This window comes from Clarias gariepinus, chromosome 5, assembly GCF_024256425.1.
Source record: "Clarias gariepinus isolate MV-2021 ecotype Netherlands chromosome 5, CGAR_prim_01v2, whole genome shotgun sequence".
Lineage (NCBI taxonomy): Eukaryota > Metazoa > Chordata > Actinopteri > Siluriformes > Clariidae > Clarias > Clarias gariepinus.
The window spans coordinates 30,326,889-30,398,977 of NC_071104.1; the positions used below are offsets into that span (position 1 = coordinate 30,326,889).

A 72,089-nucleotide genomic window follows, 5' to 3' on the forward strand; every position below is an offset into this window, starting at 1 on the left:
TTTAGGTAGGGGAATATTTAAATAGCAAGACAGTGAAGTCGATGACAAACCATTGCATAATGCCACCCAAAGGAGAGTATTAAAAATAATGCCAATAATTACACTATTTAAAGGGTATTAGAGATGGAGATGGAGATTGGCAGCACGACTTCTTCATGCTAGTCGACTTCCAGGTCTACAGAGAGTCTCTGTGGTTGATATCTGTGCGTGTTCACTTTCTATATACCAATGTGTTTTCTAAAATGGTGCTGGCAGAGAAATGTCTTAGTAAAACAAAAAATAGATTTAGGGAAGATAAAGGGATGAATAAGATTAGTAGAAAATGTTCGTTTAGTTTAATGTTCAGGGGCTATAGTTAAGATTATTTTCTTGTGACAGTAAAACAGTGTAAGGATTTTAGTATAGTAGTAAGAGGAGGCAATCAAACCATTATCTGTTTCATTATCAGAATAATCACAATTTATACATAATACGTCATCTATACTCCCTCCTATTTGCACACAGGGACACAAAACACCATGTTCGAACATGTTCCTCTATCTAGATCTCATGCATGCAAAGATTTGGGGGCCCTTTTGTTCAGGCTTGTATCACTTCTTTTGCAGAGAGCTGCCTCCAGCATTACATCACACGCTCCAACAAAAAGGCATGATGGTGTGGATTGGGTCAGGTATCATGCTGAGAGGATGGAGGTGTGAGATTGTGTCTGACCTTAGGGTTCAAGTAGAAAGGTCAGACAAAGGCCGTCTGGAATAAATGACGTAAGGATGGGAGGAAGAATGGAGGAAGGGAAGGTTATAGGTTATGCTATACTTAAAATACATGACTCAGTTTTTATAGACACCCACAAGTATGACCATTTACAGGCAAATGTTTCAGGATTAAACATTATGATGTACAACTCATCTGACAGACTACATAACATAAGTGAAATGATTGAATTCCTGTGTGTTCAGCCATGTGTTAATGTTCACGAAAGCAGTTTTAGCCAAAAGCCCCAGGAACAAACATAAAAAAGCAGACAATAACTCAGAATAATAGAAGTCATGTTAGTGGGATTTACTCCCAGTCCCAGCTTGCTCTCTACACAGAAACGGCCAGAAGGAAACACTGCTCGTGAGGCAAATCTACTGCAATACAATTTAGACTTCCTAAGGTATCCACACATTTCCAACTATATAAAATGTACCAACTTTAAATATTATATAGAGACATGCAGTACAGACAGCATAATACATGCTGTATATTTTAACTAACACAACAAATTATAGACTTATAGATATGTAGTTCTCTTTTGATTTGTATTTAAGTTACATTTTTTCACAAGTGACTAGCAGTTCTACATTTATCAAGAGATGAAAGAATTGTGTGTTAGCATTGTCGCCTTGCACCTCCAGGGTCCAGGTTCGATTTCGGGCCAGGCTCGATTCCTTTCTCATGGCTAGTGTTGCTATAATTGATGTGAAAGTGCAAATATGCCATCCTTACCCAAAAAGAGCACAGCCAATGTGCTCCCTAGGACTCCCGGCTACAGACTGTCTGTAGCATCACCTGGGGTTTAAACTTGAATTATCAACTGGAGTTTGTGTATTCAATCCCCCGGGTATGGCTACAATCAATCTCCCCCTTAGGGCTCCCAGCTACAGATGCTGTAACATCACACAGGTCTCAAACTCACAATCTCTGTATTAGATCTTGACTCAGGGGTCAAGTATGTGTTTTTAACATGCTAAAATGCTCTCTCTCTCTCTTTCTCTCTCTTTTTTTCTTCAAGTAACCTATTTGCTAATGCTCCTAGTGCCCTGTAAATTCTTCTACACCCAAAATCAGGGCCATGATCAGCAGCACAAGAGTTCGGCTTTCAATTGTATATGGGCACAGTGCCACCACGCAGCCAAGTCATCAATCAAGTTATAATCCCCTAATGCCTGCAAGGTTAATCAGCCCCTTCCCCCTCCCTACCTCCTGTAGCCCCGATCACTCTCCAAGTTAACACAAGTGTTGTTTTTACCTGTCTTTATAAATGCTGAGTCAGCAGTTTTTTTTTTTTGTTTTTTTTTTACCCTACTTGATAAACGGCTTCTTTGGTATGGAAAGTGAAAGGTATTACCCGCACAACAGGGACTGAGTGTGACCCAGGCTGTTTCAGGTCTCTTGGCTCATATAATTTAACAGCCCAACATTTAATGAGCCTCAAGCAGAGCCTCAATCAAAGTTTGACTAACTTTTCAAAAAAAATTTTTATCCTACCAGATGTCTATAGGTTAGGTATACAGCATTATTTAACCATTTATTGCTTAACAGTGTTGTGTGCTCACAAAGAAATTATTAGAAATAATTATAAATAGGTGGAGCTATGCTGTATGTATGGTGCAATACAATCTCTTGTAGCTGCCACTGTAATGCTCCATGCTATATGACTGTTATTCAAGAAGCTGGCTGTCAGACTGGAACTTTCCACTGTACTATGAAAACCCTTTAAGAGGAATATGAAAGACTGTCTGCCATTGCAGTATATCATGTGAATATAAGCCATGAAATCACAAAGGGCGTCACACCAGGACTTTGGATTGTGCAAAATAACAGGACACAGTTCTGTAAAGCTACCTCTGAGAGTAGCTCTGAGAGTAAAGCTAGCTCTATTTCTTCATATAATCCCCTGTTACAATGCAAGTCCCACAGAAAGATGTGTCTCTTTGAGGAGTTTATAAAGTTTTCTGTTGATTTTCAGGTGAGTCAGACTTTCTACTCACCGAATGTTCACGGGAATGAATGCAATGGGCTTCAAGCCATCTCAACTGAGATTGCCATTCATGGATGTACAGTACAGTATGTGCTTCCTTGAAATGTTTGCACTGCTGTCTTCAGCCAATAGTCTTAAGAGTTTGCTGGTCTAGAGCATTTAACCCAATGCCAATAGGGAGAAGCAATTGTTGCTGCACATTAATCTGGAAATAATTAGAAAACTATTATTAAGAATTTTGAAATACAACATTGGACAGTAAGAAAGATTATTCACAACTGGAAAGCATTTAAGACAGTTACCAGTCTTACCAAAAGTGGACTTCCCACCACATTCACCCCAAAGTGAGACCATGAAATGCTCAGAGAAATACAAAAAAAAAAAAAAAATACCAAGAGCTATATCTCAGACCATACAGGCCTCATAAGCATATTAAATGTTAGTCCATGACAGTACAATTAAAAAAAAACTAAACAAGTACAATTTTCTTTTTGGAAAAGTTGCTAGGAGGAACCCTCTTCTGTCTTAAATCAACACAGAAGCATCTGATCAAATTGCATCTGAACAAATCACAAGTACAAAAGCGTCGAAAGTGGACTTGTCTATCTGTCTGACAGCTAAAACCTGGTCAAGCAACAGGACCGTGAGCCAAAGCACACCCATAAATCTACATCAGAATAGGTGAAAAATAAAAGAGGAATGGGCTAGTGAAAGTCCAGATCTCAACCCAAATGAAATGAAGTGGTGGGACATTAACAGACATGTGCATACGCGACTACTCAAAAACCTCAATGAGCGGAAGCAATGGCGGCACGGTAATGTAGTAGTTAGCATTGTTGCTTTGCACCTCCAGTTTCCGGGTTCGATTCCCATCTCTGTGTGCATGGAGTGTGCATGTTCTCCCCATGATTGGTGGGTTTCCTCCGGGTACTCTCATTTCCTCCCACAGTCCAAAGACCTGCAGATTAGGCTAATTGGCATTCCTAAATTACCTGTAGTATGTGAATGAGTGTGTAAGTGAGTGTATGTGTGTGCCTGCAATGGATTGGCACCCTGTCCAGGGTGTACCCTGCCTCGTGCCCTAAGTGTCCTAGGAGAGGCTCCAGGCCCCTGTGACTATGAATGCAGAATAAAGCGATATAGAAGATGATGAGTGATGATGAACTGAAGCAATGTTGTGAAGTAAATTGATGTGAGAGACATCAATTTACAGGAAAGTCATACAGGAAACGATTACTTCAAGGTATTGTTGCTAAAGATTGATCTACAAGCTATTGAATCCTGGGGGTACTTGGTATTGCCCATATGTTTTCTTCTTTTTAGCTTCATTTTTCTTAACTAATGGTCTTGTAAAAATGTTGTTGTTTGTCTGAGGTTGCATTTTCCTAAGAGCAGCTACAATCAGATCAGATGATTTTTTAGGTTATTACACATAAAACAAAGAGGGAGCATTACAGTAACTTCTGAACATCTGTGTTTATGCTGTATATACTGTATGTGTGTGTATATATATATATATATATATATATATATATATATATATATATATATATATATATATAAGTAAATAATTTAGCTGCCTAATTTAACCAATTACAATACAAGTTATGAAGCCTGAATGAAAGGCTAATGTCAATGTGTAATATAAATCTGACATCTGAAAAATGCACTTATACTCTGCTATATACATTATTTCTACAATAAACATATGTACATAACATATGCAGACTCATCCCGCGTTAATAGGACACCTGAGACAATTAAGCGATCTGATATAAATGAATTTCCTTCCCTTTGATCTGCTCTGTACATCACCCTAACTTGGTAATTTTCCTTATGATTAATTATTCATCACTGGTGAATAAGCATATTATTAATATAACATAGTTCTTGGAATTATCTTCAGGGAAGCTTCATTCACTCCACTATGCTCAATATGTTTGTATAATATATCTGTTGAGGGATAGGGATTTGGCTGCAGATGTTATCTTCCACATGACAATGATTTGAGCTTTCAAGCAACTCAATCTCATGAGCCAATAAGCCTTTGAAAACAATCGCTGACTACTGAGTACAGATTCTTGGAATTGAGAAGGTTTGTTTTGGCTACCAACCATGACTGATCCCATTTAATATAGAAAGATATGATTTTAGTAGACAAATTATACAAGTAATAAAAATGTAAGCAGCATAATCAAATATTGTACAATAAAGGCCACTTGTCAGTTTCAGGTAAAGCGTCTGACCTTTATGTTTTCTTTATCTTTTACCAATCCTGAGTGATGATTTGGTCAGAATTACTAAATATTAATAGAATAATTAATAACAGCTTGGTGTGGCATATACGTATATAAATATGTGCTAAAATATTGTAAAGATTACCTAAAATGTAGCTTTGTGCTATTCATGCTAAATGAGGAACATAAACAAATAATAACCTAAATATAATAAACTTTTCTTTTGGGTGTTCCTGCCCAGGGGTTGCCACAACGAACCATCTGATCTGCACACATTTTTAGTTTTACTCCAGATGCCCTTACTAATGTATCCCTCCCATTTCATTTGAGCTTGGCTCAAACCCAGATCCTCAGATGCCCAAGGCAACAACTTAGAACCTTAGCCATTAAAGCATTTTCATTTGCACTAGATCAATTTTACTGTCTTGTAAATATTAAAAATGTTTATCAGATATTAATGAAGTTTTTGTTGATGATTGACTTTAGTAATAATGGAAATATGTCTTATCATGCTGATACACCGTGCGTGAATGTTACCCAATTTTTTTTTTATTTAGAATGATTTAAAAGCATCAATTCTTAGAGATGAACAATGTATGACTCATAAAAGGATGGTGTCCACACACACACACACACACACACACACACACACACACACACACACACACACACACACACAAAGTGCTTACACACAAACCTCACCCTAACCTTTACCTCAGCAACCAAAGGAAAAATTAAAAAAGAAATTTAAAAAGCTGACAAATTTAATTACCCCAAAATGTTTGACATAAAGCAACTTTTGAATATATTAAATACTTCAGTATTAAATTGAATTGAACAAATGGCATGGCTGCTTCTAAAAAACAAGTTTATTTAAGGCCAACACCAGAAGGATACATAACCTGGTGTACGTTAGGGCACCATAATTTGTGAAACATGGTTTTGTTTTGGTTTCATGTGGAAACTGCAAATTCTTTGACCATAATAAGACAAATTTTGGGCACTATTTTCTTTTCCATAGAGATTGGTCTGCATTTAAAAATGGCATGGGTTAAAACAGTCCAGGGAGCATCTGTTAAAAACAGATGTGTGTCTATGCCATCCTGTCTACCTCATATGAAGCTGTGCATGCATATTAACATTCTGGTGGGAGGAATGGTAATGTGATCCTGCGGTATGCCTCTGCAGTTGAGTCTAGGGTTTGTAAATATTTATTCCGTGGCATACTGATACACATGCAGCCTCCGCTCATGTTGTTTCAGTAGCATACTCTTCCGAGTAGTGATCAGTGAAAAATGCCAGGGTGGAATTCCTGTGTTTAAGATCACGCTACATTCGTCGTTACAGTGCATGAGCTAGGCAAAGGGTGTGGATTATTAGAAAGAAAATAAAGGCTGTTCTGTGGTTACAAGTGCAGGAGGTTATAAACCAGGACAGAATAACACATACATAGTTACACATGAGGAAAGTCACCAGGATACACAATGTCTGCGTCAACTTTCATTGTTTAAATGTCAATTTTAAAAAGAGAGCGAGAGAAAAAAAAAAAACTGCAGACAGAGTTCAGAACAATGATGATAAAATGATGTGATGAATACGATAAACCAGCCAGTTGTGCCAGAGACCACAACAGAGATGAGAAATGAAAGGTGGAGCACTTCTCCCTCTGGCCCATGAGCACATTCATAATCAAAACGACTCATGGCATACACAAGATTTGGCAGATTCAACCCAGGCTGAGATATCAACCAAATGCGCCGTGATTCCCCACTGAACCAGCTCCAGGTCCAGCCCTGTTTACGTGACAATGCTGTGCAAGCCTTTCAATAACACATTCACTTTTAATTTACTGCACATACAGAGCGCTTGTCTTTTCCAGATCCATGTTCAGCTCACTTGAGCTTTCCCTGTGTCAAAATAACTTCTTTTTTCCATTAAGAAACTCGAGCTCATGAAAAAACAAATATTAATTTAACCCATGACTACAGTATGCCGGATAAAATATTCTATGCTTTGACATCAGGATGAAAGATTGTTAGCCACTTAGAAAACAGTTGATTACTCTATGGAATTCACCCGCATCATTCCCAATAAATAAAGGTGCTGATAGCAACTTCCCTTAAAGCACTGGCACATTTTACGCTCGGGGAATTTACATGACATTCATCAAAGTAATTGCATGGTACTCGAAATTAATTTGTGTTATTGGATTTGATAACACATTCTTCATAGCTTAAATCACAAAGCCCATTATGATTCATACTCCTGCTGTCATAACCCACCTATAAATTTTCCAAATAATGATCTTTTTAAGAATTTGAAGGGAAATCCACAGTACCCGAGAGCAGGGTGGAGGTTCCCCTCAATCAGGCCTCAAGTCAATTTCGGAGATAGCATCACAACATACCATGGCTTTGGACACATGTTTTATTGTTGTGTGTCAACTCATGGGAACCATGGGACCAGAAACAAAAACAATCTTTCTATGCACTTAGTCTTTCAGTGGGCATGTTTGGAAACACTTTTGCCCTCTGGCGTCACACCTCTGTGAAAGAAGTTTTCCCCAGATTATGGAACAATCTTTCAACAAACATTATTGGAAAAGTTGCATTATAAAAAAAAAACAATATAGCCCCTTTTATAGACTTGTGTGAAAGATGGAACTGAATACAAAAACATGCTGGGTTTTACAATGCAATATTACTGGTAGACTAGAGTTAAATTGAATAAAGATTGGACTCTGGAGCAATGGGAAAAAGGTCATGTGGTCTGATGAGTTCAGATTGATACAAGTCCAGAGATATGGGTGTGTCAGGGTAAGAAGGGAAGCACATGAAGCGATGCATCCATCATGCATAGTGCTCACTGTACAAGCCTCTGGAGGCAGTATAGCAGCTACTCCCCACTTACAGCCATTCTCTCACTAGCTTATGAGTAGTGTTTGATGTCATATCAGCAGTATGCGAAGCCTTGTCATTAGTAATATACCACCAAATTTGTTATGACAAATGCATGTTATCTAAATAATAAAACACTTAGGAGATTGCTGTGACTGGAAAACAATCAGTGATAGGGTAGAGTGATTAACAAAGCACAATAATAACAGCACAATCCAAAATTGCTTTATATAACTTATTTAATGCACCATGTAATACAGTCTATTTATTTGTAGTTATTCTTGATGTTCCTGAACATCTACAAAACAAGTTAGTGCCTGCTACACAACAGCTGCAGTTAGGTACAAAAAAAGTTTCCATCAACAGTCTCCGGTGTTTCCAGGAAACCACAAACCCCTTCCATTCCATGGACTGTGATGCTCTAGATCCTTCCAAAAATGCTAAATAAATGTGTACTGAAAGAGAGCTTTATCATATCAACAATTACAAACACGTAAATGAGTTTACGGGGAGCATCCACTGTACACAGAGTACACACTGTACACAGACCCGGTGTAATTTGTTACTATAGAAATAATAGCAAATAAAAAAGGGACAATTATATGAACTTTGCAGCTGTCAGAGCTGCTATTACATATAATCAATTACCCTTTGTCTAGAGTGAAAACTGAGGTCACCATTGCCCTATTTTCTTTTCAGCCCTAGTTTAATCTCATGCAAAATTGTTTCCTCCCTGCATGGTGAATGAAATAGGGTGTACAACCTTTTTAGAAAATGGGCTTCCAACCTTTCAGCACAGGACAACCTGCACAGGCACAAAGGGGAGATTCCTTCAGTCAACATTAGGCATTTTTGCTGAGTCAAAAATAGTCTCAGATATTACAAAAGGTATAGCCCAGGTCTAAGACACGACAACCAATTCATCAATCAGTGCCTGCACTTAAGTAAACACTTAGCTTTAAATCCCAGTCTACAGTGTTTAGACATGTTTGTCATCTCCTTGTTTACATTCTTAAAATAGTTACCAACACTATTGTTGCAGTGTGCGTGTTCATGTTTCCGTGTGCTTCAAGACTGCCGTTGGCAGGTGCGCCATTGTTCCCCAATAAGTGGAGTATTACAGGTAAACCCAGTCTTTGTTTTGATTCTTCAGCTCCTCTGACAGACAACAGCCATCAGTACATGAGCTATTTAATTTTCCACCCACTTGCAACGGTGAACCGATACCTCCATGTCTTCCGTGGCTTTTCCAAGCAGGGTGTTCAGCATTTAGGTGAAACTTGTGACGTGGCAGTGCATCATTTTTATTGTGCATGAATGTCGCCCTGAGACTAATTTTGGATTGTCAGGTTTCAACAAGATTTTCCATGGAGCCACCCTCGACAAAATTCTTTTTTAAATAAAGTCTTCCAGTATACACTCCCACTTTGATTAAAAATCAACAAATAATGAAATATTTTTGTCCACCTACAGTACATAAGAACTTAACTAACCGATATCAGAATCCACTGGCCAGCTTACATTGTCTGATGTAATTACTGTTCTGAGGGTTCTGACAAAGATAGTTTCCAGTGCTGATATCATCCATGTTGACTTCACTTCTACTGAAATAGTCAAATGTTACTGAACAACATAAAAGCTTGACTACCAAATACAGAAGACATTAGATAGCTTAGATCATTTGATTTGTTCATTGTTCTGGAGGTACTAGGTAAGACTAGTTGTTGTTGTTGTTGCCATTGTTGTTCATTACGACTGCTTCTGTTAAGTGGTTGCCACAACGGACCATTTAATCTGCTCATTCAACTTGGCACAGGTTTTTACACCAGATGCTCTTCCTGACACAACCCTCCCTTTTTTATCCAGGCTTGGGATCAGCACTTAGGATGCCCTTCATTTTCTCAGGTTTGGGTATAGAGTTGCTACTTTTCATTTTCTCCCGTATCTCAATAGAAGCACCTCTGATTTAAGACAGTTTGTTTGTACTCTATCATTCCAGTTTACTAGACTATCGTAGACTATAATGTGACCATTGACTAGTTCATTTCAAGGTTTCTACAGGGTGGATTCCACTTTGATTCATATGGGCAAATATTCTACCCAACTGCCTACACTTCAATAGAAAATATTATTTGATGGTTATGTCCCTGGCAACTTTGATTGTGGCTTGTCAGGGTTTGACAAGATTGTTTCCATCACTAGTGTTAATCTCCACCCGAATCTCCATGGAAGCACCTCTGACTAAAAGCAATTATTTTGATCTTTATATCCTTCATTGTTCCACCTCCACTTTTTTTCAAAAGTACAAACAGTTAACCCTCACCTAATGAATTAGCTGAATTACAAAATAACAGAATCAACTGGCAATCCTAAGACTAATTGTGAATTGTCAGGTTTCAACAAGGTTTTCCATGGATCCACAAGATTCCAAATAAAACAATTTTTTATGTTTAAAAACCAAAAACCTAGACCTCCAAAAGCCCCAGATGCTGTAAGAAATATGATTGTGCTATGATGTCACTCAATGTGATGTCAACATAATACAGTTTTTTCTGTCACATAGAAAGTTATTAACACCTTTTCAAAGTTTGTAAAAAATGTTTGTAAAAAAAAAAGTTGGTTTGCCTGTGCTAAATTGGTCGAGAATTACCCAAACAGACTGAATACTATATTGGAAAAATGTGCTTTAAGATAATTAAAGTTTTTTTTTTCCTAAAATATTTCTATTGATTGTTAACTCAGCTGCTGGATGTCTTAATTTGTACAGTACTGGCTGAACACTGAAGCCTTCGTAGACAATTAAGCTACTATTGAGTGCAAGTCTGGTCTTTTAGAGTTGGACAGTATCCATCCAAAATGGGAAGGTGCTGTTCTCATTTCTTTTAGCATAGCTCATATTCCTATGATTGGCGTAGTTAATCAGTGGCAATCCAGAGCCAGGCTGACTGTATGCTTGCTGCCTTTAGGCATGAGCCAGGTTTCTCTTTAGTGAACCTGTGATCTCAGAAAGATCATTCTAATAAACATAATATTAGATCATACCAAACTGTACAGCCAGCACATTTGAACTGGGTCTATGACTGCTAAATATTAGATCCCTTACATATAAGCGTTAACTTTAAATGACATTATGACTGGTCAGGGACATATGTTAGACCAAATGAGCATGCAGGTGTAAAAGTGGCAATCCAACAGAATTAACATATTTCATTAATTTATACCCTAAAAATATCTACTTGATCTTTTGATTTGTTTCTTTGACGTGTTTCATATAAGCAATCTAAACTCTGTTAAATAAACTATAAACAAATAGGTTAATGAACTATTGCTGTTAAAACTGAAGCTGTGATTTAGATTCTAGAATTAAATCAACCAACTTCTATGTTTTTTATATTCTAGAAAAAGGTTTAGATCAGGAAATTCAACCTCAATCAAAAAATAATTTCCCCAGAATCCTCAGTATACCACTTCACATTCACAATTAGTAAACTATGGACTGTCCTATAATTTGATAAATGTCCTGCATTATGCATGCTCTGATTACTAATTATGCACACCTGTTGTTAATCTTTCTAGTCCTGTGCTGGTTAAAGTAATAAATGTCCTACTACTGTCCTCCAGCTAGGGTTACTTTTCAGTGCAGATTTTCATAAAAAAGATTACAATATACACTGCTTGGCCAAAAGAAAGAAAGGGGAAAAAAGATTGAGACATGTATTCACCATGGCATTGTTTCAACAACATCGCTCTGGAATAGGGTAAATCTGGACTCATCAGACTACAAAACCTTTTCCCATGGCGCTGAATTCTTTTTGCCCCCTGGCACATTTTAAGCTTCTTCTTCTTTCTTTTCTTTTTTTTTTTTTTTTTTTTTTTGATTAGGCTCAATTGCAAGTGTTTTTCTTATGGCCACACAGCTGTTCAGTCTCAATAATTTGACTCTTCTGGAACACAGTAGCATCTTTTTCATGAACACAAGATGCATCCTCTGGCATGGTTGTTTAACAAATGAGAAGTTAATCACTGTATCAGATGGTTAAAAGAATAGTTTCCGGCAGGAACATTAATCACTGCAGTCATTATCCAATCAAAGGGTCTTACATGTTTGTTTATTTAAATCCAAGAGAGAGCAGCTATTTTTTGGCCAATAAATTACTTTTCCTGAACTTTATCAATTTTTAAATGTTAATAGTTAATTCTCATTGCATCCAAAGTAAAGTCTAGTGTTCTAAGCATGGATATGTGGGTCAAATCAGGGAACTTGGAAGACTGGAGAATGCAGATGAACATACTGCAGGGTGAGATTGAGGAAGGCAGAGACGGACTTAATAAGGCTTGGATCGTGCATGATGGGAGATCTTTTGTAGCTTGTCATCCATACTGTAGACTCTTGTGATAATTAAGAATATCATACATTTTGCTTGATATCTGCCTACATTAGTCCAAATCTTAGAGGCCCTGTAAGGCACTACCAAATTAAGAGAAAAATATCGGATACACAAACTTACTTTAGAGAATGTTTTATGTTTGAAAAAAAAAAAAGAAAAAAATCTGGGTAAAATAAATATTTTTGACTTTAAGCCAGCACACTTTGGTTGACCTTCATGACTTTCTGGTTCCTATAAGTAGTACCTGTATATTGCTTTGGTGTTTAGTTCTACCCATTATAATTTCTCTACTGAAATCCTTGTCTTAACCAAAGTATTATTAAAGATGCCAGTTTAAGGATAAGTACAGGCCTGTCCTCACTTTCCCATTATTATATGCAGTTTAGCTCAGTAAATATGACTTTATGGCAATTACATTTTATGTGTCGTGCCCTTTTTGAGGTCTATTTGGGTTTTTACTTTTTTTTTTTTTACAAGTTAACATATGTGTTAGAGCTCTCCTTTTATGTGTCTGTTAATACTCTCACTGAAATATGCCACTAAATGCATCCTTCATATATCAATGTCCCTCTGTTTTACTTACTCACTCACTCACTCACTTACTCATTCTAAATACTGCTTATCCTGTGCATGGCTGAAGGTGGCCTGGAGCCTATCCAAGAGGATTCAGGGCACGAGGCCCCCAATTGAGATGGGGTGGTAATTCATTGCAAGGGCACGCAGATGCAAATGAGCTACTTCCAAGCCATGCTCTATTACTGCCTAGTCATGCCCCATTACTGCCAAGCCATGCCCTTGCACCTTTTGCCCAAAGCGGATATGACATCTATAACGTCCACCCACTCTACCCACACCCCCTGTAGTGAAGTTCACCCTGGGTTACTAATCCGGCTAAATAATAGTCAATATAAAAAGCAAGAAACACGCCATCCTATTTACAATGAAAGGAGTAACACAGTGTCTACACTGACAAGACAGTTTCATTGTAGTTAAACTTCTACAACTGCAAAGCTTTTATGAGTATATATATATTAGCAACTTGGTGCGAATCAAAGTCCCTTTAAAGCATAGCTTCAGTAAAACACAAAAACAAGAAAAAATCACAGATGTTCTGTTTAAGGCTCAATATATGCAGTCAAGCTGCAACTGTACTGTTATTAATTACTGTACTTATTACCAACAAAGCAGTAAATAACTTTTAAAAAGTAACACTTACAGCTTCAGTATATCTGTCAGAACATTCTCTTGTAATCAACTTTGTTTGGGTTTCCTTGAAATGTTAGAATAAAAAGAGACTTGTAACCTTTATTTTATTTTTTTTAATACAGAACTGAGACTTTCCTTTAGCACCATCTTGTTTTTTCCCTTTGATAGTGTGACAATAGAGGAAAATCTGTTTGGCTTGTTATTTTTCTTTTTACTTATTGTGCACACCCACTGGATACCCAGCTGAAGGTATAAAAATAAGTAAAAAAGGTTTGAATGATGTGTGCTTAAAGTTACATTATTATTTAATTGCAAAGGCACTTTGGTGGCTTAATTACTTTTTTCTCTTAATAAAATTTCAAGGCTGAACTTTAATTATGTGTAGAAAGTTTTTTTTAAACAGCAAATTCTAATTGTCACATACACACAGTACGATATGCAGTGAAATTATTCATTTTTCGCATATTCCAGCTTCTTGTTGGTAGGCAGGGGTCAAAGCGCAGGGTCAGCCATTTTTACGGGGCTCCTGGAGCAGACAGGGTTAAGGGCCTTGCTCAAGGGCCCACAGCGGCAACCTGGCAGAGCTGGGGCTTGAACCGCTGATCTTCCGATCCGTAACTCAGAGCCTTAACACACTGAGCCACCACAGCAGTTATGGTTGTATGCGACAAAATATTAGTTTAAGCAGGCAGTACAATATTGGTTGAAAATTTGTGGAGAATATAATAAAATAATAAAAGTCAAAAACATTATTTAATTATAATTAACTGGTAAGGTCTTCTTGGTTGAAATTTATTCCCAAGGAGAAACACATCTACCTCATGCTCATAGCATCATTCTATTTTAGGCAGCCTAAAGACAGGGATCATTGACAGGAGCAAATGCTGAAGCACACTACCTAAGTTGAACAGGCTAGAAAAATAAACCCCAAAAACACCTATTGGTAATGACTCGAAGCGGGAAGGAACACACAATGGGCAATATTTAAATTGATTTAAACATAACACTCTAAAACATGTGAGGAAAAAATAATGTACACCGTTGAGGACTGTCATTGGTAAACTCAAATAAACAAAGCCTTTAAGAAATGTGGTCTTTTCTCTTGTAAAACTATTTTGGTCTCATGTCTGTGAGTTCCTTGACTGAAGCAGAACCTTTCAAGGTTATTTCCGAGAGCCATCATTGTCCTTGATTGAGGTGGGTATTTATAGAATGAGCAGTGGTGCTGTCAGTTATGGCCAACACAAAAGCACACCGTAGTGTTGCATGTCAGCTAAAACAAAATTCTGCAAGACTGAAGATCTACTCATTTTTAAATACATCTCTTTTTCTTCTAAAGGATAACAACTGCAGGCCTTGCTACATTAGTGTTGTATACTTTATAGACAAAAACAATTTTTACTAACCTCCTAACTTTTTATAAATACTGAAACCAAAAGAACTCTAAAAGATTAACAAGATATGGTGTTAAGATGATCAAATCAGGTAAGAAAAAAAAAGCAAATTAAACTAAGGACAATAATTGTTATAATTCTAAATATATATATAAAAAAACTGTATTTTTAAATAAACATCCTTTTCACACCACACTATTGTTATACACATATTATATACTCCTTTTTAACAAGTTAAGCTACAGTAGGTTTCAGATGTTCCCAAAATGTGTCTGCTGAAATACCACACCGATTATGCATTGTTTTATAATCCAAGATGGTGACAAAATCTCCCCCTAAAAAACTTATTTTAAACTGGATGACCAAGTCTTCTAAACCAAAGAAGGGAAAAGATTGCTTAAAGTGTTTGGGAGTTATGACATCCTGTTCAGGATCTGACACAAAACCAAAAAACCTAATGTAATTTTCAGAGAAATGTTGCTATTCTTCTATTATTATATTCTTCTTGCTATTCTTTTTTTCTTTTTTTTTTATTTGCTCCCTTGACCAAAATTCACACACACTCAGAGTCTCAGTCTGGCTACATGGCCAGATCTTAGAAACTATATGGTCTAGAAATTAGCTGATTTGTTTTGTTGTTTCCATGCAACTTTTTCTTTAGGGAATTTGTATCTGGTTTAAATAATGAATAATAAGAATAAAACGACAAATTACTTCTTGTTGCAATCACTTAAACACTTTCTGAAATGAGATAGCGAATAATCAACAGTAGAAATCTCCACTGTTTAATAGTGAAATTACAAGCAATTGGGTCTAAACAGCTGTAAACAAATTAGTAAATCTAAAAAAAAAAAAACTTAAATTAGCTAGTAAGCATAAGGATTGAACATGAAACATCAGGATAAGAACAAAAATGCATGAAGATGTTATAATGTGGAGTAACAGTACTTCAATTGATCAGGTCCAGGTTCAGCAATGTTATGTGGCAATAAATTAAAGTCAGTGACAACCAGAATGTACTGAATGACCAAAAAGTTTCTCTTCCCTGATTTCCCAAGCATTTTCCAGGACTCAAATTATGAAAGAGCGGTTCAGGGAGCAAAGAATCATTTCCACACATGATCCAGCCACCAGATTGTGCGCTGTAATCAAAGCTACAGGTGACTTAATGAAATCTTAGCGGGCGCGACTTTCTTTTTTTTGGCCAGGCAGTGTATTTGTAAAGGTATTATGACAAACTGTTGTCATAGAACTATGAAGAATTATGGTATTATTACTTCCTCTGTAGCCTAAAAAAAGACATTCAGATCAGTTTGTTCTGAATAGCACCATATTTATGTTTCCATTATTGCAGTTAGAAAGTCCAACTCAAACATTCCTAAACTGAACAAACCATTTACACACATGTAGGCTATGAAATTTTACTAGTGAGAAGGATCTTTCCTTAATGGTTCAAAATCTGATGACAAGTTCTTGTCTAGAGCAGATGGCTTTAAACTGCTTTAAACAACACATAACATGCTATTTTGACAGAAAACACTACATCCTTTAGGAATTGTAGTAAACCAGTTAATGAATAAAAACACATATTCATCATTATCCTTTGCAAACCAAAACTAATTTAGTATATTGTTATATTTAAACGTAACACCCTTCATGGGCCTGCCACATGTGCTACAGTACATCATGTAAGAACAGAACAGCACATCATGTAGCATGGTTCTAAAGTGCAAATATAGTGTGCTAAACCATCTATGTGCTACTGATCTTGTTCTACCTTGCCTTTTTATTGCACCAACCTGGCCAATTAAGTGTCAATATATTGTTAAATTTTTTTGACCACCACGTTTTAGCTTTCAGTAAAAAAAAAAAAAAAAAATCATTAAAGGATCAATGATGCTTTCACAGATATGGTGGGCAAGCTAATAAATGCATGATTTAAATCTATTCGAACAGGGTCTCACATTTGCATAACTCTATTTGTATAGAGGCAAAGTTACTATCTGTGCATTTTCTTTTTACATACCACATAAAAACTCAAACAAAATTCAACCACATCATCCTTATTCATTTAAATGTATATAGATTTCTCTGAAAATCAGTTTGATCCAAAATTTAAAACTATTCACACACTGATCCTTATCTCCTTACATATACACAATTCCAGGAGGCGAAGGGGCCTCAAGCCCCAGAAGTCAGTGGGTAAGCAGTTCACTTTATTTTAGTAAAACCTACCAAAGACCTAACATTGAAAAGTCTCTGCTTATAATCAGCAGCTGCTTGTTAATGGAACCATGAGTCATTTTTAGTGCAAGGGTTTTAGATAACTGACAACAAAATGCCTGGAACATATCGACATGACACTTTGGAGGAACTTATCAGACTGAACCCCATGTTTTCACATCTCCGTGATCATGTTTTGGCTCCTGTATGCATTTATCATCGTTGAAACTCATGGTCCATCATCACAGATTCGGATAGGTTGGTGAATGCATGGATGAATTATTCGCTTTACTGTACTGTAATGAGGTAATTATCAGCCTTTTTTAAACTGGAAAAAATTATGTCCAGAACACTGGGACCTTTGGGGAAGTAAACAGGGTCAGGGAATTAATAATGTATAAGGTTTAATGAATAAACCTTTTTTGCTAAAAATAAATGTTACCAATTTTGGGGCATTAAATGCTATCATTTTGGGACACATAATAAACTTTTATCATATCTATGTTTTGGGTGTTTATTTATTTTCTGCATGTCTGTGCATGACAAAAAACACAACCAGTGCGAAAACGATGACTTGTTGAATCACAGAGAATTTCCTAAGCAAATCCTCTTATGCACAATATCTTTCTCACTGAAAGCACATTAATTTCAGAGGAAGTGTTCTGACCGGTTTGTGGCTCTCAGCTTCTGACTGCACATCTGAAATGTTTAAATATGCTGCAGATGATGTATGTGAAGCACCAGAGCTCATGATGAAAAGGGGAAAGAACATTCTGTACTAGAACAAAAGGAATACTCCATTCCCAAACCACCTGAGAAGTACAAAAGTACTGAGTGCACCAGCATGCCATCCTGTCATTAATGGACCAAGTGTTTTTCCTTAATACCATAACTCTGTGTTCTGTGTTCAGCAGTGTCCTTTTTATTTTACCTGCAAAGAGCACTGATACTGAAGGCCCCCATTTCACTGAGCCGAATTTGCTACCCATAGTCTCCCGATTTAAAATCGGCTCGGAAGTCAACGTTTAACGGCTGTTCAAAAGTTTGGGGGCACTTGCAAATTTCTTTGTTTTTGTTTAGTGATTTATTTTTTACATTCTACAACAATACTGGGGATTTCAAAACTATAATATAACACATATGGAATTAGGTAATTACATAACAGCAACAAAAACAACAGTTAGTTGTTGTTTTAAGACACAGAGATCAGCCTTTCTGTAATAGTTCTTGCAAGAACAGTATTGTCAAGTGCATTTGCAAAATCCGTCAAGCACCATAATGAAACTGGCTCTCATGAAGGCCATCCCAGGAGGACGAGACCAAAACCTACCTCTGCCGCAGACGAGGAGTTCATTTAGAGTTATCAGCCTGAAAAATGACCAATAAACAGCACCTCAGATTAGAGGCGTTATGTAGTCTTCACAGAGCATACCAGCACTCTCTCATGTGCACAGGTATACTGTAGCTGGGATGTACCGGTCATGAGGCTTTACCCCTTTGTTCTGTCCAAGTGAAGAAAAATAATATTTGCGTCATCCTGTTGTGCTTAACACACATTTACAGCCTCATGAAGACATCAATCACACACATGCAAAAGCTGCACTCAGATGCACTTGCTGTAACATTAAACAGTGTGAGCAGTGATGTAGTTCCCTCTTTGGATAATACTATATGTCAGTATTTAAAGTAACATTAACCTATTTTTACTGAGTTTAATCATGTAGCACTTTTTATATTAATAAGACACTCTCATAATATTGTATGCCCGCACGCACGTGTCAAAGAGAAAAATAGAGAGAGCGTTTCACAATCATACATGCAGCTCAAACCTACTTTATATTCGGGTTCTTCTCTCCTTCTATTGAATCAATAAGGATTTTTCTTTGATTGGACTTTTTCCGTTCATTATTATTATTAGTAATAGTAGTAGTAGTAGAGGTAGAATAATAGTAATAGTTAAAGTTGAGCAGTAGTGCTGTGATTGTTATTATAATAATCATTACTCTTCTTCTTGTTCTTCTTCTTATTATTATTATTACCTTTGCTTGTTGTAGTTGATCAGCAATCATACAGTAGTGTTAAGGTCGCTCGTCTTTGAAATCCCAGGTATGCGTGCCATTGCCCCCCTCACATCTGCCTTGCATTCTCCTCGATCCTCGAACTCTGGAACCTGAGCTAAGCCTCACACCTCACTCAAAGCAAGCCTGAGGTCTATTAATAATTATTTTTCTTTGGAGTGAGCAAAGAGTAAAGAAAGATTTAGGCATATGCATGTTCCTGATGCATCTCATCAAATAGGAGCTGACTTCCTTCGTATTTCAACCAGCACGCTATGATGCAACCATCCCTTAACCAAATCATAAACATTTTACTTTCTACCTGTTCTTACTTATATTCCAGCTGAGTATATTGAGTCACTTGAGTATCTATGTAGCAGCACCTCTCCTGCCTGGGTAAACATAAACTCCTCCGTAAGCCTACTAAAAGGAAGCTGCAGCTTGTGCGTCTTGCACCTCCAGGGTGCGGTTTCGATTCTCGGCCAGGCTCAGTTCCCGTCTCTGTGTGCATGGAGTTTGCATGTTTTCCCTGTGCTTGGTGGGTTTTCCCCAGGCACTGTCCAATGACATGTAGAGTAGGCTAATTGGCGTTCCCAAATTGCATGTTGTGTGTAAATGAGTGTGAGTGTATGTGTGTGTGCCCTGTGATGAATTGGCACCCAGTCCATGGTGTACCCGCCTTGTGCCCCAAGCCTCCTGGGATAGGCTCCAGGTCCCCGTGACCCTGAATACAGGATAAAGCGGTATAGAAGATGAGTGAGAGTGAATGTCTTTGGACTATGGAAGGAAAACGGAATATGCAGAAGAAACCCATCAGGTACAGATAACATGAAAAAGAAATGCATGCAGACCTGAGACGAGATTCAAATCCTCCACCCTGGATGTGTACTGAGGGATGTGGTTTCTATTGCTGTATATGTTTAGCCAATCCACATACTGTATCATGCTTTTGTCAGAAGAACTAAACCATGACTGGGAGACTAGACAATCACTGTATTGTTTTAAAATGAAGTGCTCCATGAGGAATGCCATTACATTCATATATATTGCATTCACATACATATAATGGGTTTTGACAGAGGTTGCTGCTGGAAAGGTTGATTTCATGCATACGCATATAAATGTATATTCACATGCAATGTGGTTATCTAATCCTGAAGCCCATTGCAGTTCAGTGCCATAAAATCTCACATCTAAAATCACATTTTGGAAACATTACTTTTCTCTATTAATTTCTAAACTTTTTTGGAAATTTTGTGTAAGGTTTTTTAAGAGTATGTAATTTACTTTACCAGTTGCTTCAGAGCTGCATTGAAGGTTGGGTAAAAAGGTCCTAAGTCTAGTTCATTTTGATCAATGAGAGCACTATCGTTCCAGGCATGGGAACCATCTGAGGTGGTCTCGACCACGATTTAAGTGTACTCGAGCATGGTCCATGAGAGATGTAATGCAAAAGTGCTTATAAGAGGAAGTTCGGTGAGGCATATCATCACTATTCACCTTCACTGCAATACACAAACAAACATGGCTGTGGAAGGATCTCTGTGGAGTAACTATAAAGTACAATGTTTGATCAAAATTTGGGCAGATGTAAAACATTCTATTCAAGATTTATGTGCATCTGTGAATATTTACATGCATGCTGGTACAACAGAAGCACTGAACAATATTGTGTAAAGTAAAAAAATATGGCTGCAGTACCACAAAGCGCAGGATGCGCTACATAAGACAGGCAGCTCAACGGACGAAAAAGATAAATTTTCCTGGTATGATGCCACGGACAGAATAATAGAAGGAAAATCATTAAGTCGGCCAAATGCGTTTGAGTCAGAACCCTTCTCTTACACAGTATGGGGGCTAGTCCACCAGAGAGCCAACAAGCAAACAGAAAGTTTGACTATGTTAATGGTAGTTGCATATTATCATTGCATCTTCAGGTAATTGTCTGTGATTGTCATTGTCTTTTGAAGATAAATCAATACTGTTCCCGGTTTATCCTAATGTTGTACACTCTTTATTTTATCTTCAATTCAAGTGTTTTGCTTAAGCAGATATTAGAGTTACAGTTTCTTTGCTATTATGGTTGTAACTTTCAGTTAATTTCTGGCTTGTTGCTTTCATACTTTCTTGCAGACGGGCACTTTGAAAGAGTAACAATCTGGGACCTCTGACTGGAGCCAAAGACCAGCTAAGAACCAAAGAAAGAGAAAGGCAAAAACAACGATTTGAGCAGCATGATGACTACCTTTTATGGACCTCTATGGAAAAGAAACAGTTTACTGAATTTATGCAAGCAGAGCAGCTCAGGCAAAAGCAAGAGCAGGAGACTGATAATGCCCGGATGAAGTCTCTAATGGAAATGGAGGAATGTTGACTATCACAATCTTTAGTTTACAATTCTGTGGAAAACCTTCTTCTGTTACTGAACTGCCAAAAGTATTCTCTTCCCCATCCAAATCTTTGAATTTAGGTGTTCTAATCACTTTCATGGTTACAGGTGTATAAATCAAGCACATACTGTAGGCATACAGACCGCTTCCACAAACATTTGTGAAAGAATATGTTGCTCTCAGGAGCTCAGTGAATTCCAGCATGGTACCATGATAGGATGCCAAATGTGCAAAAAGTCCAGCCATGAAATTTTCTCACTACTTAATATTCCCCAGTCACCTGTTAGTGGTATTATAACAAAGTGGAAGCATTTGGGAACGACAGCAACTCAGCTAAGAAGTGGTAGTCCATGTAAAAATCTTTACAGAGCAGGGTCAGCGCCTGCTGAGACACATACTGTAGTGCACAGTCAATCGTTACACACATCAAAACTTCATGTATCCTTCAGATTTGCTCAAGAACAGTGTGTGGAGAGCTTCATGGAATGGGATGTTCATGGCGGAGCAGCTGCATCCATGCCTTACATCACCAAGTGCAAAGCAAAGCATCAGATCCAGTGGTGCAAAGCACGGCGTTACCAGACTCTAGACCAGCAGAGACATGTTTTTTGGAGTGACGAATCACGCTTTTTGTCTGGCAGGTTGCCAGGAGAGCAGTACTTGTCTAAATGCATTGTGCAAAGTGTAAAGTTTGGTGGAGGGAGATTATGATGTGTAAGATGACTCTAAATGCGTCAACATACAAAGATATTTTGGGGCAATTATTAGAAAATGGAAGACATAGACCACTGATAATCTCCCTCAATCTGAGGCTCTATGCAAGATCTCACCCCGTGGGGTCAAAGAGATCACAAGAACTGTGAGCAAAAATCTCAGAACCACACAGGGTACCTAGTGAATGTCATATGGTATGATGAAACCAAAATAGAACTTCATGTTTGGAGGAGAAGGTATGCTTATTTGCATCCAAAGAACATCATACCTACTATGAAGCATGGGGGTGGAAACCATGCTTTGGGGCTGTTTTTCTGCAAAGGGACCAGGACGACTCATGCGTGTAAAGAAAAGAATGAATGGGGCCATGTGATTTTAAGTAAAAACCTCCATGGATAAGAGTGTCTGCCAAATGCCTAAATGTAAATGTAATGTAATGTGAGCAAGGGCATTGAAGATAAAATGTGGCTGGGTCTTTTAGCATAATAATGATCCCAAACACACCGCCTGGGCAACGAAGGAGAGGCTTCTTAAGAAGCATTTCAAGGTCCTGAAGTAGTCTTGCCAGTCTTCAGATCTCAACCCCATAGAAAATCTTTGGAGAAAGTTGAAAGTCTGTGTTGCCCAATGACAGCCCCAAAACATCACTGCTCTAGAAGAGATCTACATGAAGGAATGGGCCAAAATACCAGCAACAGTGTGTGAAAACCTTGTGAAGACGTACAGAAAATATTTGATCTCTGCCATTACCAACAAAGGGTATATAATAAAGTAGTGAGATAAAATTTTGTTATTGACCAAATACTTATTTTCCACCATAATTTGCAAATAAATTCTTTAAAAATCCTACAATGTAATTTTCTGGATTTTTATTTCTTATTTTGTCTTTCATAGTGAAGATATACCTATGATGAAAATTACAGGCCTCTCTCATCTTTTTAAGTGGGAGAACTTGCACAATTGGTGGCTGATTAATACTTTTTTTGCCCTATTTTTTATTTTTATAATTACTTTTCTCTTTTTTTATAATTTTTTTTCTCCTATACCTATACTATACACATGGTGCACTGGCTTCTCGAAGCTTAAGTTATCTACCCACCAGGTCTAGCATGTTTGCATAGCAACTGTGCCCGTCCGCCGCTCTGCCTGCCTATAAATCGCGCAGACGGCCATGTGACATATTCTACAAGTGAACACTGACCTCTTGTATGAGTCATGTCTGTGTATATAAGAGGTATCAAAATGTTTTGAGATTAGCTCTGTTTACAAGAAAGTACTGTACTTTATTAATCTACATTTACACACTATCCCCTTTAAGGTAGCAATACAAACCTCCCAGCGTTCCTGCCACTTCTGGAATATGTCCTAGAAGTCTTCTTTTCTATGCTTGTCAAGCAACTTCTGCGATTTTGGCTGAATTTCCACAATGGTGTCAAAACAGCGACTCCTGACCCCGATTTTCATTCTTGTAAAGAGAAAAAGTTTGCAGAAGCCAAATCTGGTGTGTAGGGTGGTTTGAGGAAGTGAGATTAGATTAGATTAGATTAGATTAGATTAGATTCAACATTAATGTCACTGGACACGGTCACATAATAAAGTTAGCATGTAACCAGAAGTGCATTTTCGCAGTGCAGAATAATTTGTATACATATACGCAGTATACAGTGAATATTGTATATACTGTATACAGAATAAAGAACATGTACAGTGAGTATACAGATCATGTTGTTTCCGGCGAGAAACTCACGTGTGAGGAGAGCTTGAGGACAGGATGCATTGTCGTCCTGGAGCTTCCAGTTCTTGTCTGTTTACTGCTGAGTGTCCATTGTGCACTGTACTGTATGAGACACCGACAATGGCAGCAACGTTGTGGGTTAAGCTGTTAAGGTCTTTCTAATCTCTTATAGTCTTCCAATGATGTTTTTCTGCTCTTAAAGTGTGGGTGCCACGCAAAAAACACTTCAAATGACTCTTGTCGAATCATGTCAAACGTCTTTTGGAACACTGACTTATGAAGGTCGGTGCTCCCTGTGACTGTGTGTGGAGCCTTGTGCTGCCATCTGTTGGCATGTTACGAAACTAGTCTTGAAAGTTTTTGATATGTCCTCATATGTGTGTGTGTGTGCGTATGCGTGTGTGTATTGCCAAAACTTGGCAAGGTCACTGGCAAGGTAACTTGTCCACACTTTTTAAGTTCAACCTTTATTCGTCACACATACATAACTGCAATTTTCACTTTACTGTGCTAATAAAAAAATAATCTACAGTAGTTACTCATCATATGGATGAACGCAAGTTGCAGCCAGTGGGGAGAGTTGTCTTTGTATCCTTGTAGGACGGGCCCATTTCATCCTCTAAGCTGCGCAATAAATGTGAAAGAAGGAATGCTCTTCGTGTCTCAGGAGGGCTGTTTGTGGCTCAAAAATAATAAAAACATCACAGAATGACACAGAACATAAACTTACCCAGTTTATGTTGCTTCTTCTTTCTTCGGCTTGGCATCAGACAAACCAACTATGTGCCGCCCTCAAACTTTTATATTAGACTGTGAATTTACACAGGTGTGCTCAGGAACATTGACGGTGTTATGTAAAAGCAAACGTGCAGGGAACTGTTGAGGGGCGAGCAATTGTATTCAAGCATGCCTAATGTGAAAACGACCTAACTGAGGCATGTGTGCTGGTAGTAGCTGATCGAAGACTACCTTAGGTCCTGAATGTTGACACAAGAGGAGAAGTGCCTAGTTCCTAACTTTGGCCATATCACACTAATCCACTGTAACAACATACCCCACCCCATGTTTTGTCCTTTACCTAATAAAACTTTTGTAATGTCCGATCAAAAGATGACTTATTTAAAGAAGACCTTTATTAAAATATCTTTAGGACAACCCCATTTTCTTAGGTATTTTTCCTAATATACTGCCATTACTCTACTGTTTTCCACATCTTAGAGCTCTGAACATGTTTATTAATGTTGGTTAACGTTTCATAAACTTCAGTTCTGCATGAAATGCTTTTGAGATAAATTCACGTGAATAGAAGTAACAGTTTAGGGCAAAACAAATAAGAACCAGCTTTTTTTACAATGCTCAAAACTAGGAATGGTTTTAACCAAACCCCAACAGTAAAATAAACGGTCTGGTATTAAGCTTGAGCAAACAAGTGGTTATGATTTAAACATTGCGCTGCTGTCTGAAATGATTTAGTACATGGTCAGCTCAGAATGAAAGGCCTTTTCTAATGCATGTATAAGTTCAGTGTATAAGTGTAAAAACACTGATGGTGTTTTCGCTATTTAGGCAATGAAGGCCAAAATGAAGCTTCTCTGTATGTATCTGCTGCTGTCATAGTAAAAGTTCAATTCCTCCTTCCTTTGTAAAATACGGGTCTGTTAACTAAACGACCACCCCACAATGATGCGTTGTTACACACTCTGATTACTTTTCCTTGTGCCATTACTCAGCATTCAGCAAACGTCTTCAAATGACATTAAACTCCTACTCCAGCTGAAGGGTTGAGTTTAAATAAAACAATTTCAGCCAGTTGTGTAGGCTGCTGTCATCATGTGATTTCTTAGATTTATGCAAACAAACTATTGAAACCCACACAACTGTTCTCTGTGGAAATGGGAAGGAGGGATCAACTTTAACTTCAACTGAAATAATCACAAATATCTGAGCCGTTAGTGTCTTTAAAGATTAGCTACAGATTTATCAGGACTCTTCATGCAGCCTGTACAAATTGTCTGCCTTTCTTTGTGCTCTGCATGGTTATTAGAAGTGGTAAAAGTGCCCAGTCTTTCACCAGGCAACATGCAAAACATTACCCAAAGCTAACCAGCACCAACTTTATTCCTAATCGCTTAAATGCTATTTAAGCCAGTGCCCTAAACTCAAATTAAATTCCCAGACTTTTGTAAGTCATTCATTTTGGAGCATATCATTAAAGAATATTCAGGAACTACAGTGAAAATAATAGTCAAGTATATATATACAGTCCTATGCAAAAGTTTGGGCACCCCTTGATAAATAACAGATTTTGGTGATTTTTTTTTTTTTTTTTTTTTTTTTATTGAAAAGAAATATGTTCATTGGAAATAGAAAAATGCACAATATTTTCAGCAAACATTGATGCATAGTTACATCTTGTGCCATAAATTCAACAAAAATAAAAACATCATTATTGCACTGTGCAAAAGTTTGGGCACCCTAAGAGTTCCAGATTCTTTTTACAAGGTTTCAGACCATAATCAACTCATTAGATCTAATGCATGGCAACAGTTTTAATTAGTAAATTGCAGACACCCAACAACCATGGGCTCCTTCAAACAGCTGTGTAAGACTCTGAAAGTTATTGATGCCCACAATGCAGGAGAAGGCTACAAGAAGATAGCAAAGCGTTGTCAGCTTGCAGTTTCCACAGTGAGAAATATAATTATGGGATGGCAGTTCAGGGGAACTGTGGCGGTCAAGATGAGATCTGGATGACCAAAAAACTCTCTAAGAGAACTGCTCATATGCTGGTCAGGAAGACAAATCAAAACCTTTATTTGACTGCAAAAAACCTGCAGGAAGATTTAGCCTCTTTTAGACTCAGGAGTGGTGGTGCACCGTTCCACAAGATCTTCATGGAAGAGTCAGCAGAAGAAAACCTTACCTGCGTCCCCATCATAAAATCCAACGTTAGAAGTATGCAACAAAACATCTACAGATGCCTGATGCGTTGTGCTGTGGACTGATAAAGTTATAATAGAACTTTTTGGCTACAATCAGCAAAGACATGTTTGGGAAAAAAGGAGCAGCATTTCATGAAATAAACACCAGGTCTTCTTTAATGAATTCTTCTTTCATTACTTCGGTTCATTCAGGGTTCTGGACTTTCCCTTAAGCACAGCTCTCTTAACGTCCAGCTATAGCATTTTAATTAAGTTGATGTCTGGGCTTTGACTAGGCCATTCCAAAACCATGATTTTATTTCGTTTTCTGCTATTCTATTGTAGATATACTGGTGTGCTTCAGATCATTGTTATGTTGCATGAACTAATTTTGTTCTGAATTTAGCTGTAGGACAGATGGCTCCATGTATTTCTCCTGAATATTCTGGTATACAAAGAGGTTTATGGTTGACTCAGTGACTGTAAGGTGCCCAGGACCTGTGGCTGCAAAACAGGCCCAAATCAACACCCCTCTACGGTCATGATTAACAGTGGGTGTGAGATGTTCCTGCTAAAATGCTGTTTGTTTTTTCCTAAACAATTCCACTTTGTTCTCATTTGTCCATAGGCCATTGTTTTACAAGTCTTGTGATTTGTTCGGATGCAGCTTTGCAAAACTCAGTCATGCTGCCTTGTTCTTTTTAAACAGAAGTGGCTTTCTTCTAGGAGCCCTCACAAACAAACAAACCATACTTGTTCAGTCTTCTTCTAATTGTGCTGTCATTGACTTCAACATTTAATAACCTCAGTAAGGCCTGTAGGGTCTAAGATGTCGCTCTTTTTTTTTTTTTTTGGTATTTTTTTGTATTTCTCTGAGCATTGCATGGTTTGTCTTTAGAGTGATTCTGCTGGAATTTCCATCCTGGAAAAATTGGCAAATCTTTCCAAAAATTGGAAATGGTTTTATAAGCCTTTCCAAATTAATATATAGCAACAATTGCTTCTGCTTATGTTTTTCCCTCTTGCCAATGTATTAACCCACACCTAAAAAGGCTGAGGATTAGCAGCACCTGGCTCCAACGTACCTTCTTAAATCCTGTTTTACTGTGACAGGCAAAGTGCATAAGGATAAAGTTAAGTAAGTTGAAAGTAAAAGTTGAAAGGAGATAGAGTCTAACAGTTTAAAACTTGCTTTTTTATGTACACTGAAAAAAGTAAACTGCTGTGTCATTGATACAAAGTAAGTTCCCTTTCAAAAGCTACACTCGATGCTGCGCGAAAGCGCTATGGGAAACGATTCCTCGTGACCGGTTGTGAAGCACGTGTGTGTCAAACACGCCAAATATTTTGGCATCTATAACCTCAGGCAGGTGACGTCAACCGATGAGGTGCACCTGGAGGTTATAAATAGGCATGAACCGGAAACACCCTCAGATCATTTTCTCTTCAGGATCCATGTTGTGTGTGTGCGTGTGTGCAAGCATTTGAACAGAAAGCGAAAATAGAAGTGTCTTACTACTCACCAGAAAGATGGCCGAGTAAGACACGAGTCCGTCCCTCCGTGTAGAAGAATATCTCGCTGAGGGCGATCTTCGCGTTTCTGTCTGAGTGTTTGGGGGAGGAGCACGCTATCTCGGGCTTCAGGGAGCAGGTAAGTATTGCGATTTTCTCCCTATTAAAGTCCCGCGCGCTCGGGTTCGCCGTCTTAAAGTGAAACCGCGACCCGCAGCGCATTTCTGGCGTGCAATCTGGCCGAGGTGCGCGAGACAGGATTTTCCTTTTCTCTCGCTCTCTCGCCGGATTATGAGTCTTTTACCTTCCACTTCTCCAGCGCGCTTCGGCGCTTCTGGTGAGGGGGGGAAAAACTTTCTCTCTCGCTCCCGCGGAGATGGAAACTATCACTCCAGACCGCTCCTCTAGTGATGAGCCGGTGTGTTAGTTTGTGTTAGAGGTGGTAACGCGCGGTCCGACGCGTACACCTCGATTCGCGGTAAAAATAAAAATAAAAATGAATAAATTAAATAAATCCCCCAAACGCTCACGGTCAGCCGACAGGTGTCTGTCGGGTGGCCGGAGGAGGAGGGGCCTCAGTGATGGCCCCTCCCCTCCTGGCGACCTCCATGAGTTAACTCTTTCATGGAATAAGCCATATTTATCCTGTGTTTTTGTGCTATTGACATTTGGTTTGTTCCAATGTCATGGATGAAAGCGCGGTCCTTTATGATGATGTCCCAGATCAGAGAGACGCTCACGGGCTATCTCTTCCCTGGGAGCTCATCCTCTTGGGAAAAATCCACACTCCCTACCAAGTGTGTAGACTAACATCTTCGTTGGTGGGAGAAGATTTTTCAGGCAGCGGGTCAGCCTGGTGCAGCCCTGCACTCGATGGCTTTGCAGGCAGACCAGACTGACCTACTGAGAGCTGCACCTTTTAGAGCGGCTGGCAGCGGGGAACCTACTGCCAGCTATGTCTCTTTAGGTACGAAGCTATGAAGAGGACCAGCATCCTTAGGAGGCCGTGGTTCAATCTCCGCCACCATTGGTGTTTCGGAGAGCAGCGGTCTCCAGTGACACACCCATCTAGCCGAGGTGGTAAAGTTCGTGCACCTTTAGAGAGGCTGGCAGCGGGGAACCTACTGCCAGCTATGTCTCTTTAAGCACGAGGCACTATAAAAGACCACCACTCTCAGGAGACCGGTGTTCAATTCCCGCCGCCACTGGTGTTTCGGGAGACAGCGGTTTCCAACAAAGTGTTAGGTGCTCGGTTCCCTCCTGTCGTGTTTTCAGGACACCAAACACCTAACAGCCACCACCATCACCACCACTCCTCTGCCTAGCTGAGCAAAAAGCTACCGCCCCTTTGGAGAAGCTGGCAGCGTGAAAGCTACTGCCAAGCATGTCTCCTGGACTACAGGATTCAGCCATTGTGTTTCTACGGCGTGGGTTTCCACCTCCGTGAAACCACAGTGAGCACCTCTGTTAATTCAAATCACAGGCTGGCTGGCAAAGGGGGCCATAGCGCATGTTCCCCTCCCAGACGAAGCCATCCGGCGCCAACACGTCGCCCTAGCTCACCTATCTTTCTCTTCAGGGCAGAGTTCTAACGCCCAAAAGCGTTCTCCTTCCTGCACGAGATATGAGCTTGAGTGTCATGCGGAATCCGAGCGCAAGGCCGGCACAGCTGTTTCCTGCGTGCGCCGAATTCCATACAGCACTCCAAAAGAGTATAAGCTAGGCCAGGTGGTAACATTACTGCTCCCAGAGTGGTTTCAGTGGTGGCTCAGTGCCGGGGGATTTCATCCAAGGGCCAATCCCCAGAGGCAACAAGGGTTACGCGCCGGGAGCTTCGTACCCTTTCTATGTGGTTCAGACCCTCGTCCTTGACTCTGGGTCCCACTCTAGGTCCGTGCTGTCGTCGCGAGTTGCTAACGGCAGACGTTTTTCCCTTAGGGGCCGGAGCGCGACCTTAGATGGCCGCCCAGCCCAAGGGAGCTGGAGAGGTCATCTTCTCGTGTGGCACACTAATTGCCCCGGAACGATGACTCTATTTCTGGCCCTGAAATACTCCCTCCAGCAACTGAGAGGCAACAAGGGTTACGCGCCGAGAGCTTCGTACCCTCTTCATGGAGCTAGCGCCTTGGCATTAACATGTCATCGTAGCTCACCTCGTTTTCTTTAGGATCGAGTCTCAACGCCATGGAAAGCGTTCTCTTTCCTACACAAAGCATACATTGAGTGTCATGTGAGATCCGACCGCACTGCGGGCACAGCTGTCTCCTGCGCTCGTCAAGTCCATTCTGAACACTCTAAAGAAGTTCAAGCTTAGCAGGAAGTAACTTTCACCGCTTCTGTGGTGGCTAAGTGCCTGGGGATTTCATCCAAGGGCCAATCCCCAGAGGTAATAAGGGTTACGCGCCGGGAGCTTCGTACCCTTTTTATGTGGTTCAGACCCTCGTCCTTGACTCTGGGTCCCACTCTAGGTCCGTCCTGTCGTCGCAAGTTGCTAACGGCAGACGTTTTTCCCTTAGGGGCCGGAGTGCGGCCTTAGATGGCCACCCAGCCCAAGGGATCTGGAGAGGTCATCTGCTCGTGTTGCACATCATTTGCCCCGAAACGATGACTCTATTTCTGGCCCTGAAATACTCCCTCCAGCAGTCAGGAGGTTAACATGTCCTAGCGTGGAAAACTACACTAGGACATGGCAAAACATGCAGACCCAGTCCACTGCCGAACTGCTTCAGTGCTGGAGCTTCTGCAAGAAAATTGACCTCAGGCTTTTGCCCTAGTGCACTCAGAACATACGTAGCCGCTCCTCGCCTACGTCCTGACTGATGGGGCTGGTGGAAAGCACCCCTTAGTTGCAGGCTTATTCACGGGCCTCATCAGCCTTCTTATTGTGCTTAGGCTTTGCCATTGGCTAGCTAGAGCTATTCTGCATCCTCACCCAGCTATCTTCTGCAGTTGTCTTCGAAGCTTCTGTTCTCCGCCTTTACAGCTACGGGCAGTAAGACTTCATTAACTGCGTCTAGTTCATGCTCATTAGGATTTACAGTACACCACCGCACTAGCCAGTGGCGTAAATCAGAGCAGATTTCATATGTCTTGGGGCCGCAGCCGGAGGGCAGCCGCCATTAGACGAGTTGGGTTAAAGATGCCAGCGCTCTAGCCTAGGAGTACAGGAGAAATTCTGTCCCTCGGGACCTTTTACACTCCAGCCCAACTATCTTCCACAGTCGAAGCCTTCTGTCCTCCGCCGCTAGCTCCGGAGCAGTTAAGACTTCAGTCGCTGTGTCCAGCTCATGCTCTTCAATTTACAGCGCACCTCTGCATTAAGCCAGGGCCGTAAATTAGAGCAGGGTTTCATACGTCTTGGGGGCGCGGCCGAAGGGCAGCCGCCATTAGACGAGTTGGGTTGGAAATGCTAGTGCCCTAGCCTAGGAGGACAGGACAAATTCTGTCCTTCAGGATCTTTTACATTCCAGGACATAAAACATGTAGACCCAGTCCACTGCCAAACTGTTACAGTGCTGGAAGTTTCTGCAAAAAAAAAAAAAAAAAAAAGCCGTTCTGCATTTTTACCCAACTATCTCCCACAGTTGAAGCCTTCGGTCCTCCGCCGTTAGCTCCGGAGCAGTAAGTCTTCATTCGCTGTGTCCAGCTCATGCTCTTCAATTTACAGCGCACCTCTGCATTAAGCCGGGGCCGTAAATTAGAGCAGGGTCTCATATGTCGTGGGGCCGCGGCCCAAGGGCCGCCGCCATTAGACGAGTTGGGTTAAAGATGCTAGTGCTCTAGCCTATGAGGCGCGTGGCATACTTCGCCTCTAGTGCTTAGGGCCGTTCGACCAGGAAGCTTGCCTTTGTCTATTGCTCCGGCAAGAGGGGCTTCCAAAGATGGCATGCGGCAGGCTGCCTTTCCGCAAGACATCGGTCAGGCGTCATGGTTTGATGCCATGCTTACGGGGTCTAGGACTCCTTGGGGGTACTGTGCGCACACGACACAACCCTGGGGGTCCAGACACTTGCAGTGCGGCGGAGTGGGTATTCTCGTTCCCATAGCGCTTTCGCGCAGCATCGAGTGTAGCTTTTGAAAGGGAACGTCTCGGGTTACTTTGCTGTAACCCTGTTCCCTGAAAAAGCGGGAACGAGATGCTGCGCTACAATGCCGCACTGCATGCGTGACTGGACATCCTTCAGACAAAATTGACCTGAGGGTGTTTCCGGTTCATGCCTATTTATAACCTCCAGGTGCACCTCATCGGTTGACGTCACCTGCCTGAGGTTATAGATGCCAAAATATTTGGCGTGTTTGACACACACGTGCTTCACAACCGGTCACGAGGAATCGTTTCCCATAGCGCTTTCGCGCAGCATCTCGTTCCCGCTTTTTCAGGGAACAGGGTTACAGCAAAGTAACCCGAGACGTTTTCTACATTGATCTGATGGGAAAAAATTAATTTCCTATACGAAACTGATATTTTTACGTTGCTTAAAAGCAAACATTTCAGCTCCTGGTTAAACCTAAATTTAATTAGTTCATTCAAAGGACAATTTCTACTTTAAACCAAAAGTTCGCCGTGTCACGTGACCTCGTGACGTAGTATTATTGAGGACTGAATCCCGTTCTGCTGGCGGCCATCGTTTTTCAAAGAAAATAACAGGTAAGAAAGCAAACTCATGTCATTTCTATGTTAAATGTATCTCTTCCGTGAGCAAACGATTGATTTATGTCAGGAACAACTACTTTGTAGATTAAATTTTGCGTCCGTGTTTGCTGGCTAAAAACACCTATACAGTATTACTTAGCATTAGCAAACTAACGCGGTTATTTTTGAAAACACCGGAGTTTCTACGCTAAGTCGGCTGTGCCGAATAAAATGAAATTAATTATATTTAACTACCGTTGGTTAACGATGTAAAAATTAATAGGAAAGTGATCTAAACATAGAACGGCCAGTTTGGAGTGAGTGATGTTTGTACTGTACTTATAGTTATGATTAAAACCTTCTGGACTTGCTAACGTGTAAGTAATGTAATATCACTAAAACTATATTCCCTCGTATAAAACGGGGCATTAGCACATGTTCCTGACATACTGGTAACACTTTATGACATGTTTTTAACGTTATCAGTGTATAATCCCTAATACTGGCAGCAATTTTACACGTTGATTTAATGTTACTACAAGTAAAAGTACAACAGTCCACAAGTCGACCGATTTAATTAACCATGTAAATTAAATAAAATGTGAAATAAAACACAAAAATAGTGTATGTATGTGTGTGTATATATATTGGTATTAGTATCATGGATTAATGGGCGGAGCACTGTCCCACTTTGAGCTAGTGGTCACTTAGACCAACAAGCTGAGGTTAGCCATTACTGTGAAGTTTAAAAGTAAACATGAAATCTTTATTCACTTTTGTGTTTAAAGGTGTGTTAGCTTTTCTGAAAAGGCATTATTTGACTCATACTGCAGACATTGGTAAGTCCCAGAATCCACAAATAAAAACCCTATGTGGATAAATTTTGAAATGGAAATGATACAATAGAATTGCCGAAAATATATCCTAAAATAAACTCTCTCGAAATGACAGAGCACTGAAAATTAGTAGTTAAATTATCTGATAATATCAGAATAATTTTAGTTATCCTGCAAAACTAAATTATGTTTATTGTATTATCAGTAGTGAGCACTTACAAAGCAATAGAATGCAGTTATTTTAAAGGTGTGTGTGTGGGGTGGTGATTCTTTCTATACATACTGTAATTAATATTTGCTAAGAACTAAGAGCCAGTCCAATTTTTGTTTTTCCTTTTTTTTTTTTTTTTTTTAGATCAATAATGAGCTTCTGAGAATTACAACTGCTCCACTTCAAGCAAGATTGCTGGTTTCCTTGGACAAGCAACACTACAAATTCATTGAGAGAAGACCAGAGATATAATCTTCATCTTCAAGTTCTTGATCTGGTATGTACTCACTCAAAAAAAACAGAAATTAGCTTGGTGTTAAATGTAATATTGTGAATGGAAGCCACAGGAGCTGAGCAAGGCATTCAAATTAAGTTGGCTGTGACGCACTAAATTAAAACAAAACTAGCAGAATAAAACATTTTAGTTTAACTTGTTCACAGGTTAGTGAATGCTGTCTGAATACAGGTTTCAATGTCTGCCATGTTCATTTTATTACACTTTAAAAGTCTAACATAATACTATGTTTGTTTTTACATGCCTAGAGCCTGGAGGTGAATGTATGAAGAGAGTATCTCCTGAAATGTCTTATGGTGTATTTAGTGGAAGATGTGGACCAACTGTTTAAACACTGGTAAGCATTTGTTCATGAAGCATTTCAACCTTAGGACTGAAAAATGTTACGAGGTCAGTGGCATTATCAGTTGCAGCACAACCTTTACACCGGGGCTATTATTATTTTTTTAAATCATAGTATGTATTTACATTAGTTACATACATGCTCCTTGAACTTGTGGAAAGACTTTACAGAAGAGCTGAAGCTGTTATAGCTGCAAATGTCCAACATCATATCAAACCCTATGGATTAAGAAGTGGATGTTACTCAAGTTCATATGCATGTGAAGGCAGGCGAGCCAATACTTTTGGCAATATAATGTAATATATAATGTGTGTGTATATGTATGTCTGTTGTTTTTGCCTATTCATTGACATAATTACATTGAACTTGATGCACCTTAATCCTAGGTGGGGCTTTTTTTTGCATTCATAGGAAGCATTAAGTGATTTTTACATGCATACATCAGACACTGTTTTGCCAAATAGACCAACTTGTCTAACAAATGTGCTTTTTTTATTAGGTTGTTCAGAAAGGTGAAGCTCAGGCTGAACTTGAGAGGTGCACGATGGCCCTGTTTGTCCTCAGGGAGGAAGAGAACTGTCTTTAGCCACCACAGGAAATCAGTCGCACATGAATGTTCCATGTTTGGCCTTATCTATGCGTTAAACTTGAGCTATCCTGGTGAGCTCAAACACACATTTGTGGCCCGGCAGAAAAATTTTAGGGAACGTATTCTATATTGACATCAAAATATTACATTTTGGTCACACTATTTGTCAAACAATTGTCAGATTTTCACATGGTTAGCAAATAGAATTATACAGTTTTTAAACTTAAGTTATTAAAAATGCATTGTTTTATTGATTTTATATTTGTTTTCTGTCTTTTATTGGAGAAATTTTTCCTCCATGTTTTTGGAGGAGAACTTGTTTGTTCATTGTCTTCATTTATAAATGTAACTTCTCTACAACTGCAATTTTTTTAAGTTGATCCAAAGTATCTTTTTTTATATATATTTAAATTATGAATGCCTTAAATCTTTATTTGATGCAACTTAAAAAAGTTAATTTTCTCAAACATTCAAAAAGTGGTTTATATCAAGTTTATAATTTCAGGTTAGATTTAGCAGAATATTTAGATTAAGTAATATAGCCAACTAATTTATTTTGATTTAGAACAACTTAAAATTTTGGTTTGATATACCTTCAGAAATTAGTTTACATGAACTTAAAATTTTTAAGTTACATGTAAATGGTTTATTTACATTACATCAATGCTAAAAAATTAGGTGTGACAGATTACTTCAATTTTTTTTAAGTTGAGCCAGTGTTATATTTTTTTCAATGTAACAACCACAGCAGCAACCTCATTTACCCTTTTGTCTGTTCCAACCACTCAATATTCAACATCACCAGCATACTAATCACCGGCCTGATCATCCGTCATCATTGGCACCTGTTTCTGACTGGTTCATGCCCTAGTTTAGATGGAGTTATGCTCGAATGATTCACAGGTCAGGTTGTATGGATTAACTAAGAATAATAATAATAAATAATCTAAAACTGGTCAGGTACAGGGATTAACCTAAAAATAAAGGCCACCAATTTGTCAAAAATGAGACCCATATGCTTGCACTTTGCAGCACAACAAATAAACAAAAAAAATGTTTTGAACAAGTGATGGGGAAAAGAGAGTTTTACCCATACATAATTGTGGGACAGTATTAAGACACCTTTATGCTCTTTTTTTCATTAGAATCCCCAAAAATATCATAATGCAGAATGGAAATTTTTGTTTCGATAGAGGACATTTGCTAAGTTCAGTATCTAACAAGCCATGGAAACAAAGACAAATATGTTCTATTTAGCTAGATCTAGATTAAAGCAAAATGCTAGAGAAATCGGTTACATACTTCAGGAGCTCCATTTGATGTGGCTACAGTGCAGTTCGACAGCACTTTGAAAAGACAAAATAATAGAAAACAGAACCTCTTGATCTAATTTATGACTGTAAATGTATAAGACATCTGCAGGATCACGTTAAAAGAGCACAAAGATGTGAAGAAGTGCAGAAAGCCTGCGTTCCAAGCACTGGTAAAACCAAGTCAGGTTAGCAGTGAGCAGCTCTGAATTGTCTGAATCAAGAATTGTCTGCTAGTTATGTATCAGTTTAGGAGATGTAAGGCAGACCATTATTGATACTGGCATGTAGATGGGTGCATGGCAATAGCTACTGTGGAAAAAATGTCTTATTTTCTTTTGTAGTGTACTGTATGATTTTTCTCTGTTTTGGAGCTCATATTTGTTTTTCGTTACATACAGTATAGTATGAAAATATATAAAGTAATAGTATAAACGCGCTTGCGTTTTTATTCACGCTTCAATTTAAACCCAACGTGCATTAATTCCCTCAAAATTTTTCTACTCAAAATATACATACGGTAACAGCATTACTATCGATACATAAATAATCCCAAAATGGTTGTAGTGCTTTGGACAATAATCTGTACTGTTTCAACCTGGAGATGAAGTTATTATAATTATAACTATAATTTAAAAAGTGCTCACTTCCTGAAAATTCTATCCATACAGTAAAAATGGAGTTTGCATCATATTGACACACTGTTGGTTGCAATTGTGGGTTGCAAAGTGCTGAAATATTTCCACATTTCCACAGGTGCATAAACATGTACGTACCTAATTAATAGTTAATTATACTTTAACATGTATGAGTTATGGGTTTGTGATTAGACCTTTCAAAATAGACTGGTCACTCTCTCACTCATCGTCTATACCACTTTATTACTCACTCATTGTCTATACCACCTTATTCTGGGAAATTTGTGAATGTCAGTCAGCTTAATCTGCATGTCTTTTTGACTGTGGGAGGAAATCCACCAAGCACAGGGAACATGCAACTCCTGGAGGTGCAAGGCGACAATGCTAATGACTACGCCACTATGCCACCCCAGTCACACTCTTACTCACTCATTCGTCGTCTATACCACTTAATCCTGTATTCAGGGTCTCGGGTGGCATAAAGCCTATTCCAGGAGACTTAGGGCACGAGGTGGGGTGCACCCTGGATGGGGTGCCAATCCATACACACTCACACGCTCATTCACACATAACAGGCAATTTGAGAACAGCAATTAGCCTAATCTGCATGTCTTTGTACTGTAAGAGGGTAACCAAAGGGAGTTAAAAAACTCCATGCACACAAAGGCGGGAATAAAACCCAGAACCTGAAGATGCAAGGTGACAGTTCTAACCACTAAGCCACTGTGCCGCATGTCACAGTCTTACTTCTAATTGTAAACGTAAAACTGATTGACATTTATAGAAGACTACAAGCATAATATGGTGATGAGACATTTGATTGAGCCGCTATGATATAGTGCAATATTTAAATAGTGCAAACCTTCTTAAACATTCCATATATACATAAATGATGATCCCAAGTGAGGTGGCTAAGAGCCCACTGTAGTCACTCCCGTGAACATATAGTGAGTGGAACACCTGACCTTTGAAAATTGATGGACCCCAATTTATGAAAGAGACACATTTGTTTGTGGGAACTATACACACAAACATTCATAAAGACCACTTGCATACTTAGCTAGAAGTTACTGCCACATCCGAAGACAGTCCTGACCTCGCTCCAAGTAATTTCCACATGTTTGGGCCATTACAGGAGTTCCTGGGAGGCCAGCATTTCAGAAGGGGAGCAGGCAGCCAGATCACGCTCTGGTGTATTAAGGCTTTCTCAAATTCAAATTTTATCTTATACAGTACGATATGCAGTGAAATGTTTAATTCTTTGCATATCCCAGCTTCTTGTAAGTAGGCAGGTCAGAGAACAGGCTCTGCCATTTTACGGCGCCCCTGGAGCAGACAGGGTTAAGGGCCTTGCTCAAGGGCCCCACAGCGGCAAGCTGGCGGAGCTGGGGCTCGAACCGCAGATCTTCCAATCCATAACTCAGAGCCTTAACACACTAAGCCACCACTGCCCCTTTGATGGTATCCAAGCATGAGTGAAACACTGGGATAAGTTTATAGTTTAGCAGGGGTTTTTATAGAGAAATAATATAGTTTTTTTATTCTCATAATGGTGTTCGGTTTCTGCAAAATCAGAAATTCCATTTTGAATTGAACTATACTTTTAATATGTGAAGGTTGTACTAAATTGAAGATCAAGCTATTGTTCAAGATAACCCAAACTTTCCTGTATACCCTCAGTGTTATCCTGTCTCTAACATTTAAGCCAATAAGCTTCTCTATTATCTTGTTGACAACCAGAATTGGCAACAAGTGCATTAACAGTCATCTTCTCAGCATGTCTCACTGCTTTTTTCCATCTAAACATCAATTTGGTTTCAATATTGGTCTTGTGCGTTTGTTCTCCTAGTCTTAAATCAAAGTTCGCTTGAGCCTCTGACAGGGGAACCACTCCTCAAACAATGGACTTTTTACGGCTCATTGAGGCCCTGTTAGTCCTACGTAATTAAGGGAAGATACTTGTGTTCCCTCCAAAACATAAACAGAGACCAAATTCAGCTTTCAATGGCATGCCAAAGAATTGCTTGAACACGATGGAGCCTAGCCAGACATCTACAGTTAACACTCACACAATGCTTACACTATGAAAGTAATAGTTACTGAAATGAAAGCATGCATAATAAGTTAAATACCATAATGATCAGTTTTATGAAATACCTATGTCATTTATTATGCATCAGGGGTGTACCAACCTCTCAATACTTCACTTTTTGTCAATAAATCACGTCTGTTAGGCACTTTTAAACATTATGTCAAGATTGATGACAAATTGCAAGTCTTGATGGAAGAATTCATGCTATTTTCGTTGGCTGTTAGGTAAGGAGATGTCACAGCATGTTTTACTTGGACAGCCCAGGAGAAGCGATGCTTTCAGCAATAATTAACCAGTCAGATAGAAACCTGTCTGCTTTCCTTGCATCAAGTAGAGGATATGCTCTCCAAGGAAAAATTTAAACTAGCATGTAAAAATACCTAACTCTGCTAATTCTAACTATGCAGCATGTACTGTAAGAGTTGCACACACACACTCAGACACACTATACAGTATATCACTTTTCATCACTTTTGTATAGCACATAGGAGCACACAAACCATGCTCTTATTTGGTACAGAAAAATGCAACCAGACAAATGCACAAAAGCATGAGCTACTCACTGTAATCCCAATCATATCAGCCAACTTTAAGTCTGAACATTTCTATTCATATCTATTTATTTTTTGTTTTAAAACTCAATAGTATCCTTTTGAAAGGGTCTGCAAAGGTTAAATGGATGTAGAGCTAGAGCTTATCTTTTAAGACACGGTATTACTCTGTCACAGACTCTGACGTTTTGACAGATGTGTGCTTTGTGTGGCTGATCTCCATCTTTCCATCTATATTTTCCACATTAATTGCTGTTGGATAGTTTTTCATAAAGGAGAATTAGAGAATTAAGAAGGATTAAACATTAGGCTTCTTGGATGAATATACAGATCTGCAGCTGGGGAGAGCATGCAAGGTGAATAAGTGTAAACATCGTTCAGAGCTAATTTCAGATAATTATTTGAAGACTTTTTTTTTTTTTTACTTTACTGAGACACTGAGAGGAAAATTTGAGGCTGTCATGCAGAGAAAAGTACACATCAGGAATATGAGTAATCTGATGGATCAGATTGCTTTGGATTGAAATGTGCAGTTTGATTTATGAGCCTCCCAACATCTAGAATTTAATTTTCTATAACCCCAAAAACAGCCTTGTCACACAGGACCGCCTAAAAAGACAGGGTCGGGATCCTGACAACAAGACACCCATGATGGCCGTTTCTGGCTGAGCTCCTCCGCATTAAAGGATTAAGACGGACAGGATGACAGCTTGATTGACTGGACTGTGGTTTTCTGTAATAGACAGGGAAAATGGTCCATAAAAGTTACTAAAAAACATGCAAAGCGCTCCATCATCTCACGCATGATGTCATCCAGGGATGTGGCAAACTTTCCTAGCTTACTGCATGTTAATGTGCCTCAGGGGCTACTGTTTGCTTGTTTACTTTCCTAATAAAAAAATGAGAAAAAACTTAAAAATATATATAATAATATTCATACTAATTATTTAAAAAGTAAAGTAAAAGTAAAGGTTGTACAGTACATTGAGGCAACGGATGAAAATAGCCAGAATGAGTTTCAAAGCCTTTCAGCATGCAAGGGTATTATGTCATTGTATCTTCCTACATATGCTGTTCCAAAAGTACACATGCTTGCATAAATGAATATATACTTGTTGTTTAACTAAAAGATGGGCTCATGCACACAGTAAAAACTATTTCTTTATTAAAAAATAAATAAATTTTAAGTATGAATCTACTTAAATCTTACTCCATTTCTTATTCTTTGATGCACCAGAGGCCGTTTGTGTGCCTGTGCCGAAGTGCCATGCTGGGCCATTGTAATCGTGTAGGCATCAAGACGACCAGTGCTGCAGCTGCTTCTAAACCCCTGTTGTGTTCTCTGCCCGCTGAGCCATTGTCCCATTCCAGGGCATCACACAATGCCAACTCTACAGGCTCAGTCACAATACCAGGGTTTTTGATATCACCCTGGGCACCCTGATCGAAAAAAGAGCTTGCCAGGACAGGCTGGTCAAGACACGTGAATACTTGCAGACAGAGCCTCCCCCCACTTCACAGTCAGGGAAGTGTGTAATCAGATCACAGCTCAACTGGCATGGTCAAGGATCATTCGGTGGGCAAATCAAGCATGCCCCTTTGGCACCAGTTAAATTAACAGCTTTAACAGGTGGTGGTGGGTATGGTAATGCTAATATTGAGCTGGGTTTTCTGTCCTACTTGCTATACATATATCTTTAAAGGGAAAGAAACCTGCAGTACAATTTAAATTCAAGCTATTTTGGCATCATCTGCTTATTACAATTACTTGGTTCACTCATTACCTTGTTAGTTTCTTGTATAAATATTCCTCAGGTTATAACACTCAATGCTAGGATTAAATAGTAGAATGTTAGATGATGATCTGCTCCACATTTATCCATAGTAATTGCATACCTACCTAAAAGTTTTTTAAAAAACTGTCATAAAGATGGAGCTAAAATCATAGATTGGACTTGAAGCACCTAAAAAACAAAAGAGAGGAAAAAAAACAAGTAAATAATACTAAGTAATGTTTGATTTTGATTCTTCACAAATCCTGATATGAGAAAGTGTAATAATAAACTGGTATATGTGTGTGTTTCCTAATGATGTTATAAAAGACCTTTGTTATACAATTTCCCCATAAAGGCTTCCTTCGTCAGGTGAGTGTAAAGAGTATCTATATACTTTACTTAAGGTAAAATTGCATGCAGGTGTGCATGATTAGTAATCAGGCATAAAAGTGACAATGAGTATTTAAGTTGGGAGCCATAGGCTGTGGTGGTCATGTTTGTAGGCCATGGTAAGTTCTGGCTGTTTTAGTAGTCTGCCAGTTATGAGCACTGACATGACAAGGTAAGGGGAAACCATTTCCCTAAAGATGTGACTCTGCAACATAAACATATCTGTTTTAAGGTAATAATTTCTGTGGTGGCACTAAAAAGCCGCCTTTCACCGCCAGAGTCCGTATTCGATTCCTGGCTAGGTTCAATTCCTTTCTCTGTGTTCATGGTGTTTGCATGTTCGCCCCCTGCTTGGTGAATTTCCTCTGGTTTCTCTGGTTTCCTCCCAAAGTCGAAAGACCTGCAGATTTGGCTAAATGGCGTTCCCATATTGCTGTAATTAATGTGTGTGAGTGTGTGTATGCATGTGTACCCTGCGATGGATTGGGATCCTGTCCATGGTGTACCTCAACTCATGCCCTAAGTCTTCTGGGATAGCCTCCAGGCTTCTGAATACAGAATAAAGTGTTATTGACTATGACAAAGATCAATTATTGGTGTGATAGATAGATGGATAGGTAGATAGATACTGTAGATATACAGTAATAGAACTTAGTCAGAGGAAGGTTAATCAAGCAGCAAAAATTTTAATACATGTGTTGTTCATTCCCCTGTCTAAGAATAAAGTTACACGTCATTAGTGCAAAAAAAAAAAAAAATCAATGTTCTGCTGATTGTCATACTTGTGTTCTTCAGTACTGCTTGCCAATAGTATCTCTCTATAATGTGTTTTTATAGCTCAGAACCGTTCCAGACAAACTGAAAGAACAAGACTTCATTAGTGCTTGCTTAAAATGTGGAGATACGTGGAGTAGATGTCTGTTAATTCCCCAGAGCACTTAAATGTTAAACAGAAGAAGATCCAATTTCTCACTGGCCAAAGATTTTATTATGATTGTTTTAAACAGTTTAAACATTAATGTAAAGTGTGATTATAAAGTGAGACTGTAACTTTCTTATCAAGGGAAAGCAACATAAATCGAATCCTAACCTGGGCCACATAACAACTAAAGATGTTCTCAAAACTAACATGATACAATCTCACTGCTTGCAAATACTGTATTAAAGAGTTATTTGTGTTGTTTAAACACAACTAAGACACGATTTTGTAGAGAATAAATAATCTGCCATTGAAAACAAAAGGAACAATTAAAATGTTTAATGTTCCAATAAATTAAACAGTAGGACAGCTGGTAATAAAACATTTAAAAGATCTAACTTATAACTCTTTTGGTAAATGAATACTATAGTGCTTAAGACTGTTGTGTTTGAATCTACATTTTCACTCCCTTATCCTTTCTGTCTCTTCCTTCTCTCTTTCCTCCGTATAGTGCAGTAAGTTGATACTGGGTGAATCCAACAAATAAGTGCAGAGAGAGCCTTTTATGATGCATATCTACTATGTGTATCTGCCATTCAGATTGAGATGAGGTCACTGAATAAACAGATGAAATAAGTCACATATTGTACAATTTATCTTCGCATATAGAGGCCAACCTGACACGTTTGGCATTGAGAAGCATCTGGAGAGCTGCAACCTAACATGTCAGCTATTAAATGGTGCTTAGCTTTTGGGTTTGTTTGCACACATGTCTCGTAGTATAGTTTGCCATCTGACAGTGGACAATAGGCTATTTGCTCTATCAGATAATTTGATGCTTGGCGTTCAAAATCAGGAAATGTGCTGTGTTTTCTACTAATGAGCCAAATTTAATTATGGATTAGGAAACCAGGTTCTGCCGTATCTTTAAACCTCAGCAGTGTACTTAATTAAATTTAAACAAGATTTTCCTGATAACTGACAATAAGCAGTGTGTTAGTAAGAAAATATGAACAAATTCAGAGATCAATCACGTATCAAAACTGACATTTATCCAGAGGGCCCTGAATGTGCAGAACCTTTGCATGGAGGTTTGTGAAAACATGAGAAAGTTAAACATACAAGAATTTAGAAGCAAAATTAAAAAATTTTGCCATACAGTAGTTCACATCAGGTATAATTCGTAAAATAATTACTGTTATGCCAAAGAAATACAACTTTAATTTTAATCAAAACAAATTAGGCTTACTGTAAATGATCTAAATACTATCTATGGTGGCCATGGCATGGTCAAGCATTGCTCTTTAAAGAGAGTAACAGACAGGTAAGTGAAAAATAATATACACCTATGGGGTGAAGGGCCTGCTGTTGCAGGCTTTTAGATTCCTGTATGACCAGAGAGAGATTTTGTTCTGCATTACCTTGTTCCTAGTATATGTTTTCAAGGCGCAGGCAAGGGAAGGTGGCTGCCATTTTGGTGAACCCAGGATGACATCGCTGTTATTTAAAGATGAGGTGATTCTGGTGGCTTCATCAACAGTGACCTACAGTATAGCATGGTTTGAATCAACACCTCCAAATCTGAGGCCATTGTTTCTGGTCAGAAAAGGGAGGATTGTCCTATTCAGGTTGGAATAAGATCCTGCTTTAAGTGAAAGGGAGGTATCTTTGGTCTTAGGAGTGAGGGTAAATTAGAGCAAGAGATTGACCAAATGATTGGTGAAGCATTGGCAATAATGCATGCATTGTACCAAACTGTTGTAATGACGAGAGAGCTATATCAAAATGTTTAAATTACTGGTTAATCTAAGGTCAAACCCTCCTACGCTCCTCCAGAGGTGCAAGAACAGGGCCGGTCTGCAGTCAATGGGAAATAAAACCAGCCCATTTTTGTGCTTAAATACCCCTATTTTCTATTATTATTTCTATTTACCCTTAAATTAAAAAAAAGTAATTGTACCCTTAGACCTAAGTGGCATGGACCTCATCAGCCCATGGGATTGGATGGCATGTAGACATACAAATGTAGCATGGAATGCAAAAGTTGAGTAACATCTCACAATGTAGTGCTGCATAGGCACTCTACCTTGTTACTGTATATCTCAATGTCCTAATCCCAGCAGAGATTCTGAGAAGTCAAGGCATGATGGGTATGTAACACTACGTAAACTTTAAATTGTTAGGAATTAATTGTACTGACACAAACAACTCCATAACATCCTAGACATCATTAATAAAAATTTGGAAGTAAAAATAAAATTCAATATGTTCTTAAACTGTGGACAAAGCACCAGACTCTAGGACATTTAACACAGGTTCATTTGTCAGAGACTCAAGAACAGAAAAGCCAGCTGACAACAGGAGTACTGGCCATGTCAAGCTCCAAATTGCTCAATTATCATGGACCCTTTGAGGTCACACAGTGGCTGGAGACATTGACTATGAGGTTCAGCAATCATATTGGGTGATTCAAATTAACCACTTAAACCACCTAAAACTGTGGAGAGATGTTGTTCCTATGTCAGAAGGTAAGAATACAAAAACCATGGCCTCAACCTCACCAGTCCTCCTGAAGCAACCATCTTTTGCTGTCTCAAAAGGCTTAGGTTGTTAAACGGCAGGACTAATTCTCAGATGCATTTTTTGCCCCTGCTCAGAAACACAAACCTCATAATGCACCGCATAAAGCACCATCCTGGGTTAGTTATGTGCATCCACTCCCATACACTACCTGAATACAAAAACAGTGATTCAAAATGAACTCTAGTGGTAAATGTGAAGTTGCACACTAACTGGAGCAGTCAGTTGTTCTTTATACCCGGTTCTGTGTGGTTAAGTCATGGAGTATTGAAATTTGACATGTTTCCAATGACCCAAATTAATGAACTGCTCCATCAGTTAGTTGCAGCTTGCTTGTCTTCATGACTGGATCTAACAGGTATATGTATTGGCAGATTGGCTTGACTTCATAGACCACAAAAAAAAACACACAGCTTTTTCCCACCTTATTTGATTTACGGATTCATTTGAGTTAAAAATTACGTTCAAATAAATCAAAGAAAACAGATTGTTTTGCCTATTTCATGCATATTGCGTGTCACGATTTAGAAATGATCATTAATTGCTTATTAGTTAGTGAGCTGAATTTTCTGTGAGACTCTTGTTTGCATGGCTGAAATATGGAACATGTGTCTTTGAATTAAATAAACTGTATGGAATGATGTTGATGACATTCCGAACAATTAACAGTTTCTGAAATAAAAATACAGGCTGTTAGATTTAGTAAAGCCAAGAATTTGCCTGTGATCAATATTTCTGACCACTCAGTCATTCACTTACTCATCTTCTATACCGCTTTATCCTGTATTCAGGGTTGTGGGGGCCTGAAGCCTATTCCAGAAGGCTCGGGGCACGAGGCAGGGTACACTCTGGACAGGGTGCCAATCCATCGCAGGGCACACACACATACTGTACACACACTTACATACTCATGCACTTACTACGGACAATTTGGGAATGCCAATTAGCCTAACCTGCATATCTTCGGATTGTGGGAGAAAACCCGGAGGAAACCCACCAAGCACGGAGAGGACATGCAAACTCCATGCACACAAAGATGGGATTCGAGCCTGAGGAAACGAACCCGGCCCCTGGAGGTGCAAGGCGACAGTGCTAACCACTACACCACCATGCCGCCTATTTCTGACTACCTGGATTAAAATATACTATTGTGCTGTAGAAATGTCAGAAACATTTTTGTGGGTGCCATTTGAACTATAATCTCCTCTGTTAACAAAGATGTGAAAGTTAGGTAAACTGCATCTAGGAGCGGTTCGGTTTAAATAATGGGAATGAATTTTTCTGGCATAATGAATTACAGTTAATAGCATTTATCCCACATCCAGATAATTACCTAAAAATGGTTAGATGTGCAATTTCAGATGCATGAATGAGGTCACTTTTTGAATAATATGAAATCCATTTATGACTCATATTGTTTAATAGCTATTGTTGGCACTTCCCATTATAATACTGGTGGGTGGTTATCTCACACCCATTGCATGAAAAGCTCAATTTCCACCTCTGTTGAAATGTCAACAACCCCCCCAGCCCGAATAAATGACAGTCTGCAATTCATCATCTTGAGTGTTTCTCCTTAAAAAAAAAGTCATATTTACATCACGCTCATCAGTGAAAGAAAATGAGTCTTTGTTCTAAAGCAAGAGGAAACCTCTAAAAAGAGAAGCATGCAGATAGGTACCCACATCCAACCTGATATGTGGAGTATTTCAAAGCCCATGAAAATGTCAAACAGTGTAAAACAATATTTAAAAGAATGATCGGGGTGGAGGGGCAGATGTAAAATGTCACTTTGTATTTGGAAGAAATTAGCCAGGGATCTAGTGATCAGTACGGTCCAGGCTTACTGATAAAAGTCCCTACGGGGCTGGCTTTTACTTTTTTCCTGTTCCACTCTGTAACCGAAGAAACTCTGGGAGGAAACAGTAAGAGATGAGGACTCTGATTTCTGAATTCTGGGCTTTTATGGTTTCACCGGAGGCAACAGCGGTGGAACTATGGAGTTCAAAATGTGTGGCAAACTGATATTTCATCACCTTAGAGGCATTTAAATGACATTTTACATAACAGTACACTGGTATCAGTTCATGAATCTCTTAGGTATACCTGAGGAGCTTGCAGAAGAAAAGTCAAGAAACCCAGATGGAGTGAAAGAGCAAGAGAGATAGAGGGAATGAGTATGTGAGAGTGTGTGTTCTGGCTCATAGCCAGTCACTTAGCCTGTGGCAGCAATACATGAACCAGTATGCCAACAGACACACCCTTTTCTTGTTGAATCATAATGTTGGCGATGTATACATAGACACACGAACACGTGCACGCGAACCCCTATGTATGCAGGGACACCAGTACAAAAGCAGCAACATAAAACCAATATGAGACGTACAGAAATAGATGTACATGCTTAGACATTATTCATCACTGAATGTGAGAATAAACATAGTACAGAGGGAATAATCTCAGTTGTGGGGCACATTGTGGGTCTTTACATGGGCTCATGCCTTAATCCTGCATGAGTGTGAGGTGATATTAAAAAGCTGAATCACTTTGCTGTTCTTTTTTCCTCTGTCATCTTACAGACACAGATAGAGAAAGTGCAAGGAAAGAGAGAGAGACATCCATTTAAGACTGAACTAATGCAGGTCCATCATCTCCAGCGCCCCAGGTCATGCTTCACTAAAGGCAGCGCTCCTGAAACAAAGGTGCATGTTCAAAAGCTCCCTGTCAGTCCACATCTCTTCACATAAGCAGGAGTGCCTTGGCCCAAACGGAATAAAAGCCTCTCAGGTTTCATCACCTGCATGGGTCTGGTTAGAACCATTCACAGGGCCTCTGGCAAGCAGACAGCACAGGGATGAAGGAGGGGGTGGGGTTGATTTGGAGGGTGCCTTACAGTACCTTCTCTCTTAACCCTTTCCTGCCTCTATGTCAGACACACAGAAGCGAGAATACCAAAACAGTGCAGAATGAAAATGATGAAATGTGTGTGTGGTCAGGTTAGTTTAGTGGGTGTTTTTAATGGACATCCAAGTCATTAAGTAAAAACATATCCTATCACAGATATAACTGAAATGACATGGTAATCAGAGGGGAAACTGGGTATTTTATTAGTTTTGAAAATGTGACTTTATCCTTTTCTGTTATTGGAAAAATAAATATATATTCCCAATCTTTGGGGATTCTGAAAGACCTCCAACTCCACCTGTCAAAATATCAGCCTGTAGTGAACGCTCATAAAAAAATAACAGGACTGTTATTTGTTATTGTATGAGGATCCACATAACGAAAAGCTCTATCCAGAGTCAAAGACTGATTCAGAGATTACTTCGGTCATTTGAGTGCTTAGCCTGGTGGGGTAACAAGAATTAATAAATTATTCTATGAACTAAATGATCCTGATCCTCAAGCAAACAGCTTTACATTCGATTCGAACATTCTATAGTGTCATAATTAACAAGAAACGTAACTGTATATGAAGCAGAGCACAATATTTTTTTCTTTTATAGGAGACGATTATAATTTACAGTGAAAGTCAGTTTTATTTTTTGCAAGTAAAAGTTTGACTTAAATTTGATGAACTTTTTGTAAGTAACTGTTCTGATCTTGCTAGTGCACTTTTTGTCTGATTCATTTTTATTAAGATTTGTGATGTATTTAGCATGACAGTATCTGCCTTCTAATCTATTGGGATGCAGATTTACTGAATACATTTTCTAAAAAAGAAAACAAAACCTTCATGCTCTATAATGGTAAACCATTTTATTGTAACCTTTTTAAAAGATTTTATGAATTTCAGATATAAATCTCAAACTAAATCGATAGTTCTGAACCTTCTAAAGTTTATAATTTCGAAAAGATATCGATAGCAAAATAATGTTTAATTCCGAAGGTGCTGTTTAATCTTCTATAACAGCAGGTCTGATGTGTTGCTTTTTAACTCGCTGTAAATTTACTGACATCATGAATTTCCAGTGTCAGTGATTGATAAAGTTTTCTTTCACTTTAACCTTCTCATACCTAAACTCTAGTGTTGTGAACCTTGTAATTTCTACTCACTCCTGTTTATTCTCAGTTAATAACTGTTAAACCTGATCCGAGTCTTTAAACAGGAGGAAGTTTAGCCAAAGAGCAATACACACGATTCTACATATGAGGATCCAACGAGGATAGACATAATGTAGTGGTGGGAAAATGGTTTTGACAGTACAATTTGACATGACAGTAGGGCCTTATGAGACTATGACATGATAGACAATCTTCTTGTCTTATTAACTACAAGAGAGAATGAATGTGAGATTGCATAAAGTTGCTATAAGGAAGGTAATGAATGAAAGTAACAGATGTTCCACAACATTAACCCTATAGTAAATATAAAATATATGTTTAAAAGTATGTTTTTTTATGCCACACAAATTCCCTTTTCCCCAAAAAAACAGGATGCACTAAATGTTTTATCCCTTACAGTACATCCCGGCTGAAGGAAATTGGAATGAAGTATGAATGAAGGTTCTTAAACCATTCTTAAACCATGGTTATTGCAGTAACCCTTTTTGAGAAAGATTAATAACAATGCAAAGTCAGATTACATGCAACCTCTAATGCCATGGAATTTCAATATCACAACTCTCTCTTGCTTTGTGAAATTTGTATGCAGGGCTTATGAGTTTCATGTAGGCTTGATACTCTACATTCATCCTATTTAATGTATATTACATATTAGTTGCTGTCATGACAAAGTGGCTTTCCATGTTATTTAAGTATACAGTAATAGAAGAGGTGCCTCTAATGGACCACCGTCAGACAGGTTCGTTGTCACTTTCAGGCTTGTTTGATTGAAATGAAGATCACTTTGCCCAAACTTGCACAATGTTGACTCGAACACACTCCCAGACTTTTCACATAGGCTGCTTAGACTTGTTCTATATCCCAAGTCTAGCTATAAATGTGGTTTCTTTTTGGGGGGTCACTAAAGCAACAACCTTTCTGGAGAAGATAAAAGTCTAATTTTAATCCAGAAATCCTAAATCCTTGAAAGAACGACTGTAAAGCACACTTGTGACTTTTAACCTCATCTTTGAGTACAAGAAAATCCATGATAATTCAACTTTAGTCATAATAAAACAGAGGCATTCCAACAGCTGTGGTGGTAATAGAGTGGAGTAGTAAAACAGATTATCCATGTTGCTCATGACTCACACACCCAGAAGTGATTCTCTTTCTTTATGGCCAGACTTATTATGTTGAATAATGTGAGTAATGGCTTCCCTTTCCAGTAAACGTGATAAGAATGATGAGTTTCTTAAAAAAAAAATAATAATAATAATAATAATAATAAAAAAGTTTGGAGTTGCTTTCACAAAGGGCCTGCAGTTCAGGTGGACACCAAACAGGCTTGAGATGGCTGACATAATGACAGTTTAGTCTTTCTGCCCTGCTTTTTGTCAGCGCCCAGGGCATCAGCGTCATTGGCAAAAAATAAAAAATGCAGCACATCAATTCTGTGAACAAATTAGTGGCAAGAGACACAAAAGTCACACCAAATTTGTAAGCTGTAGTTACTGGCAAGCATAATGGTCATATGAAACATCCTGTCATTGCTCTCCTTTGGCCAAGCTGGGAGTGTGTGCATGCATATATATATATATACATGTGTGTGTGTGTGTGTGTGTGTGTTTTCAGCCTCCACATTGCCTTGATTAGAGGCTCAGTATGAGACAATGGTCTTTGTCAGTGGGAGTGATCTGGCTGTGCTCACCCAGAGTTGGACAGCATTGGCAAATGATCTAGCTGCTAAGCTTTTGGGCTCACCCCTAACCCAATAAGCTTGAAGAAAAGTTGCATTAACTTTTTCTTCTTTAAAATTGTATTGTGCTATTTTTCATACATTTCACATGTAATAATCGTTTTACATTTGATTATCTTTGTTGTTCATTAATTATTGTGTGTTTCATTAGTTGAGTTATTTTTTCGTATTTTTTTTTTTTTTTTACATGATCACATGTTGTTGAATTGATTACAGTACACCACATGCTAAGCTTGATTTTTCTTTCATGTGATTGCATATTATGCACTTACTCATGTGAAACACTTTGCTTTTGCAACAGGCCTGTTATTTGTATTTATGTTTATTATATTGTCATTGACTGTCACCTTCAACTGTAATACATTACAGAGGATAGATAGATAGATAGATGGATGGATGGATAGATGGATGGATAGACAGATAGATGCCACTGCAGCATGACCACTCTGGTCAAAATATTCGCATATGTACCCTTCTTATGCACACATTTACTGTATCATTGATTTTAACTTTGCCTCCCACAGCTGGATAAGATTCAGTGTAGACTGACACAGCGAAATGTAATCACTGTCCGTGGTTGAAGACCACTTAATGAAACTCACATGGTAAAATTACAGGCTTTTCTAAACACAGGTTTGTCTTGGACGCCGTCTGCCTGTCAAAGTCTTGTCTCCACAGAAGAGCCAATGATAATTAATGGATTTACTCAACGCTCATAAATATTCCCTAAGGCACAATCGAAGATCACTTATGAGTAAGTTTGTACGAAGCTCACGATAGTTCCAACTATTATTTAAATCACAGGTTTATGTTGATGCAAAAGTTCTTGTACATTGTTGTTTGTTAACTTATTCACATGGACATTCTACATAATAATACAGTAGGTTAATCATAAATGTATTTAAACATTTTTAGAAGCTCATAATATACTTAATATAGTTTCAAGATTTCTTTAAGGGGATGAAATACTTCTTGCACTTGTTGCATTTCCTCAAAATCAATCCCACTACTATTTACTATTACTACACCCACAGTACATTACACATACATACATCGACTAGGGTGTGTATCTGTGTAAGAGAGAAAGAGAGAGAATGTTAAAATGTTGTATGCTTTCAATTAATTAAACATTTGAATTATTTCTAAATTGATAGAACATAGCAGCACAGTGGCTTTGTGATTAGTACTGTCGCCTTGCACCTCTGAGATCCAGGTTGGATTTCCAGCCAGCTTCAATTCCCGTCTCTGTATGTGTGGAGTTTACATGTTCTGCCCATGCTTGGTGGTTTTTCCTAAAGATACTCAGATTTCCACCCATAGTCCAAAGACTAGTAGATTAGGCTAATTGGCGTTTCTAAATTGTCCATGTGTAAATGAGTATGTGAGTGTGTGAGGTATGTATGTGCCCTGCGATAGGTTGGCACCCTGTCCAGGGTGTACCCTGCCGCGTGCCCTAAGATTCCTGGGACAGGCTCCAGGCCACCTGCGACACTGTGTACAGGATAAAGCGATATATACGATGAGTGAGTGAGTGAGTGAGTTGTATAACATGAATAAAAACACTTTGGGATGTGTTACTGTAAGAAAATGAGCATTTTCAGGATGATACCTCCCAATGCCTCCTCCTAATTTATTTCTTTTCCATAGTCCCATCTATATTTGTCATGTTATCATGTTTCAATTTTTCAGCTATTTCTGGGAGTGATATTTATGAAAGTGCTCCAAAAGATAAATTGCTTTAGGACAGTGTCCTGATAAATGACAAATTTATCTACACTAGGGAACCATATTTTTATTAGACTCACATAGAAAGCCCTTTAAGGAAAAGCAAAGAAAAGCTAAATAAGCAGGGGGAAAAAAGAAAAAAAAAAAATTGACTCTGAGATGACTAGGGTTTATATTTGTGGAAAGCATCTTCATTTTCAGGTTTTACTTGTCTGTCTGTAGGGATCACAGAGTCACCTTACAGTTTGAAATAATTAGACTTGATAATTACACAGCAGTTCGTGACAGCATTGTATTTAGGGGTATAATGACACAGTAAACACTTAGACGAATGTTTTCGTTGTTTGACAATTGGCCATATCTCTGCTCCCCTGTTGCCTGAAGTGCTGCTCAGCTTTGGGTAATGTGTCACGACGTGCAGGCTTGGCTCCCTAACAGCTCCCTAATTGCAGTTATTTTCCCAATGTCGGCTCAGTAGAGGTGTGGGAGATGCTGTATGTTGGGACTGCAGGGCATGGCAGGGTCAGCCACAAAGCACCATCACCCAGTTTTCATCCATCAGAGAGATCTCTGTCTCACCCTCTCTCTCTCTCTCTCTCTCTCTTACACACACACACACACACACACACTGAACTCTGTTCTCACACAGATCTGCACGCACTTGGGGAACACTTGGGTTTCTTTTGGCAAGTGGATGAAGTTAGAGTTCGAAATGTGATCACGATTGAGGATGTGCGTGCAGATTAGTACTCTCTGACACTCTTCAGCTTGAACTTAATTTGACACCACAAAGCAGGATTCCTGAAAAGTCCACAAAATTGCTTGCATAACCACATTTAACGGCTGACGACTTTTTAGCATCCCATTATGGTTATCTGCATGACTTTTAACAGATTTTCTTTTTTCTAAATTACCAGTAACTGTGTGCATCATCTTGTCTAAATATAGACTGACATACAGTAATAGTTAAGTGGAAAAGAAACGCACCATGCTTCTTTCAGTTTCAATTTGCTAAGCCAAACATCCACAAAAGATTACAATAGGGGGAAAAAAGCTTGTTGAAATTTTAAATCATCAATGAAATGAAATGCACCGTGAAATAAGAGATTTCTGTTGCACAAGCCGCTATGTCATGTTGACAGGACCACTTTAGAATAAGCATAAAAAAAGTGGTTACCTGGTTCTTGGGCCAAACAACAAATATACACTTATGAAGAGACATAAAAGCACTTTTTTTATTTACAGTGGAACCTTGGATTAAGAGCATAATTTGTTCCGGAAGCATGCTTGTATTTCAAAACACTCGTAAACCAAATTTAATTTTCACATAAGAAATACTGGAAACCCAAATTATTTGTTCCACAGACCTAAAAAATAAATACATAAAATAATTAATACAAAATTACAATAGTAAAAATAAAACAAATGAACCTGAACTTTACCTTTAAAAAAAAAAAAAAAAATCGACAGGTAAGTGTTTTTGTTTATGCATGCAAGCGCTGTGTGTGTGTGTGTGCAGGTTCAAAAACACACACACACACACACACACACATACTAAAAGCGAGAGAGGGAGAGAGAGAGAGAGAGAAAGAGAGAGAGAGAGCGAGTGTGTGAGAACTGGCACGGTGTCAAATTACACGTGTGCACACATAACGACAGGCTGAGGGATAAAAAGTATTTTTAACCCTCCAATGAAAAAAAGTAAAAATAAATCCTGACAGATAAGCATTTCCGTTTATCCGTGAAGTGCATGCGTGATACATGATACTCTGTACTTGTACTTGACTTGTAAGTCAAAACTTGCTCGTTTTTCAAGTAAAAAAAATAATAATTTGCTCGTCTTGCGGAACACTTGCAAACCGTGTTACTCGTAATCCGAGGTTTCACTGTAATTAATTCTTTAATTCTTCTTCTTATTTATTTTTTAATTATATTTGTGGTAATTGTCTAGCATTAAAAAAAGGTGTCAGTTTGACATATAGATTCCCCTTAATAAATGGCATATTGTTAAACAATTTACCCCTCAGGGTAGAACAAAGTAACATAGAACAAAAGTCTAGTAAGGAGTGAACTCAATGCAAGTCAATGCAATCTAGCTCTTACTGTAAGTGTGTTACGCAAATCTTTATCTCCTTTTTTCCCCCACTCCTCATCTCACCTCTCATGCAATGAATTGTGTAGATCTGTACAAGCTTTAAGTGGATCCTGGGCCACATTCCCAGTTGTGCTCTTTCCCAAATGTGCTGCTGCTTTACAGGATTTATGAACTCCTGTGAGATCATTCATCAGAGGGACAAACTCACTGTGAGAACTTTCTGTCCTTATTTATGAAATTTCCCAATGAAACATGAAGCATGTTGATTTGAATTTATAAACATTTCTTTCCACACTTCAGAACCTGAAAATTTATGCCTAAATATGTGTCAGTTGGCCACAGATTTAAACAATTTTAGGCCTTGATTTAAGGTTTGTGTATGAAATCACATGCAAGCCTGATGATATCCTTAAAAGGCTGATTATCCAGAAGGGTTCACAAAGGATTACAGCTTTTAAATAAGCAAATTATCATTTATTTATTTTTCTCAAATTAATATTTAATTAAATAAATATACTATACATATGCACTTGTAGTGTTATGTAATGTGCCTGAAACTCAGTCTTGAAGTCACAAGCACAAAGTAGTAGGGTGTTTTTTCTATTTGTAGATATGTTATGTTATAAGCTTGTAACATATAGTATATAAGTAATTGCCAATTTTATTCTTTTTTTTTTCTCAAACATTGATCAAATATGACATATTTTCTCAAGTTATTTACTAGAACAATTATATACATATTTAAATTACACAAGTGCAAAAAGTTTCAGGGCCCCACAAAATAAACAAGCACCTCCCTACATGTTAAAATGACTGTCAGGGGACAAATTCTTATAGAATGAAGCCTAAGTATCCTTTGGAGAACATATACACACAAAGAAAAGAAACTCTGTGAGAGTAAAAACTCAATATTTTTTTCAGTTGAATTTCATCAATAACAGATGTTGGTGGCACGGTGAATTAGTGTTTAGCATTGTCGCCTTGCACCTCTAGTGTCGGGGTTTGATTCCCGCCTTAGGTCTGTGTACGTAGAGTTTGCATATTCTCCCTGGTACTCCGGTTTCCTCTCACAGTCGACAAAATACATGGAGGTTAAGCTAATTGTCGTTCCCAAAGTGCATGTGGATGACAATCAGGAGTTAAACTGGCAACCCGAACCCTCAAGTAACTGCCACAGAAACGAGGGATATATATATATATATATATATATATATCTCCAGGGTGAGGAGTATCCGTCGCCTGATGTGCCGACTGAAAAAGAAAAAAAAAACAGATGTTAAGTTTCAGTGTGTATTTCTTAGTTGCTAACCTGGGCAGCTACATGGCTCTTGGTCCGTCTGTCTCTTGCTGGATAGCTTCTTAAATATATTATTTGTTTGACACATGTTTGTTTACAATGTTAGTTCAATAAAGTTTAATCAAATATTATTTATTATTTATACCCCATTCTGCTCTGCATTGGTCTATTTTCTGGCAGATGGAGCAAGCTGTTTTATAGGAGGGAGGATTGTGGTGGGAGCACTGGGTATCAAGTGTTACTGTGTGTCAGTAGAAAATGGCTAATGGGACAGGATTTAGCAGAATTTTTGTGAGTTTAATCATTTGTTATTAGAATACAAATAGAAAAAAGGGAAATAAAAACGTGTCTTAATCATGTTGCAATGCCTTGTAAATAGATCTATCTAAAATAGTGACATAGTACTCTGATCATAACATATTATTTAGGCTCATCCATCCATTGTCTGTACCACTTTTCTTGTGAAGGGACTTGGAGTCTATCCTAGGCACCTTAGGACTGCAATCACTGAAAACACTGATCAGCCTACAATGCATGCCTTTGGACTGTGGGAGGGAACCAGGGGACCCTGAGTGAGGAAACCCACCAAGAACACAGACTGGAGATGAGATTTGAACCGATGACACTGAATATGCAAGTGATGATCCTAACTACCAAGCCACCCTGCCATACATTTAAGTTCAGCATTTCATTTAAAAGGAATATCCTACCAGGCAAAGGTTGACAAGTCTGGTTTTCAATAGAGAAAATCTCCCAAAGCTCCTGTTTTAACAGTTTTCTATGCCAGTACCTTTTTACCTGGTTATACTCTATGTGCCACATCTAATCTGGCCCTTTCATGAGTTAATATGAAACAAGTCAAGTGTTCAAAAAGTAGTAAGAAATGTACAGAAATGTTTGACATCTGGGTTCTCTGAAATGTTTACAGACTTTCCGACAGTGGTGTACAATCTCTGTAGATAAAGCAAGAGATCTGTGTATGTGTGTGCGCGCAAAGATTGCGCTTTGTCAGACAGTGATTAATGGCTGCACTCTACCTGCAACCAATCCCAGCACTGAGGATTAGGCCTTATTTGTTTAGATTAGACAACATTTTCATAATATTTGAACTTGGCTGTGTACCCAGTGGCATGATGTGTATTCATATGTATGTGTGATCACTTTCACAGGCTTCGTCATCCAATAGTTTAATCATGCTGTCATTCGTATGCTTACAGCTTTCAAGCTGAGAAATGGGTTTTAAAGGCAGCAAGCAGATATTATTAGATGACCTCTGTTCAAAGTTCGTCTTAGAAAGCAACTAATGCAATTTAATGGAAATCTGTACAAACCTTGCCCCTCTAAATGTTAGGTGTGTATACAGAAGAAAAAAAACTGAAGTGTCTATACATTGCTGGAAGTCAACTTGCATCTCACGGATAAGATCTGCTGGTATGTGCATTCTCTTAACCGCATGTTCAGTGCTAGCATGCATTGCACCACATTCAGTATTTCACAGTTTGACAGCCTGCAAGTCAAGAAGACCCCCTTCTTTACCATTATTAGAGCTCAACTATCAACTCTCTGCTTCAACCAAGCATGAGAATGTTTGTATTTCTCATGTTACCGCACAAGCATGCACACACGCATGCACACATGCATGCACACACGCATGCACACATGCACAGATATATTAACTACACAGCTTAGGATTATTCACTAAATTGTGTCTTGTTGCTATACAAATAGTTTGTTAAATTTTCACTATTTAAAATTTAGAAAATCCTTATGCAAGGAATTTTCATCACAAATTCAACTGTAGCAACATCAAAGAAAGAGAGAAAGAAAAACAGAACGAAAGTCAAAATGTATGTTTTGGGGACGTAACATATTTCTCTATCTGTGACAACACTCTATGGAGCTCATGACACATTTCCCTTGTCCTCATTTTCTTTAGCCTGTGTCCTAAATTGCATACAGTTGAGCAATATATACCACATATGGTGGAACAATATGAGTGCATATGTTGTTTTTATTCCTCTAAATTTCTTATACACAGTACATTATAATGAAAAGTAACTTCACTAGGAGTGTTGCACATTGTATAATACTAATATTACTATACTACTATTACAGTATTTTACAAAAACAATATGCATAAAGAATAAATACTGTACATATGACAATAAATACAAAGGTCAAATAATACACAGGACAATAAATGCACAGTGTCACGTCACCGTGGAATCAACACCAGTCATGACCCCCATACTCACTCTCTTAATGCACATGTTTATGTTCACCTCTTTACTATTTCCATGCACCTAGGCTCATCCAGTCTAATCAGAAAGAGGAATCTAAAAAGCCTCAGGGAAGAAACTGCTGCGGAGTTTGCTGGAGGTGGCACGGCTGTTCTTGTACCTTCTGTCAGAAGACATAAGGATGAAGATGTATAGTATTATCAACTGTTTTATGCTTGTTTCTACAAGCTACAAGTTAGAAATAGTTCAGTTAATTGCCAGGGGAAAAAAAGCTCTCACTTAACAGGATTTTGAGTGTTTTAAAACAATTCTTTGGTTCCTCATAAGATTCAAGAGACCTAAACAGCACTAACATGTGGCAATACCAAATGCATAATTTTATTTGTTGTGTACACAACCATACAAAGAATGCAGCAAAATGCTTATATATGGAGTGAAATGCTTACTTGTCATTTCTTAATTTTATCGGAGGGGATATATTTTTAATATACTGTATAAACCAACAAAATTGTATAAAACAAAACCACAAAATGTCCAACCTATAATATCAATGATAGCATTGTCCTTCATTGCTGTCCGAGATGTAATCACTTTTAAGGAATTTATCAATAATTCTTATATTTCTTAATTTTAAAAAATTGCCATATTTTTTTTTGCATTTGTTCTATTGTCTGCAATATATAAAAGATATTGTCTGCAATACAGCTTTCACTACTTGTCGAAAGTGTCCTTATACCTTCCACATCCATGTAGAGAAGAATGCCTGTATGGAGTTGAGAAATGTTTCTCAGACCAGTCTACGTATGAGGACATTGGTGTGGTGAAGCCACACTCTCCCATACGATTACAAATAATGGCCCTTAAGACATTCTGGAGGCTCAATTTATAGTACTAATGTAAAATGCAGTTCAGTCATGTGCCCTTTCATAATACCAAATATAAACTGCTGTTCTGCTGGAATATTTGCACAATATATGCCAATGTTAAGCATGGCAGATTTCAGTCCAGCCTCTCTCATGGAGAGACCATGATTTATCCAATGAAAAATTATAGTGGCTCTGATGTCATCAGAGATCTGATCGGATCTGATCTTGGTTTCTCTTCCTGCAGTCTTCCACCATCCTTACAACCACCTCCCCTTCTCCCACTCCCTCTCCTGGCCACTCTAGTCAAGATTCAATATTTAAAGAACTCTTTTAATCCCAGAGGGGGAATTGCTTTGCCTTGTTATAGTTGCTCACTGTTTGACAAAGAAAGGAAGAAAAGAACACCACAAAGGGAGTTGTACATTCAGTTGTATGTTCTTAGTGTGCTAACACTGATAAAGTGCAGTAATTGTACTGTTGATATTACTAATATAGTATATTAGTATTATTATACTTGACAAATATACACTATAATAAGTACATTTAAATAAATTTAAGTATTTTACAAGTAGTAACATAAGCCTTTGTCTTTTGAAGGTTCCATACATTGCTTAAAATAACAATGCAATGTTGTCACCTTTTGTACAGATGTTAATAAATGTGAAGACAAAACACCTGGATAGGTAAATATTTTCTGTTTATTTTTTAGATTTTAAATACACACCATGTATTAAATTGATTTCTAAATTATTTTATTATGTTTTGTCTTTAAATCTGTATGTTGACTTATGAAAAAAGTGTGTATGTGACTAAGCCTATTCACATTACAAATCTAGTGTTTTTTAGGTCCTAGATCAGATATATTTCTGATATGTGATTGTGTGACTTGGTTGTGAGAATGCTCATCATGGTCATGGGAATTCATGTGACATTTTACCTTCCACATGTTAGGAACAGTATATATTTTTAAGGATTGTATCCATTGTTTGAAATAAATGAGTGGCCGCACAAATATAATGTGTTTTAACAGAGGAAGCATGAGCACCTCATGAGTCTGGCTTTCAATGTGAAAGTACTGTAGCTTGAAGGAAGTCACTGAATGCATTTTGTCAGAGGTGGGAATCAAACCTGGCCAGGAATTAAACTTCGACCCTGGAGGTGCAAGGTGACAATGCTAACCGCTAAGTGATTGTTCCGCCTAAAATATGGCATCATGTGCAGCTTGGATGATGTAAAGCAGCTACACTACTGCTTGACCTGGCCATTTTGTTTACAGTGTGTTAACATGTGTTTATGTGTACAAATCAGTCTTTGTTTATGACCTAATGTGAAGTCGGTCACATTGAAAGTGGTCTGATTTTGAAACCCAGCGGTGATTGATGTAAAAGATTGTTACCAGGTGACTGGATGATTATGGAATAGAGCAGCTCCTTGCATGCTACATCTGCCCAGGTTTGCTAAATGCATTAGGTCTGTTAAGGTCTGCTGGCTCTGTGACTGACACACACAAACATGATTCTTTTCTACCTAAGGCACGTTTGCTGTTGTGACAGTTTGGCTCTCGAATGTGACTTGACATGCTCAGCTACAAGACATAAAACTTGACAATGTAGTAAAGTCAGTCTTGGGAGTAAAAAACACATGAATTTGAACAACCAGGAAGAAAGGTTAGACCAGGAAGTGTAGCTAGCATGTGCTGCTCATTATTTCACGACAGCTTTTAAATGAAATTCAGCAGAATTTCTATAACTAATGTGTGTTCTGTATCTATACTTACAATGATGTGTGGTGTGAGCTGGACTTGTAGTGACTGACTGACTGACTGTGACCTCTGCTTCAGGTGGGGGTGAGCTCCAAGTTCCTTCTGTTTTTACAATTTTGCCTGTAAAATACAATACAATTCATTTTCCCACGTACTGTATGTTAGCTTGTGTCACAATCCCTTTTTGTTAAACAACATTTATTTAACAGGTTTTTTTTAGCGCTGCCAGTGGGAAACCAGAACCACAAAGTAAACAGATATTACATTTGTTGTTTTAGAGCATTCTACCATAACACTGGCTAAAACGGTAACTCAACAATTTTTGGAAACAGCACTAACAACACATGACATTACCAAATGTGTGTGTGTGTATATATAATGTGTTTTTTATCTGTTCCAAATTTTCTTTAAATCGTCTTTTTTAGATTTTTTTTAGGATGCTTTACTTTGTCAGATAGGTTTTATTTAGGTGATTTCTTGATTTAACAGACCTGGGTGTGGCAAGTAAAATTTACCCCAGTTTACAAAAAAAAAAAAAGTGGTTAATCATAGTTGATAAATTATTTTTTTTTTTTTTACTTTTTCACATTGGTAGCTTTGGACAGGTTTTTCCTTAACAAATTAAGTCATCATTTAAAACCTGTATTTTGCATTTATTTTGATTATATTTTTGTAATATTAAAATCTGTGTGTAACATTGACAAATGTGCCAACAGAACTGTAACTTAATTTTATGTATTTATTTTTGATTTATTTATTTACCAAATTACTTTTAGGTTAACACCGTTGGTAAATGTTTATTACGGGTTTTTTTTGTTTGTTTGTTTGTTTTTTGTAGCCAGACAATCTCTTTCTGTTTTTAAAATTAAGTTGTTGGGCTTTTTTTTTTTTTTTTTTACAAATAATCTTTTGCCCATTTTTAAAAAGAACAAATAATAATCTAAAAGCAGTTACTTTTATCCCACAAGCCAGGCTTCTAGTATTCATAAATTCCACAAAAAGACAATTTGTCTGATGTGGCAGATCACCAACACCAACAGGCATTTTTCCATAGACCCTTGCTAAACGTGCACGATTAACTAATTTACTCACCACTAACAGCTTTCCAAAATAAGTAAATAAACTTTCTAATAACTTTTAAAAATGGCTTGGTGGTTACCACTGTCGCCTCGTGCCTGCAGGGTTAATGGTTCGAAACTCACCTCCACTGTGCATTTGTGGAGAGTGCATGTTCTCCCAGGGCTACAGTAGGTGAGTTTTCTCTGGTACGTTGCTGTCTTCCCTTAAAGACCTATGTGTAGGCTGACTGACATTTCCAAAATGCCCATAGTGTATAATTGCGTGTGTGAGTTTGTGCCCTGTGATTGGTTAGCAAACTATCCAGGGTGTATCCCACCCCCATCCCCTTAGTTCCATAGGACAGGTTCCAGGCCCTCTGCGAACCTATGTTGAATAAGCATGAATAAGAAAAGGACAATGGATAGATAGTTTCTTTCCCCAGCAATCACCCTCATAAACAGTTGAACTGGACCTTACAACCGTCTTTAAATAATTGTTATTTGCATAAATCAAAAATCTAGTATCGTAAAAGCACCAACATGCCTCCAACAAACTCCCTATTGTACATGCACATTACATCACATGGATTTATTTTCAGCATGATGATTACAGCTGCCAGCCAAAAAAAATTTAAAAATAAACAAACACAATCAAAACCAGTCATGAAGCTCTTTTAGCAAGAAAACACATCTGATAACATTATCATCTTAAACAACTGTTTCCTTAGTTAATGCTTCTAAGTTTCTTCAAACTGCCTCTGAACTGTCTATGTTTTTCAACCTTTAATTTATTGCCAGTTAATGAATATTCATGTCATTCACTTCATGTAATTTAACACTTTTAACATTTTTAAATGACTATAATTGGACTAGCATCCCAACAAAGTCCATGGAATTAAAATCAAAAGTATTCTGTAGTTTAGAACAGCTGTCTTAAAGTTGCTTTTGGTTCAACACGTTTGTAGAAGCAGGTGCTATAGTTATCTGACTATAACAACATATTACTGATCCACAGAAAAAAAAGCAGAGAAATATCTTTTGTTCAGCGTTTTATTATAAGCTGTAAAAAATCCTAACACTTTTTTCTATAATACAATGCTGCGTTACACCTTATTTAACTTTTTCCAGTAACATTTACTTTTAATAAGGTAAGACTGTTGGGAATTTGTTTGAAAGACTCTTAGGCTCCGCACTCTCACTTTCTCTGTCTATTCCCCTCCTGCTCTCTTTCTCAGTGTCTGTATGAACACACACAGACGCTTTCCTCTCTCTCTCACACACACACACACAAACACACACACTTTCACACACGTGCACACACACACGTACACACACACACAGTTTCACACACGTACACACACACGTGTATACACACACATACACACACACAAGCATCTACACACGTACACACACACGCGTTCACCCACGCGTACACACGCGTACACACGTACACATTGAGTGAGTGAGAGAGAGAGAGAGAGAGAGGGAGAGATAGAGTGACACACACACACACACACACACACACATTTTCACCTTAGGCAATACTTCATTATTGTTCCATTGTCTGACTGATACCAGCTGTCATGTTTAAACCCTCCATGCACGCTATTGCATTATTAGAATTACAGGGAGGTTCTCGGTAGTGAAACATGAGATTGTTTTTTTTTTCCTTCTGTTATTATTTTTGTGCTGTCAGAGCTTTTGGTTGCACTGGATAAACGTGGGGCCCTCTTGTAAGGTCAGCGATATCTCAGTCTGTCTAGGGAGCTATTAGTGTTGTACACTGTAACGTCAGTTGGCTTCATTCATCAAATAAATCAAAAGTTATTTGTTTAAAATAAATATCATCCCTTGTGTGTTTATGGATATTTGAATTTTGAAGAACCGATGCTGGTGAGGTAATACCGCCATGAAAGGTTTTATTGCACTTGGATACCTGTTCCTTAATTTTGTTTTTTAAAACAATGGCCAGATCCCACACCAATGGGTTCAGAATACCTCAGTATGTATTATTATTATTATTATTATTGTTTATGTGGAAATTATTGTGGAGATATACTGGAATGTTATAAACGTAGTACAGCACCACCGAATAGGCTGAGCGTAGATCTGTGGGCAGACAAGTGCAAGTGAGCTTGGAGTCTAATTACCTTTTGGAGACTTGAACCTGTTTAGAGGAATAAAGAGTGATTACAAGCCACTGTGGAATGTGACCATTTTGTACAAATTTGTGGGTTGCCTATAGCATCGCTCCCACAGTGATGGCTTCTCTATGACCTTACCACTTTCCCCAAAAACTCCCTGACATCACTATGGAGAACTTCACATCTTACAGTATCGTTAGTACTGTGTCCTGCATTACACAGTATAATGCAATGCGCTCAGTTTAATTAAATAAATGATGACAAGGTCTTCTCCTAACCACCACACTCGAATGCTTCTATCTATGACCTTAAGTTTAAATGACTAAATAAAAATGTTACCCCAAACCATTTCAGACAGCTAAGTATTTTTCTCCCCTTTTGTGGTGCGCAAAGATCTTCCCAGATGTTCCTATAATGCCATTTGAATCCAGTTGTGTTTTCTCTGGTGTTTCTGTAGGTTAACATAAAATAGAAAGTGCCTGACAGATTTATGTGGATGTGTCAAGCATCATTCGGCTATTATTTTTTACTGGATAATAAAGGAGACTGTTTGTCCAAGATTGTTACTTATAGTGTAATTATTAAGAGGGGACAAATTATAATTTTAATAGTCAGCACACCAGGGAAGTGATTTATCCAACATGCTGTCTACTCCCACGCTTTGGTTGCCCAGTATCTAGGTTAAAATGTTTAAGGTACTGTTAAACGATATGATATTCTTATGATATCCAACTGTATTTGTACAGTAATGATAAAGGTATGCCAAGCTACATAGTTAGCTAGTTAGATCATGTCTCAGCTGATTTGTGTAGTAGGTGGTGGAATTTACAATGAGTAGTATGCACTACCGTTACAGCATCAACATGCGTCACACTTCACACAATGCGGTGCATTGTAATTACATTTAGCAACTGGACTTGTTTTGTAATATCTTTTCGTATTTGGTTGGAAACAAGGAAAGGAAGAAATCCAATGAGTTGCTCAGATATGAAATTTGCTAGGCTGCTCAGCGGCTTTTTGTTTAAAAGTGTGCCTTTTTTGTTTTAATTGGTGTGCCATCCTGGGTATGTCCTGCCTTGTTTCCTGGGAAAGGCTCTTCGCAGTTGCGAAGTTGAATAAATAAATGTATGAATGAATGAACGAAAGAAATCTCCAAGCCAGTGGTTGTCTAGAATAACTTAATAAGGACATCAAAGCTTAGTGCAACCTAAACTAATCTGAGAAGAAAACAGAGACACACATGCGCCATTTGTTAAACTCTGCTACATAACTCGCTTATGCATACTAATGACAACTTTATCCTTTTTCCACCTACTTGAAATGCATGCCTATGAAAAAGAGAAACTCGCTGCCAGAGACGTTCTCCTTGCTATAAGATTATTGTGTTGGAAACACCACTGAAGAAAAAAAAAAAAAACATGTATCACCATTCATCCTTTACTGTCTCCAGTTGCCAACATACCATGGAGTTAACTGAACCAGCTGTTTTTCCACAACTGCTGATATGTGCTCTGATGGAGCTGAAGGGAACCATGGTTCTTTTTCGATGAACATTTTGAAGATGCTATAAAAGATTAAGGCTAGATGAGGTAGTTATACAAATAACGATACCAGCAGATGGGTGCTTATCCTGCACATGCAGGCTTAACATGCAGGCTCTACTTTTAACTCTCATGATGACTAAGCATGCAGAAATCCAAGGCTCTCTGAAGCTGCTTCAATAGATGTGAGATAGTGAGAGATATTGTATAGTGTGCTCTTTGTGAAAGGAACAGACAGCAAGAAAGGAGAAGATAGAGTGATAATGATAGTGAGAAAGAAACCAGATCTTTCATTCTTCTGCCAAAGCAGATGTTTAGCAGACTGTTAGCAGTTCTGAACGTGCGGGTATGCTCCAAAGGAGGAAAGCAGTACAGTATGGAGGCATAGAGAAAAGAAATGACCCTTATACCGCAGGCATTTCTATTAATATCATCCAGTGAGATGGCAAATGTAGGGTAAAACAAGTGCATCATTGTCCCACCTGAGATTGCCTCGGTTCTGGGAAAACATTAGTATGCTTTCTTTGCTGTCGGTTTTTGTTTTTTTAAGCTTCGTTACTTGTCATCGCTGAAAGACAGCAAGTAAAGACCGATACCAGGTGATTAGTTTGTCTTGCTTAGAAACAGACATATTTTTCACCCTAATTTTACAAACAGCTTAAGGTATAATGATGCCAAAATCAGATAGCTTATACCCAATAATGACAGTAGATAAATAAATATATATATTTTTTACAATTGCGTGAAACACCAAAGTGCAAATCTGAGAATGGTTTATCAAAGTGCAAAGTCACCGTACAGCAAATTGATCTCGGTTTATTTCTTTCGTTAGCGAATCAAGTGACGTAAATGCCCCAGTTCTTGTGACTTGGACTCACTCGAGTGTTTAATGAACCTCACAGAGCCATTAGTCATGCTGCAAATGTATCCTACTTTCTACAGTTCTATCTTTAGTACAGTGCCTATTTTTAACCGACGGGGGGATTTTAGGATTTGACGCACTTTTGGTACTCAGGTTTCTAGGGATGGCATCTCAAAAGATTGCTTATACTGTATATGTTTATCTGGTCATCAGACTGTGAAATAGATTGCCTTAAATAAAGGACAGCGTGTGCCGGGTGCGGCTAGAATAACATTAGATCCCAGTGCAGGATTAGGGAGTTTTCACGGCTAGGTTTGACCACCCACGCTCTTTGCACATTTTTCTTTGAAAATCTCATCTCCCTCTCATTTTTGTCGCCCCCCACCCAAAAAAAAAAAACAAGTAGTCAAATCATAAGGTGTGAAAGAGAACAAAGTAAGAGCTCGGCTAAGTGTCTCCTCTACGCTCTGGTACACTTTTGGAGGTGTTAATGGTCTCTCCAGAGGTGGACATGCCACATATGCGCCTAACCAAAGCCACAATCCTGACCACTCCTGCCTCTTTAATTACCACATACTTCAATGTGCTTTTCAGGACAAAGAGATTTATTTTAAAAGAGTATAAAAATACGCTAGTATATATGGAGGGCCAAATGTAAAAAAAAAAAATTATAATTATATATATATATATATATATATATATATATATATATATATATATATATATATATATTTAACCTACAGTACATGTTACATTTACATTTAACATTTAGCATCTTTTTGCATCTGGACTATACATCATATTGATATTAGTTTGATATGCCCTGCATTTTTTTATTATTATTATTTATCCAAGGAGTTCAGCAGTTTCTAAAAGCACTTAAAACAGGCTGTTCGGGACCAAGAACAATGTCACAGTCAGATTTTTTCTTCCTGAATCGTAATGTTTTATGTGAACATTAACAGAAGCTCTTGACCTGTATCTGATTCTATGAAGTGCACTGCAGCCACATAATAGGCTAATGGAAAAAACCTAACAAATAAGCAAGAGTACAGAGAAAGAAAGAGAGAACATTATTCTGTGATATACTTTCTCTTACTATGTCTGTCTGACTGTCTGTCTGTCCTTTTCTCTCTCTCTCTCAAACTCACACACACACACACGCACGCACGCACACACACACTATCAGTCTGTTTCCATTTCTGTCGCCTGCCACAGGGAAAGCAAAACAAAAGTATGTGGCTGGCCATATGTTAAGTCTGGGCATAGCATTTATCCAACCACAAGGAACCTGAGACACAGTGAAAGTACATATTAAAAGTCAATAGACGGTGCATTAACTCATATAAGGAATGCAGGCCTTTGTGTTTTATAGGTTGTAGTCAGACCCTAAAAGCGAACAAACTTTTGGGTAGATATATGCACAGAAACCTCTTTTCTGTTACAAACAATATTTTTGATTTTATGAGTATAAATTACACAGTTTTTTTTTTTTAACCTTAGACCTAATTTTTTTTTTTTTTTTTAAGTATCTCCATCCATGTTGGTAATTTGCTCCAAATGGCTGTCAGAATGTAAATTCTCCCTCCAGAGGGCAAGGATGATGAAACTGTCTAAGAGCCAAGATTGCCATCTGGCGCTATTGGTTATGCATTCAAGACTTGGATTCATGACTGGGTTAAACATGCACCAGTGAGAGAGAGAGAGAGAGAGAGAGAGAGAGAGAGAGTGTGTGTGTGTGTGTATTGATGCAGAGATTGAGAAAGTATGTATGGGTTCAAGGAAAAAGGAGAAAGAGTGTCTGGGTGTGTTTCGAATGATAGTGTGTGCACGTCTCTTTAAGAGACAGTAAGAGAGTGTAAATATTATTCCTTGTGCCTGGAGGTTCTGCTGTGTGTGCATTGTTACTGCATGTCAGTCATGCAGTTCAGCACATTTGCTGCCCAAGGGAAGCTCTCATGGAAAGCCAGAATCTGTTTGGCACCCTGCCCATCTGCTCTCGTCATCACTGCATGGGGCTGCGTGCTGCCCTACCTGTAGGAGCTATGTGGCCACAAAAACAATACTGTCTTACATGCCAGAAACCAAAAACCACAGCTGACACGCAAGTGAGCTCAATTTATGGAAAGCCATAAGCCTAGGTACTTTCACCCACTAACAGATTTATTTCTGTGTGAGCCTGTGAAAGGCTCGCATTACTCTTTGAGGCAAGACATTAATGAAATTATCTCTAAATGTGGAGTCCATCAACCCCATTAATCCTGAAAGCGCAGCCATGAAGTCCACAACTTTTTTTTTTTTTTTACACTTATAATAATTATATTATTGACATCTACAATAATTATATATTGGTAACTTCTTTGAATGTTCGATGGTTCCCCGGTTCCTCAATAGAATGAGTTTAGTCCAAATCTTTTTTAAAAGTCCTAGAAGAAAAAAAAGAATTGTGAATTCTTAAACATTCAAGTAATTCAACTTTAATTTGTCAGGTTTGTCAAATAAATCTGGTTGCAAAAACTACCATCCAAATCTATTTGTACAGATTAGACACTAAACTTTATTGACTAAAATGACCCAAAGGATATTTGGATAGGGGAGAAACCCACAGATGGGTATGACAGTATAGCAATTAAATGTCGAGCTACTGGGGAAAGGCCATTTTTTTCCTGCATGGTGAAAAGCATTCTCTATGGAATTTAATATGCTGAGACACTGAGATTATTTTTAAACACATGCATGATTCATTCTAAATGTGCAATTAATTTTTTTCACCCCCTGTCTGTGCCATCTATCACTCTGTGTCCCGATTTTAAGTTTAAGTGGGTGATTTTACTACTGCAGTGCCATTTAGCCATTGCAACCTAAACATGTATTATTTGGAAGATTTAACCTAAGAACAGCCTTGCCAGGCTTCAATATATTGCCTTTATTGTTGGTCTTTTGGATTCGTACAACTTGGCACAAATTTTATGCCGGATGCCCATCCTGACGCAACCCTCCCATTTTATCCGGGGTTGGGACTGACGATGCATCCAGTGGCTGGGAATCAAATCCAGACCTTCCGTATAGCAGGCAAGAAACTGAGCCACCAATGCCCTACATTGCCTTTATTGTAAGGGTTTGTTTTTTGCTGACAAAGAAAGCAGTTTGCTCTTTAATGAGTAACATCTCTTGTAAGGTTTTGGCACATACATAAAATATGTTAAATCGCATTGTTGTTTAAGATATAAAGACATTGTTGCACAATTAAAAAGTCCTTATCATTCAGTATCACAAAGAATTAAAGAAGACTTAAAGAATGTCACATGACCTAACTTCACTTTGATCATTTTAAAATGTGGAACATTTTAGTGGACTTTAAAATGTACTTATTCAGGTAATTTAAGAAATCTTCTGAACTCTCTCGTTAGTGTCTATTAATATGTCAAATTGTAGACTGAAAGTGTTGCTTGACATGTAGCTCAGATTTTTTTCCCCTTTTTTCTCTTTTTGTATTATTACAAACAAATCTGTGCTTAGCTGAGCTGTTATTACAGCTTCTCAAGATGCTTCTTGCAGACAGCTCTGCCTATGTTTATTTAGTGCTCAGGAACATGATTCAGGATATTTGTTGGATTAAACACATCCTCAAAAGGTTGATGAGTGAAAGCACCGTCATGGAATTTGTACGATTAATCTCTCCACAGCTTCAGCAGCTCCTCTGAGTGTCTTGACATGGGTAAGTTCATGATCTGGTGCTGACACATGTGTGCATGAATTTTTGAGCAAGTGTTGCACCATATGCTACATTAATAACTCTGACTGTCTGGTAATTTAAGAATAGAATATGACTGGTTATAGGAAAAATAACAATCATGGGGTGGCACCATAAAGTTGATAATTTTCCAAAACTAACACATCCCAAAAATGGAATTCTTTCCATCATTCATACAGTACCACAGTGATTCTCAATGACTGTGTCATTCTTCTTATCAATTTCTTCACAGGTCTCTCTTTTTTTCTTTCTAACATCAGAGGAAATTGGAAAGTGACGACTTTCCATGAACTAAAATCTGCTGGAATACCCATCTCATTGGCATTTACCATAGTACTGTACGAATGGCTGCTATCCAAGAAAGAATGCTTTAAATGCTCTAGTATGCTCTAAAATATACAGTACACCTTGACTAACAAAGTTTGCAACTGATCACTTGGACAAAGGGAAAGCCTTCTAAAGGAAAAGTTGACCAGAGGTACATTTAAAGGAGTGAAGATAAACAATTTAACCCCAAGAACACTGTACCTTCTGTTAAGCATGTTGAGGGTAACGCCATGCACCGGGGCTGTTTAGCTGCCAGTCAAACTAATGCATTGCATAAAGCTGATGGCATAATGAAGAAAAAGAAGTCTTAATTCAAATCCCAATTCTTTAGCAGAATCTGATCTCATCAGCTAAACAATTAAAACTTGGATGACATTAAGTGTTTTAACAGGAAAATGACCTCAAACACATCAAAATACATCAGGATGTCCCAGGTTCAAATCCCATGACCCATGACCAAGTTGTCCCTGTTGGGCCTTGAGCAAGGCCCTTATCCCTCAACTGCTCAGATGGATAATGAGATAAAAATGTAAGTCGCTCTGGATAAAGAAGTCTGCCAAATGCTTAAATGTAAATATAAATGTATTCATAAATGTGTGAACCTTGCATGAAAGGTGCGTCTATTCAAGGAAACTGACAAATTTAATGAAACACTTATCAATTCTGAGTGAAGTTGTCAAATACCCATAATTATCTAAGAAGCCTGTTGATGGCTACCAAAAGCACCTGCTAAAGGTGAAACTTCAACCAAAAGACATTCAACCAAACATTAGGTGTGCTTTTTTGTATATTTTTAACCGTGTTGATTTTAGAAAACCCCAAATGCATAAAAATTCATGGGGTTTTCTTCTAGTAAAGAAATATAATTATTTTGCCAACCTGAAAAAACAAAACACTGAAGGCTGGAATTGTATCTCTGATGTTCCTGCTGGTTTCCAAAGAGCACTACTCCCTCTGTTGACAAGGCTCAAATCACACTATGGTCATGTGAGGATTGACTCACGTCCCACAGCAGATTTTTAGGTCCCATGTGCAG

General features: G+C 38.3%; 1 long non-coding RNA gene across 1 annotated transcript; it reads left to right on the top strand.

The window, feature by feature from the left end:
* Positions 1–33,017: 33,017 nt before the first annotated feature.
* LOC128523841 (uncharacterized) lies at positions 33,018–35,306 on the top strand. Its single transcript, XR_008360461.1, has 4 exons — positions 33,018–33,065; positions 34,242–34,374; positions 34,641–34,729; positions 35,235–35,306. It is a non-coding gene; the product is annotated as an uncharacterized LOC128523841 (long non-coding RNA).
* Positions 35,307–72,089: the final 36,783 nt, after the last annotated feature.